This window comes from Arvicanthis niloticus, chromosome 25, assembly GCF_011762505.2.
Source record: "Arvicanthis niloticus isolate mArvNil1 chromosome 25, mArvNil1.pat.X, whole genome shotgun sequence".
Lineage (NCBI taxonomy): Eukaryota > Metazoa > Chordata > Mammalia > Rodentia > Muridae > Arvicanthis > Arvicanthis niloticus.
Window position 1 is genome coordinate 19,846,542 of NC_133433.1, and position 72,089 is coordinate 19,918,630.

Genomic DNA, 72,089 nt, shown 5'->3' on the forward strand with positions numbered 1-72,089 from the left:
TATGATTAAATGAGATCTTTTGCAGGAAAAATGATTTTATAAATATACAGTAAAGTTACATCAAACTATCCAAGTTTTTTTAAAGCTCTCAATTTCAGATACTTCATTGTGTTTAAGGTCACGTGTCCACGTTTTAGTTTGAAATGATGTGAACACGGAATACCGTTGTGTCCTAGTAAGACGTTCCCACCAGTTGGAAAAAATTGTCTTGACTGAGCAGGGACTGAAAATCTACATTGAGCCAATACGATCTCGAAGGCCCTAAAAAGGATATGGAGACCTACTCATCACATAGGAATTATGCTTGAACAAGGATCAAGAAGCATGTGTGGTCCCATCAGTCTGATGTCCTCACCGAAGTTTACAAAGGAGGGGGTGGGACTAGTGAGCTTTACATGGACTGTCAACAGGCAGAGTGTAAGGCTGCCTCTTTTGAAACTCTCTCTGAAGAGTCTTCCTACCCCAAGTTCCTCTCCTTGCATTCATATGTGGCTTTTCCTCCCCTGAACTGGGGATCTGCTTGGAGAACAGGAGGATGGGAAAAGGGTAAAACTGTCAGGAAACTTCTGAGGGTGCTCCCCTTTCTAAAGTAACTCCGGGAGAACAAGGGGGAGTGGGTACCCTAGACCTTGAGGTAGACCAGAGGACACAGAGAACAACAAATGACTAATACAAACAGTGGGAACCATGAGAGTCTTAGACAATATACATCAAACTTCACAGAGCATCCCACTGAGCCCCTGGATGTAGCCTTGCAGGGGAAGGGGAAGAGAACCTGCTGGTGGACCAGTGTGTGTGCCGTGCAGGGGTGAAGCCCGTATCACACACCCTCTCACCTGACACAGACACTTCTCGACACCGAACTAAGTCACTTTTGTTGCCAACCAAAATTATAGGAATGTCTTCTGTCTGCCGGGCCCTGCGGAGCTGGATCCTCAGTTCAGACGCCTTCTCAAAGCTGGCTCGGTCTGTGATAGAGTAGACGATCAAGTAGGCGTCCCCAACCTGCATGCAGTGGTCATGGAGCCATTCATTCTCCCCCTAATGAAATAAAAAGACCTTCCATGAGCTCAGGCTAGCCTAAAAAGGGAGGTGTCATTTTGCAAAGAAATTGTATATCTATCCCAACTAAGAGAAAACACGAAAACTGCTTATAATACATCAAAAGGCATTGGTCTTTCAGGATGTCCAGAGATGCAAAGAAAGGCATTCGGTATTGTTTTTATATCAAAAAGCTTACTTTCCAGTTACTACTGTAGCTTGGGCTGATACAATACGTAAATACTCTGACAAACAGTCTTTTCTGACTCCCTAAAAACCTCCTAATTAAGAATTAAGAATCTTTTTAAAGAAATAGGAAGGTTCTCAATAAACAATGATCTTGCATATTTGCTGGGAGGCCCAAAACCTGTCCAAAGCCATGTTGGAATCCAGGATTGAGAAGGCCAACTTCACACAAGGTGGTTCTGTGTCATTGAAAATAAGTGGCCAGAGCTTGTTTGAACTTTCCCTAAAACAAATACGCTTCTTGTGGTTTTTAATAGAACTCGGGGCAAACCACTGCAATTTGTTTGTTCTTCAGGGCTCATCTGTGAACGACCTGTTCCCCAGCACAGTCTCGCTCTTTAGAAGTAAATGCTTTTAATCAGGGAATGAGCTCTCCTTGTCTGGAACATCTACTATGTAGGACAAGGTCACTCTGCACCAAGCAGCCTGTTGAAAGGCAAGCCCTGAAGGAATACACTGGCAGCTACTAGCCCTGCATACCTTATTTTCCCACATGTCCAGAAGGATAATGGTTGCACTCTCTCCATCAACGACCAGGGTGCGCTCATATGTATCTTCTAGAAAAGAGAGAACATTAATACCAGTCAGGTGAATAAGAAATAATTCAGCATAAGAGGTTCCTGTTGACTTCACTCTAGAATTTTTACTCCGGGGGGACTGAGGATGTAGCTCGGTCAGTAAGTGGTTACTGTACAAGCACAAGAACCTGAGTTCAGTCCTCAAGAATCCACGTGAAAAGCCAAGCATGGTGGAAAGCAACTTGAAATCCTTGTTTTGGGGAAGCAGAAGCAGGCAAATTCCCTAAGGTTCAATGGTCGGCCAGCCTAGCCGAGAGTCTCTGTCTCCCAAAACAAGACTCACGCCAATGGAAGAACAACACCCAAGGCTGACATCTGGATTCTAGAGGCACATGCACACTTATCCACACATATGTGCCCCCACATGAACATGCATTTTTCATATATATGAACATTTATATATTCATGAAGGTGTGTGATATATGTGAATGTATGAATATATGGAGAGACAGAGGCAAACATACAGAGACAGACAGAGAATGAACTTCAAAGACACCGTTTTAGAAGCTGGGGACATGGCTCAGTGACCTCTGATCTCTGTGTATATGTACAGGCGTATGTGCACACACACTACTGTTCTCCTTCCACATACAACACACAGTCCTCCAGTCACTAAGCACATTTCCCACAGCTCTTGTGAAAGGCTAAATAGCTTGAGTTAAAAGGAAATCATTTTCACCATTCTTGGGCCTTTTATGGAAGAAAGCCATTTATAAGGATAAATAAACTCCCTAAGACCTTTTGACTCCAATTCATTGGCTGAAGCTACGAGAAATCATTAACTATAAGCTCCATTATGGGATGTTTTAACTACAAGTCCTGTTTCCATAATCTTTATGAAAACCCCACTGTGTTCCAGTGGGAGGCCCCTGAACATTCACTGGAAACTTCAGAAACTCGGAGGCCAGCGACGATTCTCCTCTTTGCAGAAGCACAAGAAAAAAATATTTTGAGATGGCCCCTAATTAGACCATCTTTTTCTTTAACTCTCCACCCCCCCCCCCATTTGCTTTGTTGTGTTGAGATGGATTCTTTCTAGAAGCCCTGGCCAGCCTAGAACTCACTACACAATCAGACTGGTCTAGAAGTTGCTGGGATTACAGGTATGTGTCATTGTTATATAGAAAGTAATGGAAACTTCTCTGAACTTGAGCCTAGATTGCCTGTGGGTGAAGGGTGACAACAGTCAAGGGTCAGAGGAGCTCCATCCGGAAAAAACGAGCTGTCCTGGGATATTTGAGAAAGAATTTCCCATCAACCCTGTGCACCAATCTCATGCGTACTCTGAGGTTTTCTGTTTTTAGTTCCATCTTTTAGAAATTATAACTTTCAGAACAATTTATCTCTTTTTGGCTCTTGAGCCTGAATCTCTTATTTTTTTTTTAAGATTTATTTATTTATTTTATGTGAAGAGGGCATTGGATCCAATTACAGATGGTTGTGAGCCACCATGTGGTTGCTGGGAATTGAACTCAGGTCCTCTGGAAGAACAGCCAGTTCTCTTAACCCCTGAGCCATCTCTCCAGCCAATCTCTGTAGGGCTCGTCCATGCTAAGGAGATGCTCTCTGGGTTTGAGTTCAAAATTGCATCAGAATTCTGATTCTTTTCCTGACCTATGAATCTTTGTGTTACTTGCTCTCTAGCATGTGACACTTGCCAGGAACTTACTACCCTGTGCTATGTCCTCCTCCTGCTTTGTTTTCTGTGCCTCGGTCCCTGGAAGCTCCAGGGCTCTGCATGTGCCTCCCACTCCCACTCCCACTCCCACTGTGCCTCACCGAGCACTGTGCTACCTGTTCGGTAACAATTTAGAAATGAATGAGTCAATGAATGGATGAATGAGAGGACGTATAGATGAAATTAAATATGCACAGAGAATCATATGACTGTTGCAACAGGCTGGAAGAACATCCATCTTTATTAGAAGAAATGATGGGGAGACTATCATATACATCCCCCTGGTAAATGCTGGGGGAAAAAGATGAAACCAATGCATGGGCGTGCTTTGGAAAACCTTCCTCTGGGGAAATATAAAGCTAACACGTCAATGTGAGTGACTTCTACTGCACTTCTAAACCAAATGAATGTAGCCAACTCACATAGAATGTATAATATGGGATGAGTCCATCACTGAGAAGTGTCTCATTATCAGATGCTCAATCTAGTAGCAATTACAGAAAAATCCCTTCCCCTGTCTCTCCAAAGAAGTTTCCTATTTTTCCCTCTTCCAGTTGCAAATCAGTCCCATTGCTCTATGGCTATTGGATATTGCCCTTCGCACAGATACCACCCCCTTCTAGTGGACAAACACTTCTAATGGGCCTATTGTCCACTAAATAACCCTGCCCTTATGTCAGACCCTTAGAGCAAGCATTATGTCTCCCAGCACTTGCTAATGCCACCATGCTCTCAGTTACGCTCAGTGGCTCTGAGCTCCTCACCACTCAACCATCACTGGGTACCCACAGTCTACATAGTGCTGTCCCATGTACTCAACCATCACTGGGTACCCACAGTCTACATAGTGCTGTCCCATGTACTGTGTACTTAACAGCATTTGGAAGTTAACTCCAGAGGACAGTGAAACCATCTTTCCCAAACTTATCCCTCTCCAATCCCCAAGTCTTCGTGAAGGTGTACATTTTAACTGAAAGTGGGAACAGAGCATGTGAGAAGTCCAAACACTGAACAATCCTTCCTCCATTTCTGCGGTAAGTAGGGGGTACAGCTGTTCTGGGTGTGTATACTGATGTTGAAGCTCTAGCTGAAGGACATTGTATGACAACAACTGGCTATCCAGTTGTAATTTCCATCCCAGAATATAAGAGCTATCACCTATTGTTGTGTAATGTATGTTTGTATAAAGTGGGTCTCCATACAAATACGTAAGGATTAAATAAATAAATCCTTGCAATAGGTCACAGGGAGAAAACCATCTGGCTCTACTCAGGGCATTTACCATCGTCTTTACATTTCACCTTTTTAAAAGTTATTGCGCTACTTCAAGTATAGAATTTGACCTACTTACACTTGCACATGCTTCAAGTGTTAGTGGAAACAAACTAATTGATCCACTGTAACAGGTTTCCCGCCCTCCAAATCAGTTCGGCTTTATGTGTAGTCACAGAAAGGTGTTCGCAGTGATGAACTCTCCAAAACTGGTCCAGGGCACAGACAGCCTTCCTGGACTCCTCAGACCTGACCTTCAGAAAGCCACTTGATAACTTGGGTCAACAAATTTGGTCCTGTGTTCACGCATTCCTGTCTTGTCTTTTTTTGTGCTTGAGACTCTGTGCCAGCAGCTAGGCTTCTTGTCACCCAGCTCGGTACTGAGAAGGCACGCGTTTCCCCCTAATTCTGAAGATACATTCTGTTTGAATTTGTTGGGTTTTTTTTTTTTTTTTTTTTTTTTTTTTTTTTTTTTTGAGACAATCACATAGCCCAGGCTAGCCTCAAACTCTCTGTGTGACCTTGAGTTCCTACTCCTGTTTCTTCACGGTGCTGGGATGACAAGTGTGTACCCTTATGCCTGGCTCCCAATTCTGAAAAAAAAAAAAAAAATCATTCCCTCTCGTTCTTCCTGCCTACAAGACAGAGCCCACCAGGGCCGAGCCACTAGGGCTGGGCCACCAGGGCTGGACCACCTACCTCCCAAGACCTCACAGTCGCTGTCCAGGCTGTCGTGAACACCTGCAAAGATGTTGGCCAGGGTGGATTTGCCCACTCCTTGCTCCCCTATAAGCACTACTCGGTAGTACATGTTTCCAGACTCGGAAGAGATGACCGAGTCTGTGGAGTCAGAGGACCAGCTCCGTCGGCAGTGGTCTTCGGGAGCAGTAGAGTGCCGGTTGCGGAGGTTGCAGGGGTGGGGATCCTTCTGGACCATCAGATGCCTGCCATCAGCAGGGATGCTCCAGCGCTGCTGTGGCTGCATGCCCACAGTGCCTTGGCGCATGGTGACATTATTCAGAGTCATTGTGGGATCCTAGGAATCACAGCAGTAGAGATGGCAATGTTATTAAAAATGAACCGGGCCCAGGGGAGCTCAACACAGTCATCATTGGAGCTTTCATTTGATGGGAATGAATTCTTAATATAAGGAACAACTATGAAACTGTCCCTAAGCCTAGCAAGCAAAATTTTCAACTACACACACACACTTAGCTTCTCAATCATGCTGTCATTTATAGTACCAGTAACATCATCCATTGCCCATAAGCTTCCTCCATCGTTAAAGGAGCTTTGGAAATCCCACTGGAAGTTGGCACAGAGGCAGCTGCAAGGAACCCATTGCCTCCAGAAATGGCTTTACCATCAGCAACAAGTCAGTGCTGCTGGGGACCAGCTGGCCAGGTTAGTTGTTCTTGTCTAAACATGGCTCTTAATTGCACCAGCGTCCTGCAGTCTTTTGTGCCTCCGTGGGAAACACGTGGCAATGACATCACTCCCCTGGCTGGACTAAACAGGCACTTTGGGGGACTTCCATGTTTAGTAAAGTTGCCCTGATATTCTCCAGCTGCCTGAACAGAGCGTTATTTGGGGAGTGGGACAGTTTCTGTTTGAGGTTTATGTCTCAGCTCTACCCTCTTACCCACAGATACTGTGTAGCATACCAGCCCTGAGCCTGGTTCTTCTGACAGGGGAAGGACCTGCTCACACTCAGACACATCACACTTGTACAAAAAAGTGCTTCATTCTTAAGGAATCTCATCCACTCCAGGATTTAAACAGCTCAGAATTCCACCTTTCTAAAGTAAATCAGAAGATCAGAGAAAAGCCATCAACAACTTCCTACAACTTTCTCCTTGCAAGACCGCCTCGCCTGACACGCAGTCTGTGCTGCCAAGAGTACCCGAGATAACACAGCAGCGTCCAGTCCACGGTTAACTCAACAAGCTCCCCGCGGGAGCGCAAGGATCGCACTGAGCTCACACACCCTACTCCATACATCACACCCTATGCCACTAGCCAGAACCAGCGGGTTTCTTTTTAAGTCTTAAAAACAGTCCCTGGGTTGGCAGACTTGCGTTCAGACCTTGAAGTCTGCCTCCTGGCCACCTAATCTGTAAGGTGACACTCCTCCGGAATTGAATTTAGGAACCCCCATCAGAAGCGCATCCTTTGCACCTGAACTTCTTTCTCCCATGACAGAACCCCCGGCACAGACCTCACAGTCTAGGGGCTCCTTTCCCAATTTAAAAAGTTCGGTGACCAGGAACGCCCCTTCCCACAGAGGCTCCCACTGGGACTGCCCCTCAGCCATGCCCCCTTACTTGGCTGCACTGGGCCGCTGGGTGGGCGTCTGCCGTCGGTCCGCACAGTGCCTGCTGTCTGCCTGCTGCAATGCCTGACGCCTGCGATGCGGGCTCCGCAGTCCGAGGCCGTGTGATGTCCGCTGGCAGTGCCGCCTCCTGAAGCCTCCGCGGCCCGCCGCCGTTTATAGCGCGCCCGGCAGCCCCGCGACGGGGCTTTTCCGTGACGTCAGCGCTCCCGCCGGGAGGGGGCGGCTCTGCAGCAAACTCTGAGTTGCAGCCACTTGGCTAAATCAGTTACTCGTAGTCATGTGACTCCCCGAGCCCCTTGAGGGGAGTGAGAGGGAAAAAAAAATGACAGTTCAATCGTTGGCTTCCTTGATTTTGTTTTATTTTCTTTTTATCAGGTGGACACTGGAAAAATACACTTAGTGCTACTTAATCGCCCTTCCCAGCAGAGCACTTGTGAGCTGTCTGAATAAAGGATGGGGTAAGAAACAGGCCGGAGTCGCGAGTCCAGCTTTGCCAAGAAAACAGATCCGTCTGAGTGAGCCGGACTCCGGCCTCCAGGATGGGGCTACAGCCACCCTGAGTGGACAGGCCACCTTTACAGCATGCTCTGAGAAGCAACCAGGCCCTTCCTGCTTCCTGTCACCTTCTCTCTGGATTGGGGACATACTGCTTTGTTTCCCTCTTCTGGCAGAGATCCAAAGAGAAGGGGCCTGAGGAAAGACTTGGGGAGACCTTGAAAAAGGGCAGTTCTGCTCCAAGCAGCTTGTGCTAAACACTGCTGTCCTCCTGTGCTGGTCACAATGCTGAATCTCCTCAATCAGAAATTTAATCACACCCCAACCGGTGCATCTCAGAACCGAGCTGCTTAGCCTGCTTAGTTGGCTGGAACTGTGGCCAGGAGCCAGGGCTTCCCAGCCATGGGGAGATTTGCAGGCTCAATCCCCTGAGAGAGTCCTGCTGCTCCTACCATTTGCTAAGATTTGCAAAAGACCAGTGATTCTGGTGGGCCTGGAGAACCTTGCTCCTTTGGACAGTTGTGGATTGAGAACAAGATGCGCTGTAAGGGAGGAAACCTGCCCAAGGGCAGGGTGGTGGCAGAGGCGACATTCAGAGCCTAGTTTGAGTACCTTTTAAACTGCACCGTTAAGTGACCTCTTCCCCAGGACATGGGTATTTCCCGGGGACATGGGTATTTCCCACATGCTGGTGTTTAGAGTCCGTGCTAGCCTTTCCAACACATCCATCTGCTTCTCCAGCCAGCTTCTGCTGTGGGTTGGCTGGTAGCTCCTCGGGAAGCAGCCAGCACCAGTGTCTATTGGAGTGGCTGGGCTGCTCTGTGGTTACAATGGTGTCCCAGTTTTCCCGAAGGCATCTATGCGATTTGGGAATTAATCCGAGTGACCAGCTGCTGAGGCCTGTCAGGGACCAAGTTGGCAAAGGTAAAATCCACCGAGTAAGAAAGATTTAGAGTGTCTTAGTTTCAAACTTACTTATGCACAAGGAAGGTAAGAGCCAGAGGGATGAAGTCCACAAAGGAAGGAGATGGCCAAACTGAAAGTATATTCTGGGTACCATGATGCTCTAGACACTGCTCTTCACTGGCCATGGTTTCCTCATTGTTAACCAGTGGAAAGGGACACGGAGGTATAAAGGAAATGAGGAAAAAGAACTGGGGGAGGGGAAGAAAGATGGAGACAAGGGGGGGTGGTGAAGAAGGAAGGGTGGGGCAGGGAGACAATCACACAACTGTGAATACATCTTTGAGGAAAGGCATTTCCATGCAGATATCCAAAGAACCATCCATGTTTCCTCCCAGGTCTCTTACGCTGTCGTCTGTTCTCAACAGAAACTCTATGGGGTGTGGCGTCTATAAACATATCACAGTCTCCTAAGCCTACTTCTTCTTCACATAGACGAGAACCTCATATTGGAGGATGGGGTGATGGCACATAATTAGAAATAAATTTTTAAAAGGAGCTGCAGAGGTTGCTCAGTGGGGAAGGTGCTACTGAGCATGTGCAGGACCTGAGTTCAGCTCCTCCCTCGGCACGTACATAGAAGCCAGGCATCGAGCACAGGCTGTAGCGTCAATGGTGGAGGGTGAGGCAGAGATGAGCAGAGACCAAGGCTGGCCAGCCTAAGGAATTACAGGCCAGGGAAAAACCCTGATTTATAAAACAAGGTGGAAAGCAACAAAGGAAGACACCCAAAGATTCCCCTCTGGCCTCTACCCATCATGAACAGGCAAGTGCATGCGTGTGCATGTATACACACACACAAGAGCCTCTCATTAGTAATATAACTGTGTGTCTGGTGTGTCTGGGCAATATCTTGAACTGTTTCCACTGGCATAAGTAAAACACTCCAAAGAAAATGTAATGGTTGAGGAGAAAGTGGGTACAGCAATGACGTGTTTGAAGAAAAGAATTGTCGGAACTTTTAAATTTAAAGAATTTTAAATTGTCTGCCCCATAAGAAGGCAGATGCTGACAAGTGAGAAAACAATAATATAAAACAGGTTCCAAACAAATGATAAGTGAAAATTTAGAGAGAGAGAGAAAAAAAAAATCATACCTGCAAAGCACAATTAAGAGTCAATCCCTATCTATCGGAGCCCCAGCTAGCCTACCCAGGATTCCAGCTCCTACCACCCGAGGGTCTGAAACCACACAGGAAAGATGGAATGGGGGCATCCAAGCAAGTCGCAAGTTGTGAAGAGGGGAGACTGGCAGCCACTTGCTGGTTCTCATTCTGTAAATATCTTCTCCACATTCTTTGTGCCAACATTTGAAGTTTCCTTAGGTCCTGACAGAATGAGCAACTGGCGTCTAGCAAGGCAGCAGGACCTAACACAAGAACAACAACAACAATCGCCTTTCTAAGCAATACAGCCTTTAGCCCCGATGGACCTCACAGCCCCTCCTGCAGTTATACAGGCAACACTGGGAGACGGCCTGATAACAGCTCTGTGCAGCAGAGCCATGCTCACTCCACCCGCCCGTCACTGCTGTTTCGTTTCTAGCAGGGCACATGCCCCTCCGCTCCACAGAAGCCTAACCAGTCCTAGGGGAAACTAGATAAGTCTCTTCCTAATGCCCATGACCTTCCCTGGGTCACATTTCCCTAGTGAACGAGGCTCCTTTCTCCCCGTCTCTTCTCCACATCTGAACAAAGCCCTGAGTAAGATTAACTTGGGGCCTACCCATGTCACTGTGCCTCTACCAGCATGGAGACCTGGGCATCAGCTTCCAGTATTTCAGATGGGATTAAAGAGGGGGGCTAGAAGTGGAGAAAGAGCAAAGCCTTTGGCTCGGGATGTGAATCTGGGTATTGGGGGCATGCCTCTCTTAATCACCCACAGACTATGACCTTGAGGATCGGGCCTTGGAACCCAGGAAGGAGAGATTATGGGTTTAAACATGCCTGGGACTATAATACATATATTCTAGTCCAAAGGCAGAGGAAGCATCCAGTTACCTTTAGCATAAGCTTGCTCTAACCAAGATAGTGCCAAGGCCTCCATGCAGGGAAAGCTACGCAGTGGCAAAGTGAATGCCCTGCAAACGGCCTCCGTTCCCTGCCAGCAACCAAGAAGATAACACAAATGAGCTTTCCCTCTCATTGCACTTTAAATGTCGTGTTGGTCAGCTGTCTGTTACTATAACAAAATAGCTAAAGGAATTAACTTACAAAGTCAGTTTGAGGCTTATGGTTCTGGAGGGTTCATAGTCCAAGATGGGGCGGTTCCCTTCTCCTTGGGCATCTAGCAGGGCTTCATATCGTGAGAGGAACAGGAAACAGAGGTAAATTGACTAACATGGGGAGCTAAAACTGAAAAATCAGCGCCTCTCCATGGCCTTAAGTGGCCTGCCCCAGTGATCTCAGAGCATCCCATCACCAGGCCTCACCTCCTGAAGACCTTGGCCCACCCACCTATCAATGGCACAAACATGGAGTCTCTTGGGAGCCTGCCATTCTCACAGTCAATCATTGGGCCTTCAACACATGGTCTTTTGCGGGTGGGGGGGGGGGAGTTTCAGTATCCAGACTATAGCAATGTTTGCAATTCAGTAATGTAGCGGAGGTATGCATTCAGCTCTCACTGTCCTTACTAATCGTGAACATACTTAGCTCTGACCAGCTTTTCCCTTTCCTATTAGCTACTGCCTCCGAAAGACAGGTGTGGTTCCTGCACAGGCTGAAAGAAAAGGTAGGGGATTTCACATCAGAAAAGCAAGATCAACCCTAGACCCTGCCTCTTCCTCGCCTATGACACCGAGTCTCAGAGGCCCTGGCTTCTGCAAACTGCCTGTGGAAATGCTTATGAACCACAGACCAGGCCATCAGCATGGCAATGACTGTGACGATGACGCAGGAGCCAAGGACTGGAGTTGAGCCACCTGCCCTCAGCTCTGCTACCTCTTCAGGCTCCAGTTAAATTAATCCAGCAGAATTCAGGACACATGCGGTGGCAGAAGGAAGGGCGGCAAATGTCCTCCCATTAGATGTTCCTAGGAAAAAATTAGCAAGGAGAGCAGTATGGCAAAGCTCCTTGTAAACAAACAGGGAGATGGGGGTGGGTCAAATACTCGGCACTCATAATAGGTCTCCACCAGCCACAGAAATACTCAGGGGAGGAGCTGGGGTGGGAGGCAGTGTGCAAAAGCTGAGCACAAAAGGAGTTACCCACCCACTCTGGGAAGTCTAAAGAAGGAAAGAATTACTATATGGAAAATCATTGCTTTACAGAAGTAAGAGGGGCTGCCAATTGCACAATCAAGAGAGCCCTGATTAAGAGAAAATAAAGACTGAAGACAAGATGACTAAGAATAACCTCCCAGCACCCAGAGGCCTGCAGGATCCAGATGGACAACCCCTCCAGCTGCATCCCCCTGGAGACCCCGCCTTCTCATCAGACTCCCACTGAGCACACTTAATCCCATTGAAAAAAAAACCTCTTAGCTAGTACCCAGCCTGCTGCAGCCTCCATGGCTACAAGGGCAGAGGTGACTGACCATAGTCCTGTCTGTATTGACCCTGCAGAAAGAAAGCATAATGCGACTGGTGGGGTGCAGGGAGGGTTGGGGGGGGTCCCTGAAAGGGCAGACATTTTTCCCCCATTCATTGTTTCAAAAATCAAAAAACTACTTGCAAAGGGGAGTGGGAATCCTGGGCAAGGAGGATGAAGCAGGAGTGAAGACACACTGCTATAGGACTATCAGCCACAAGGGTTATATGCATGGTCCACCATCAACATGTGAATATCCTTCACGACCCAGCTATTCCACTTGTAAATGTGCACCTTATTACACAAGGAAATAAAAAGAAGTATGTCATGGAAAACACTGTTGGAAATAGCAACCATCAGAAACCAGCTCACCACCACCACCACCATCATCATCACCAACATCACCACCCTCACCACCATCATCATCACCACCCTCACCACCACCATCATCACCACCATCATCATCACCATCATCACCATCATCACCACCACCATCACCATCATCACCATCATCACCACCATCATCACCACCATCATTATCACCATCATCACCATCATCACCACCATCATCACCACCATCATTATCACCAACATCACCATCATCATCGTCGTCAATCTGTGCACCATGTGGTGCGCAGACGCAGCAGAGAAAATGAGCACTTTGCGTGTGCTCACAGTCAGAAAAACGAACATCAAGACCACACTGGTACCGTGCAAAGGCCACTTGCCGGGTACCGATAGGGTGATCATTCACATAAAAATGTTAATGCCGCACTGATAGCATAGTTAGCGGACGGACGTAGAACAACATGGACGAGAAAACTAAATGGCAGCTTCAGAGTAAAATGGTCCTTGGGGAGAAGAACACAATCGGATGTCGGCAGATGTTCTCAGACAAGAGGCCAGGAAAGAGTCCCACATAAGATCAAAACGATTACCAAACAAATCAGGGGCTCGTTCCTGGGAGTGGCTAGTTCTTCCTCTCCCAGCATTAGTCCCTGCAGTTTCTTTGTCTAGGTGAGACCCTGTGAGATTTTCCCCCTTCAGCACTAACACGGCCATTGATATTGCCACTGTTGGGGTCTTGTTCAGGCAGCCATGTCTGAGAGACACGATCTCACGGCACATTTTCTGGTCCTCGTGCTCTGACAGTCGGTCTGCCTCCTCCTCCAGGATGTTCCCTGAGCCTTAAGTTCAGGAGTTGTAATGGACCAGCAGATTTTGTGTGTGTGTGTATGTGTGTGTGTGTAAAACAGTAAAAACTCAAAGAAAAAGAGACCCTCAATTTGATAAGGAGTGTGGCACAGTGAGCCTGGGAGGAGCTAAAGGTGGGAAGGAAAGGAACATGGGGAAGTGATTTCATTATATTTTAATTTTGAAGTGTGTTTTTTAGGGCTGGAAAAATGGCTCAGCAGTTAAGAGCACCGACTGCTCTTCCAGAGGTCCTGATTTCAATTCCCAGCAACCACATGGTGGTTCACAACCATCTGTAATGGGATCTGATCCTCTCTTCTGGTGTGTCTGAAGAAAGCAATGGTGTATTCATATATATAAAATAAATAAATCTTTTTAAAAAAAGAAGAAGAAAGTATATTTTTTAAATGCTTAGCAAAAACACCGTGGAACAAGAGTAATTCTTACTTTCCTCTTACAGTCTCTCAGGCAGCACACAGCTATGGTGGGAAAGGCCTGTAGTAACTCTGTATGGCACTCTTGGTGAGTAGTAACTTTGTGGTGCTCTCTGTGGGTAGTGACTCTGTGGCACTCTCTGTGGGCACTAACTCTGTATGGCACTCTCCGTGGGTAGTAACTCTGTGTGGCACTCTCTGTGGGTAGTAACTCTGTGGCACTCTCAGTGGGTAGTAACTCTGTGGCACTCTCAGTGGGTAGTAACTCTGTGGCACTCTCTGTGGGTAGTAACTCTGTGGCACTCTTTGTGGGTAATGACTCTGTGGCACTCTGTGGGCAGTAACTCTGTGTGGTGCTCTCTGTGGGTAGTAACTCTGTGTGGCACTCTCTGTGGGTAGTAACTCTGTGGCACTCTTTGTGGGTAATGACTCTGTGGCACTCTGTGGGTAGTAACTCTGTGTGGTGCTCTCTGTGGGTAGTGACTCTGTGGCACTCTCTGTGGGCACTAACTCTGTATGGCACTCTCTGTGGGTAGTGACTCTGTGTGGCACTCTCTGTGGGTAGTAACTCTGTGGCACTCTCTGTGGGTAGTAACTCTGTGGCACTCTTTGTGGGTAATGACTCTGTGGCACTCTGTGGGCAGTAACTCTGTGTGGTGCTCTCTGTGGGTAGTAACTCTGTGTGGCACTCTCTGTGGGTAGTAACTCTGTGGCACTCTTTGTGGGTAATGACTCTGTGGCACTCTGTGGGTAGTAACTCTGTGTGGTGCTCTCTGTGGGTAGTAACTCTGTGTGGTGCTCTCTGTGGGTAGTAACTCTGTGTGGCACTCTCTGTGGGTAGTGACTCTGTGGCACTCTCTGTGGGCACTAACTGTGTGGTGCTCTCTGTGGGTAGTGACTCTGTGGCACTCTCTGTGGGTAGTAACTGTGTGGCACTCTCTGTGGGTAGTGACTCTGTGGCACTCTCTGTGGGCAGTAACTGTGTGGCACTCTCTGTGGGTAGTAACTCTGTGTGGCACTCTCTGTGGGTAGTAACTCTGTGTGGCACTCTCTGTGGGTAGTAACTCTGTGTGGCACTCTCTGTGGGTAGTAACTGTGTGGCACTCTCTGTGGGTAGTGACTCTGTGGCACTCTCTGTGGGCAGTAACTCTGTGTGGCACTCTCTGTGGGTAGTAACTCTGTGTGGCACTCTCTGTGGGTAGTAACTCTGTGGCACTCTCTGTGGGTAGTGACTCTGTGGCACTCTCTGTGGGTAGTAACTCTGTGGCACTCTCTGTGGGTAGTAACTCTGTGGCACTCTCTGTGGGCAGTAACTCTGTGTGGTGCTCTCTGTGGGTAGTAACTCTGTGTGGCACTCTCTGTGGGTAGTAACTCTGTGTGGTACTCTCTGAGGGTAGTGACTCTGTGGCACTCTCTGTGGGCAGTAACTCTGTGTGACACTCTCTGTGGGCAGTAACTCTGTGGCACTCTCTGTGGGTAGTAACTCTGTGGCACTCTCTGTGGGCAGTAACTCTGTGTGGTGCTCTCTGTGGGTAGTAACTCTGTGTGGCACTCTCTGTGGGTAGTAACTCTGTGTGGCACTCTCTGTGGGCAGTAACTCTGTGTGGCACTCTCTGTAGGTAGTGACTGTGGCACTCTCTGTGGGCAGTAACTCTGTGGCACTCTCTGTGGGCAGTAACTCTGTGTGGCACTCTCTGTGGGCAGCCTTCTAGCAGCTCCTCTCATGGCCCACCTTCCCCAAGAGATTTGCTCAACAGTAGAGGGAGAGCAGCTGGCATCAGGACATGGATCGGTCCCAAAATCTAAGCCAGACAAAGAAGGCTCATCTTTGCTGAAAGACTGTCACCGTGTCCTGGCCAGCAGCGTATGCAGGGGCATCTCTCTGAAAGCTCCTGAGAAAAACTTTCTCACCGAGTTGAAAAAGCTCCTTCTTTGTGTTCAGAAAGTTCAGGCTCATTTCTTCTTCAGACTCCAACTTACATGAAGGTGGGCTCATGCCGGATTTGCTTAGCACTGCACAGCAGCGTCTAGCATGCTGCCTGGGTCATACTTTAATAATCATTTGAAATGCCCAAATAAGGAAGGAGATGGCTTTCAGCTAGAATGACTGAGGGGGGGCTTCATGCAGGGATATTTAGGATGAATCTTAAATAGAAAATATAATAACGTTCAGAATGAGATGTGGATGCTGACATGCACTGAGATGCCCCTTGCACACTGTAGGCCCCTAATATTGGACTATCTCTTCCAGTCCTCACAACAACACTAGGAACTAGGTGTGTTCATAGTTATCATTTTACTCAAGAATACACGAAAACACAGAAAATGTGATGAACTTATCCAAGGCCACACAGCTAGAAAATCATTTCTTGAACTTCAGCTCTGACTCGGGAAAACTATATCCACACAGACTTAATCAATAGGCCACGGGAGTCACAATTCAACTCAGCAAACAGATGTGAAATGCCTACTGCATGACAGCAATGCATCTCCCTGACAATTTCTCTTCAGTCTCTAAGACTATCAGGGTACAGCAAAGTCCGTCTCTGCATAGATGGCTGAGAGGACGGACTGAGCAATTAATGCTCACAGCTGTCTTCTATTGAGCAAGGTAGTTCACTGGGTGATTTGCATATGTCATCTCATCATGTGGGCATCATTAATAAAACCCATTTTACAAATTAGAAAACTAAGTCACTGAGATATTAGGTCCTTTACCCATGATCACACAGCAGTGACAGACCTGACCCATGCCGTTTGTCTGCAGAGTGGGAACGACTCTCCCTGACATCGCTGCTGCTAAGTAAAATGGCAGAAGCTTTCACAGAGGTGTGTGTGCTCAGAAGAGTGGAGGCAGCAAAGGAAGGCTGAGGACCTGTGCTTGAGCAGGTGAGAGGACGCAGCCATGTGCTTGCATGCTATGAGCAAACCTTGAGAAGGGAGTGCATCTACGTGCCCACATATCAGGAATGAAATATGTATTTGTGTGTGTGTGTTCTAAGCATGTACACACTATTGCAAAAGCTACCTGAGTGTGTGTTGGGGGGGGGACAGGGACAGAAAGAGAGATATCAAAGGCCTTAACAAACACTGAGCTGCACCTGAAAAGCCAATGCTCCATTCGGTCTCACAGAAATGACTCAGAGTTCAGGCAAGGGCCCGGGTGCCGGGAGGTGACAGCAAGTCTCTGAGGTCCAGCAGCAAACAGGAAGCCAGCTCTGCCAGCATGGAGTTTCAAATGGGGGCAGGAACCAGACATTCTGTTGCATATCGACCATCCCTTCCCAAACAAGGGCCACAGAGTACCAGCAACTTTTTAGTGGAAGCAGCTCCAATAAGGGGGCCTAAGAGCTCTGTGAGGCCCGCTGACTACATCCCAGGATGCAGGAGAACCTGCTGACTACATCCCAGGATGCAGGAGAACCTGCTGACTACATCCCAGGATGCAGGAGAACCTGCTGACTACATCCCAGGATGCAGGTTGCAGGAGAACTTGAGATCTACAAAGAACGGCCACGAAGGGCACGCCCACACACATGTCATTCTCTGGAGCAGGGAGAGGTTGGTGCCCAAATGGCCACCATCTATAAACCACTCCTACTTCTTCCTCTTCATCCTGCCTCACCTCTCCACACTTCTCTCTGTTTCTTTGATCTAGGTTATTTTTCTGAGCATCCAAGGCATAGCAAATATAGTTTGTGTTCAGCCCAATTTGAAACACCACAGTTGGATAGGAAACAGATGTTTCTAGCCATTAAATTTTATATGAAAACTACAAATGTTCTTTCTGACAAATGAGATAAGGAGAGCCTCTGAGAAATCATGAAGTCATCCCCACGGGAGGATTCGGCAGGGGGTGATGCATGGTCTGGTGGCAAGGGCTTGCTTTTTTTCTTGCACAATTGAAACACAACCTGGGGTAGAGGAAAAAGAAGCTGTTTGCAAATGACACAGAGACCCAATATCCTTATCTACACTGCCCATGCTCAGGAACCCCTGCCTTGAATTAGGGTATTTCACAGTTTAGTATCAGAGCAGTGATGGATTTTTATTAGGCACCCCTCCATTTGCATGCTCAAGTTATATAATTCAATATGTGTCTTGCTGTCAAGTTTTATGTTAAGGGTGTGTGTGTGTGTGTGTGTGTGTGTGTGTGTGTGTGTGTGTGTGTTTGTCTTTTAAATTGCCAACAAGGAAAAACTATTCAGTAATTCACTCAATAAATTTTGATGGAAAGCCTATTATGTCCTGGTCTGTGCTAGACTATGGGACACACAAATGATAAGCAACACCGTCTTTGCCCATAATAAAATCACAGTCACTAAACTCTTACTTGGTACTAATGTGTTCATTCTCCTCAAAGGCCAAGTGTCCTGTTGGCACAGATGGGCAGGATCATACAGAAACCTCTCCTGTAGAAAGGGACAACTGAGCCTGAGAAGCCAAGCACAGATTTGCTTATGCCTGCTGTGACTCTCCAAGGAAACAAAAGTCATATGTAAAGAAAAAGTTACCAAGAAAAGAGAGAACTGTTTGGAAAATCCAACTCTATTGTTCTGTACCCTGATACTCCATTATAATGCAACAACTTCATTAGGATGTCAGACTCTCCAGTTACTTGATTTTTTTTTTCATCTTTTCTAGGTGACAAGAAACAGAGGCACACTCAGCTACAAGATTATTGTGGGAGGGACAAAAAAAACATCCCACAACTGCCTGACTGAGCCCATTTCATACAAGTCACCACGCAAGCTCCTCCTCCTCATTGAGGGTCTTCATTGCAAAAACTGGAAACTAACTTAAGTCACCCTAATTTAAAAGCAAAAAAAAAAAAAAAAAAAAAAAAAAAAAAAAGGTTTTTAAAATGACAGTAGATACTATAAGAGCTCAAGTGTCTTGAGGTCCTAAGGAACTTCTTTAAAGAATTAGAGCCAAGAAATAAGAAAGAGGGGGAGAAGGAAAGAAAGGAGAGAGAGAGAGAGAGAGAGAGAGAGAGAGAGAGAGAGAGAGAGAATGAATGAACAAACAAAAAAGTAAAAATGCAGGCTCTGTCTCCCTTCATCTCCCCATCAGCTTCTGCCACGTACGTTTTACCTTCTCTTCTCTCTCTTCACCAGCTTTCTCTTCAGTCCCCATAGTTCCAGCCAAAGTCCCAGCAAAGAGCATCTGATTGGCTCAGTTTGTAGGTCCCACCACTCTCAATCCTCCAATCAAGTGGTGGCTAGATGGCTGAGCACAAGCACAGCTGACACAGGAGCCAGGAATGACAGAAGACGTGGCCAGGTTAACCGGAGCTATGGTTTGAGCAAGTGCCACAGATGTGTATGCTAATCTTCGGTTATTCTGTCTTCTCTGGGGGACTTCCTGTGTCACCTGTCCTGGGGCTGCTTTAGACTAAACCAGACACACTAACCATATCCTCCATTCTCTGTCTTTTATTATTTTTCCAACAAGGCTTGGAGGGAGAACACAGGACTAGGCAAGCTCTCTGCCTCTGAGTTATGCCTCCAGCCCCCTCTCTAGGCTTTTGAAAAACGACTACTTTAAGATTTGCTCGTTACTTTAGTAAGCCTTGTTCTCCTCAAACATCCATTTGGGGACATCTAATAGTAAGGTAGAACAAGAAAATAACAGATTAAAGGGGGAAAAAATCATATCAGAAAATCATTAAGACTAAGTGCCCATAAGGTCCTGGTGACTAAATCTCAAGTGTTAAGATTGCTATTCTTCTTGTAAAATTCTCTATATGACTTATTTAAACAACTTGTGACAAGCAGAACACCAACAACTTCCTCCCATGCTCCACCTCCAAGAAATATGAGCAAATTAGCACTAAGTGATGCAAGGCCTGTGCTCTAGACACACTAAGGAGAAGAGGAACATAAACGCCAAGAAGATATAACCCAAGAACAAAAGACTCTATCACTGAGAACCAGGAGCAGTTTTTGGAAACGGTACATCATGTTACACGAAAGAGTCTAAATATTTTGATCTCCTAGTTACAGCTCAGCTTCTAATTAATTTATAGCCTAAAATGCCCAGTCACCAGTGCGTGCAGCCCTATACTGAAGACGAAGGTTCTCTGGGCATCAGAACATTGTTTGACCCAGAAGTACAGATAAACCCATCTTCCATGGAGCTGAGATGCGTTTTCCCAGGCAGGGAAAAGGCCAGCAGGACCATAAGGACTTTTACCTGAATGAGAACCACAGAATGCACTGTCTCTTATTCGTTCCACCATGTAAAGATTTCCTCTGTGGCCTCATTTGCAAACCTGGCACATAGAATTTTTTTTAACTTTTCACACACTCTTTCCATAGGAAGAACACTGGCCAGACCCAGATGATTGTCGGGCCTCAGAAGTCAGGCATAAAAGCAAGCTGCTTAAGACCCACAGCTCTGATTCTTGCAATAAATCCAAATCCAGCCAGAACCCACCACCATTTTGTGGAAGTAGCTGGAGTCCTAAGTGAATGTGATTGCCATGTGCATGACATTTCAAAGACCTCAGAGTCTCAGCCCCATGAGAATGGCAAGGCCTTCCCCAGGTGAGGCTCAGAGAGATGGCAAAGCCTTCTTGGTCCAAGTACAAATGTCACAGAGCCTGGCAGATCTCTGTGAGTTCAAGGCCAGCCAATTTTACAAAGCAAACCCCAGGCCAACCAAGGCTACATAGTGAGACCATGTCTCAAAAAATAAGTATAGATATTATGAATGACTTACTTTTGACTAAAATTAGTATATGTAGAAATTGTGAATCACAGATTCTTCCTGGAACATGGAACCACTGTAATATGAAACAGCTCCCCTTCAGAGACCCCTTCCCAAAACTGGCTAATCTTCCTTCCACTCAATACTTGTCTCCTTGATCGAAAGGTATAATAAACACACCAAGTCTCCAGACTGCTGGTATGTCTCTGTCACAGTGCACAGCCACCCAATGCCAGCTTTTATGTATGTGTGTCCGTCCCTTCTTCATTCCCCTGCATCCCAGTCAGGTCATCCCCAAAAACCATGCAGGTTGCTGTGCAGGCTGAGGCTCTGGTTTCTTTTTCCCTCCTAGATAAAGTGGCTCTTACCAAGGAGAAGCCCGCCATAAGCCCTGTGACAATTCAGACACTGGATCTAAAAACTCAACAGTCTTAGGAGCAAGGTTCCGAAGCAGCACGTTGCATCCAGAAGATAATATGGACTATGAGAAGAAAAAAAGTCAAAATAGGAAATGCCAGCATGGGAACTCCAACAAGCACCTGTGAGATGATGCCACAGGTTAAGGGACTTACCACACAGCCTGACCACCTGAGTTCAGTCCCCAGGTCCCACATGGAAGGAAGAGAGGACTGACTCCTCTGACTTATGCACATGTCGTGACAGTGACAGTGTATACCCATACAATAGATAGATAGATAGATAGATAGATAGATAGATAGATAGATAGATAGATACTTAGAAAAAGAACTCCAATAAACGGAATTACTGCACATCTAAACATAGAATTCCCTGGTAAATCTTCCAGAACACAAAGGTCATGAAAATACAGCCTTAGACAGAACACTCAATAGCAGCAGCTGTCACTGTGGTGAAACAAACTGCCCCCAAACAACAATAATTCATTAGCTCGCTACAGTGCTGGCCATTTGGATGGGCTAGCTGCGGATGGGCTAGCTGCAGATGGGCACTTCTTTCCTAACCTCATCAGGCTGACTCACGGGCCAGCTGTCAGCTAGCCGTTCAGCAGGGATCTTACAAATACGGCCTTGCTCTTCTGACTGCCTGTTTGGTCTTTGCGTCTCCACATGTTCTCTCGTGTCCAGTGCCTTGGTTCTCCCGAGGCAACAGTAAGGATTGTCCATGCCTGGAGAGGTCAAGCCGCAAGACCAAGGACTTCCTACACCAACAGCAGAGCACATCCCAGTGAAGACTGTTCTCCTTGGAGTGTAATGTAGGCAACTGGCTGTTAGATGAAAAGGGAATTCCAAAATGTAAACTGGCTGTGTTTCTAGCAACTCAGGTTCAGATACTGGTCAACGCTGCTCTTCACACAACACAACTCTTCTCTCTCTCTGTCTCTCTCTCTCTGTCTCTCTGTCTCTCTCTCTCTCTGTCTCTCTCTCTGTCTCTCTCTCTGTCTCTCTCTCTGTCTCTCTCTCTCTCTCTCTCTTTCTCCCCTTTAGAATTTTGTTACTATAAGCATGGTGGCTTTTGTGCCATGACATGGTGCATGTATGTGTGCAGGCCAGAAGACAACTTTGTGGGTTTCTCTCCTTCTACCTGTACATGGCTTCCAGGGTCAAACTCAGGTCATCAGGTTTCGGAAGCAAGCGCCTTTATTTACTGAGGCCTTTTCTCCACGCTTAGCGACGATGGGGCTAATTTTGTTATATTCTTGGAAAACTAATTGCAGTCTTCTACACTAACTGCTATTGCTAGCAAAACAACATTGATCACACTAGATATCATTTTATAAACTGTTTACAAGTGTGACCCTGGTGCTTTGCCCCACATCTGGAATCATGAGCATCTATACGGCATTACCATAGGAATGCAAGCTCGCTAGTCAGTGGTTCATAACCTCAAGACAGTAGGGCCATTCATGGGGCCTGTGTGGGGAGCGCCGAAGAATGCCCACCTCTGACATCATCCCTTTTTCCTCCCACGACACAACCTTCTCCTTTCATGAAAGGTCACACGGATGTGGCTAAGTAGTTTTGTCTGCCTGTTACCCCTCTAGAAGTCAGGATGAGAGCGGAGATCGTGGTCACCCTCTTTTATTTTGTACTCTGTCCCTTTCAGTCCAAACTGGCCATTTGTCTACTGATGCAAAATTCTTCAGGATGCCATGACTCTCTTAGGCATTTCACAGGGACACATGACACTTGGCAAGGCACGGTTGACAGAACCTTTGTAGATAGCTAGTCCTAACTCTTTCCTTTTGTTATTATTGTTGTTTTGTTTTGTTTTTCTTAGTTTGTTGGAAGAGTCTTTGTCTTGCACTTTAGCATTTCTGGAAGCCACTGCTGCCCCTTGCCCTGTGCCTAACCCTCCAACCTCAAAGCTAGCAATAACAGGCTAGTTAGATCTTTCTCCTGTGTCTCTAACTCACTTCCACTATAACAGCAGAAAAGTTAAGGGAATGTTACTTTTGTTACTAACATGGGAAACAGAGCTGTGACCTCTTAGACCACAGACCTGAAAGAGTTAACTCTTTTAAAAGTCCACCTGGGTAATTCATGAGGCAATCCTTATATCAAGGCCCATAACCTTAATCATATCTGTAAAGTCCTTTCTGTTGTATAAGATTCTGTGGATTAGGCTGTCTCTTTGGGAGCCCATTACACAGAAAGAAATTGCTATCTCATCTACGTTACTACTGTTCTGGTATTAGCAGTAGCAACCAAACTGGTGTTCTTTTTAAAAACTTTATTTATGTGTATGTGACTGCCCACACGTACATACACACATGCATGTGAGTATCCATGGAGGCCAGAACAAGATCAGATCCACTAGAGCTGGTGTAACCGGTGGCTGTGAGCCTTCTGATCGGGTGCTAGGGCCGGACTCAGGTCCTCTGCATGGGCCGTGGGCCGTGCACGCCCTTAACTGCTGAGGCCTCTCTCCAGAACCCCTCCCCAGCTCCCCAGTAGTAGTCTAAACATATTTTCTTCTCCAGTGTTGTTTGTAGCAGTGTGAACACCTTTATCTTTAAAGTGTTATCTATGAGGTAAGACATGGTAACAAGAGCAACAGAGACCTAGTTTTGTGAAAGATGGCTCGCCCGAGATCATCTGCATAATTATAATTGCTCGAAACTGAATCGAGTTCGAAAGCTGGCAAAGTGTCATGTGGAGAATCCCTTTGAAAAGTAAAACAGCACTTTACACACGGAATAAACATCCCCTAATATGCCACTTTTATCCTACATTTAAAATTTTTTTATTTGACTGAAGTAAGATAAGTCTGAAAATGAAGTATTAACATTCAAAAGAACTGCTCCTGTTTGGATTCTTTAACATCCCTGCCTGACCTGCTTTGAAATAATGCAAAATATTTTTCCTAGTAGGGCATGCAGTGGATTTGTTTTATTTTTTAGAATATTTAACCACATTGTATGAAGGTAAGAGAAACGGATAGATGAAAAGGAATCTATGAAGGAAACTGCATGAGCTGACAGCTACATTCAGGGGAAATGCTAACTATAGGCCAGGAGTCAAGACTTGACTTATGAGAATTAGGCAGAATTTTTAAGGTGGTTTACATTGTGTTTACATTGTATGTACAATGTAACACTTTACATTGAGTGTTACTGTAAAGAATAAGTAACCCAATAAAAATAAATGCATTCAATGGTGAGCCAGGGTTTTAGGTACACATTTCAAAAGAGCAGAGAGGCCAAGTACTAAGATATAAGTAGTCATTTCACCTGAGAACTGGCCACCTAAGTCACCACTCATCTCTAGCGCCCATAAGGCTCCCATCCTGTCCTCTTATTTTCTCCACACACAGAATACAGACGGAATCCATGCTGGATCGATTGGCTCAGTGGAAATCTTCAGTTGTAGTTCCACACGGGCGGGATCCATTCACATCCCCAGTTCCTCTCACTAGACCGAGAGTACTTGTTGCACAAGTAAGTACACCCGTAACCAACACCCGCTACAGCACCATGACTGACCTCTGAAAGCTGGCTCTGCCTCACATTCACACGTCGTCAAATGCCCAGTGGGTCTACGGCAGTTGTAAGTGTTGCCTCAACACTGCTGACCCTTCTGAACGGTGACTTTCATTACCTCACGTATACAAGTGGGCTTCTTTTGTCAGTACTGAGGACTGAAGCCAGGATCTCACTCATATTAGGCAAGTTCTGCACCACTGAGCTACATCCAAGACACAAGGTAGTCTTTGTTTTATGTTGTTTTTGACACCCAGGAGAAATCAGCAGAGGCATTATTCCTGGCCACATTGTCCAGATGTTTGCCTTGAGGCTCAGAGATGATTCCAAGGTCATCAGAGACTGTCGAGAAATCAGGGAAGGCTGAACCTGAGGTCTTGGACTCTCTACCTTTAGAAAAACTTTTCAAAGCTTCTCCCCTCCTTAAAGATAAAATTTCATTCACCTTCAAGTTATCAGACCAAAGCCTACCTAAGCCTTTGAAAATGGAATGAATATTTTCATTTCTTTTTGAAAAATGAAGAAAAGGAATTTCCCTCAAATGTGCATATCTGGGCAAGCACGACATCAAGGGAGGAGTCAAACAACACTATCAGCCATGAGCCTCCATGGCGGAAGGCATGGGAGATGATCCAGCGCCTCCACCCTGGATCTGGGGCGTGCTTGCTGATAAAACCCAAACACAGCTTCACAGAAGCTGGAGTCTGGAATGGTAGACATGCCCTGGACTCCTGACTAACCTTCGACAAACACAAATTATTTGACAAGACCTCAGAAGTCCTTCCTTGAAGTAGTCAAAGAAATCAAGAATCCATCTCCTAAGGCTCCTGGTCCAAGGTGGAAACTGGAATGTGTACTCATCTTCCCTCCTTCCTAACGTCACACTGGTGTGACTGGCAGTAAAGAACAGGAAGTGGAATATTATACTTCACATAAAGGAAGCCTGTGCCAGGTCAGAAACCTTGACAGGTGTCTGAGTGTAAAGAATATGGCCATGTGTGGTGGCACACGCCTGTAATTCCAGCACTTAGGAGGCACCGGATATCTCTGAGTTTGAGGACAGCCTACTCTATGTAGCAAGTTCCAGGCCAGCCATGGCTACAAAGTGAGACCTGTCTTAAATACAAATGAGATTATACTGGAGGGTAAAAAGAAGGGAAGCAGCCATAGCTGAAAACGGAGACCACAACAGCTATGCTAGAGCTAGGCCCATGGGGTGGGGCCATAGGGTGGGGCCATAGGGTGGGGCCATGGGGTGGGGCCATGGGGTGGGGTCATGGGTTCAAAAACATGAGAACAGAGATGGGACTGGAAATCGGACTGGAGTGGATGGTGAATGAAAGCCTGTGGCTGAAATTACTGGGCAAGTCCGGCTGTGTCCCCAGCTCGACACTAAAATACAACCCTAAACTACACTTGCCATAGAGGGTGACCTCTCTTCTGTCAGGACAGAGCCATGTGGCTTATGTTCCAGACCCCACATACACATCTATCACATGACTTCACTCATCCCTCTTTGTTTCAGAATTTCGAATTTCAAATTTGCCCTAAGGAATTACCCATTGGCTACCCTTTGATCATGCAAAAACAAAACACAGAAACCCTGCACATGTACATCTTAGCCACGGGTTGAACCCTAACCCCTACAGGAGAGGTTGTAAAGCAAGGCCACCCCACACGCTTAGCCTCTTCAGTACATGTCTCTCCGCCACAACTATAACTATGGGGGTCATTACTAGAGGCCAAGCACTTTAGAACCTGCATTTTAGACTGATACCCTCCAAACATGAGCTAAGTAACCTCATTCCAAAGTTCCAGCCTCAAGTATTGTGTTATAGCAGCAGAAGGGAGACTAATACATGCTCTATTGTAAAAGCTCCAAGCCCCTACCCACTGGTTTAAGGTGAAAATAAAGCTTCCCCTTAAAGAGATGGCAAATGTATCCAATAATGAGAGAGAGTGACAGAAAGCATAAACGCCTAAACATGAATTAGGAGGAGATGAGAGACCAAAAGGCCATGTAAAAATGGTAGCTGGTATACCCATAGAAACGTGAGATCTCTAGATACCCCAAAGCAGGCACCCATAAGAAGAAAAAAAAAAAACAGTCCAACATGATCAAGAACTCTTTCTCAATTATAACTATAAGAAACATCAAGATCTTCTGGGAAATAGGACAAAAACCAAAAAAATGGAATCCATAAGCAGAAATTTTAAGAAGCACCCTGAGGACTTACCTAGGAAGTATTCTTCCATATGGATTGTTGGATACAAGAGCGGGAGAGAGCGAGCTAGACTTCTAGAGTCAGCACGATGGAAGGAAAGAACTCCCACAAATTGCCCTCGGGCCTCACAGGCACTCCACGGCACAGGTGCACTCACACCAACACACATACACACTAAATAAATAGTTCTTTAAGAGGTGTTAAAAACTGTTGATAAATAATAAAGTCAAATTTCCCAAAGAGAAGGAAAGACACATGGCTTCATAGTTTCCAAGAGCTCAACAAATTTGGCACAGAAAAATTTCATCTTCTTTATCACACAAGGACCTATCATTGTGAAATTTATGAATGCCAAAGAGAAAAAGGGAGGTCTGATTGTTCTGAGACAGTGAAGGTCGGGTATGAAGCATGGGAATTCGCTTGATGTCACTGTGTCCACAGCAATGGGAATGGGGACTAATTCCCCATAAGGGAAACAGCATTTTGAACACACTATTCTGTACCCAGCCCAACTCTCAATGAAGTGCGATATGAGAAGAATGACATGGTCACACATGAAAACAGCAGGAACCTCCCCTGCAGCCACTTCAGAAAGCAGTTCCTGTAAACGCCACTGGTTAAGCAGAAGAAAATGATCCAGGAATAGAGGGGATTCATGAGCTCCAGTAAACAGGGAGGTGGCCCAGTGAGCGCTTCTTTTTAAACCTGGGATAATAGTCTCATTGCTGCTCAGGAGGTAACAAGTCAGAATTAAAACAATAAATCAGAGAGTTCTGAGAATAGGTCTTTCAGAAGTAAATCCACATTAGTAGTCAGAACAAGCCACTGGGTGTTCTGTATAATATGAATTTATATGCTTCTTTTGTCCACAAGGGGAAAAAAAAGACAAACAAACCCTTTAGGGGAAAGAATTTAGAAGAAGAACAAAGCTAAAATATAATATGTTTTCAAGCTATTATTGGGCATACAAGAAATTCTCTTTTTAGAATAAGAGAAAAGAGAAGCTAGCTATCATGACAAGGACGTTTTCTTGCTCTTGTTCCATTTCTGACATAGGACTACAATTCTTTCCAACTGCAAGTTGGTGTGATGCATAAATAAAACTTACCTGACTCAGAACATTGTAAGCACTTTTATTGGTGGCCCATTCTTATTATAAAGCAAGATAAAGATACAGGAAATGACAGGAGGAGAAAGACGGCGGTTGAGTAAGAGTCCCCAATGATCACCGATCCCAGAGAAGAGCCGCTTTGAACAGTGTGACTAACACCCCAAACTACCTTCATAAATGCTAAGGAAGTGAGAAACTACTGTGTCTGGTTATAGTATAATTGAAAAAAGAGGCAAGGCATAAGGAGACAAGAAGGGAAGAGTTGCCTCTCCAATCCCTAACTAAGCAACCAAGCATACAGATACTTCCTCAGTAATTAAGGCAGGAGTTATGTCCAGCCCTTCAACGTGCCAAAAAGAGTCTTGCAAACCCTATGACCAACTGGGACTGTGATAGCTGGGCACCTAACTTCCTCAAATACCCTTCTACCAAACTCTGGCAGCAGAAGGGGGAGCCGTTCGTGAAAGCCAGCACTGCATCAGTCTTCATAGAGTGTGAGGTCACGATGCGGCGTCGTTTTGCAGCATTACTGACCACACCCATGGCACAGGACCCATGGCCAATCCCTTCAAGTGTGAGTCTCCCAGAGCCAGCTGACTCTACATTCTAAGCTCCCGTCATGGACTTCCCCTGAGCTCTCTGGACATACCCTGATTCCAAGGAGAGCCTAGTGAGAGTAAACTGTCATTTCTAGGCTCTCTTTCTGTTTTGAAGACTTGGGGTACGCCTGAGCATAGATTATCCTCCAATGATGAAACACTGACACCACACTGAGGTCAGACTTGCAGCAGAACTGGCCTGAGGCTGCCATCTAATGCTGAAACAGAAACAACTACAGGATCAAATTCAACAAAGAGCCTGCTTGAAACCCTAGAAAGCCAGGCATAAAAAGGTTAAGTTGCAAAAGATGGGAAAAAAAACACAAAAACTACAACAACAAAAAATCTCACTAATTCTCTGATACTGAAAAAACGTTGCATACAAACAAGTGTCAAGCCCTTTCAGGAAAACTTGATTCTACCTGTCAAAATAAGGAAACAAAACTTCAGCTCTTTCTATGGGAGACTTTCAAACTTAAGATAGCTGTTTTCATGAAATTCGTGAACTTCAGGAAAATTCAGAGATATGACTTAATACCACAACAGAGAAGTTAGCAGAGAGACTGAAACTTTTCTTAAAAAATCAAATAGAAATCCTTAAAGTAAAAACTACCCAGAACAAAATTAAAACCTGGTCGTGGAATATTACACAGAAGAAAGGTGCAGTGAGCTAACAACAGGTTATTTGAAAATAGCCTGCTTGGACTATTGAGATGGCACAGTAGGAAAGGTGCTTGCTACCAAGCTTGATGACCTGAGGTCAAACCCTGGGACTGATGCAGTGGAAGAAGAGACCCGACTCTTGAGAGCTGCCTTCTGCCTGACAAGCAAACAGTGGCATGTGCACCAATACACATACACAATTAAATAAATAAATAAATAAATAAATAAATAAATAAATAAATAAAAATTTTAAAGAAAAACTACACAGGTGGGGTGGCTGGAATCCTAAACTGCCATCTACATATTTATGACATGTCCTTTCTTTAACTTCACCTAGCAGTTCCCAGCAGGCACCCCCTCCCCCAAGCTCCATCTCCTTCCTGGTCAACAACCTGCAAAACACTCCTACTCCACCTGAGGCAATGCTAATACTAAAAACCCCAGGAACTCCATGAACCTGGAACCTCAGAGGCCACACAGGTATCCAGAACCCCAGAGGCCACTCAAGTTCCCAGGATCCCAGAGGCAACACAAGCACTCAAAACCCCAGAGGTCACACTGCCCACCTAAACCCCACTGGAGACACACTATTGGGCCAGAAGTTAACAGAGAATTAAGCAGAACTACAGGCCACTTAGGCCAGAAGACCAGAGAGAAAACAGAAAGCAAGGCAGGGAAAAAAAAAAAAAAAAAAAAAAAAAAAAAAAAAAAAAAAAAAAAACAACCAAAAAAAAATCCACCCAACAAAGATAAAGTCAGAAACCAGCACATAAACCCAAGGCAACTCCAAACACAAACGACTAAAAGCCAGTGTAAGAACGCAATGAACAATGCCTAGGGCAATATGTCACCACCACAGCCCAGCTACCCTACTACAGGAAACACTGGATATTCCAACACATCTGAAGCACAAGAAAATGGCCTTAAATCCAATCTTATGAAGATGATAGAGGCTTTTAGGGAAGAAATAATAAATAATCCTGGAAAACACAAACAAAACAGTTGAAGAAAATGAATAAAACTGTTCATTTCCTGAAAATGGAAATAGAAACAAAAAAAGAAAACACCATCTGAAGGAATCCTGGAGATGGAAAATCTAGGTAAGTGAACAGAAACTTCATACTTCAGCATCACCAACAAAATACAGGAGATGGAAGACAGAATCACAGGCATAGAAGATACAATAGAAGAAATAGATACAGCAATCAAAGAAAATGTTAAATCTAATAAGTTTCTGACACAAAACATCTAGGAAATCTGTAAGATTATGAAAAGACCAAATCTAAGAATAATAGGAATAGAGGAAGGAGAAGGTCCTTGCTCAGAAACCAAATATATATATATATATTAAATATATATATATATAAAGAATATTATATATTATAAAAATATAATATATAAAGAATATTAAAAGTTGTAAAGGAAAAAGACCAAGTAATTTATAAAAGCAGATCCATTAGAATTATACCTGATTTCTCAACAAAGACTCTAAAAGCCAGAAGGGTTTATACAGATGTCTTGCACACTCTAAGATACCACAGATGCCAGCCCAGACTACTATATCCAGCAAAACTTTCAATTAGCATAGATGGAGAAAACAAGCTATTCCATAACAATGTCAAATTCAAACAGTATTTATCTAAAAATCCAGGCCTACAGAAAGTACTAGAAGGAAAATTGAAATTGTGTTTATTTGTTATAAGCATAATGCTATAAAACTAGAAATAAATTACAAAAAAAAAGCTTTATAAACTACATAAATACATGGAAATTGAGCAACTTACTCATAAACACCAATAAATCAAAGAAGAAAGCCTAAAGGTGATTGAAAATATTTTGGGGTCATTAATATGGTTCAGCAAGTTAAGACAATTATCATTAAGCCTAAAACCTGAACTCAATACTCAGAACCCACACTGTAGAAGAACTGACTCTCCCAGGCTGTCCTCTGACTTGTGATCTGTGAACTGTGACCTCTGAGCAATCCATAGCATGTACATGCTACCAGCACGATAGATAGATAGATAGATAGATAGATAGATAGATAGATAGATAGATGATAGATAGATAGGATAGATAGATAGGATAGATAGAATAGATAGATAGATAGATAGATAGATAGATAGATAGATAGATAGATAGATAGAGGTAGAGGTATAGATATAGATATATTTACATAAAATTTTGAGCAATACCAAATGAACTCAGTAAGCTGTGTATGTACATAATAATATATGAAATTTTCAAAGATTTAAATTTAAAAAGTAAAACTTTTAAGACAATGAAAATAGACACACAAATATAAAAACCTTCAACACAGAGAAAAAGAATTAACAAAAGGGAAATTTATAGCAATCAATACCTACAGAAAAAAAATGCTTCTAAATAAATCACCTACTGCCACATAGCAAGAAACTGGAAACCAAAAACTAAAACCAAGTCAAACTCAAAGTTAGTATGAAGCTAAGAATAATTATTATTAGAGCAGAAATACATGAAACTGATTGAAAAATTGATACAAAACACCAGCAAAGACAAACAACAATGGCAAACCCATTGTCCAACTAAAAGAGCAAAGACTCAAATAAAATTAGAGATGAGAAGAGTGGCTAACAGTTGTAATGACAAAAATACAAAAGATTATTACAGGTTATTATCAACTACATGCTAACAAATATGGCAACCTACAAGAAAGGGAAAGAATTCTTCAACTCATACATCTTACCAAGATTGAGTCATGAGGAAATAAAAAAAAAAAAAAAAAACTCAATCACACCAAACCACAAATGAGAGCCAATTAGTAATGACTCTCCACTGAAGAAAAGCCCAAGACCAGAAGGCTTCACTGTTAAATCCTACCAAACACCTTAACAACTGAGATCATTTTTTCTTTTTTAATATATTATTTTTACTTATTCTTTGAGAATTTCATGTATGCATAAAATGTATTTTGATCATATTTATCTCTTATTCCAACTCCTCTTAAATTATTCCTAAAAATAAGAATAAAGAGAAGGAATTCTCTCAAATGCATTTCCCAGACCAGTGTTACCAAAACCCTGAGAGTTGAAGAGACAGCCTACAGAACAGGAAATATATATGAGACGTACACCCAACAGAATCAACCTCTGGAATACATAGAAACTCTAAAACTTAGTAGCAACTCGACTTATTGAATTGAGATATTTAAAGAGCTGGAAGAAAGGGTTTGAAAATTTTAACATAATGATTAATATCTGTGAAGACTTATGCTGTGGTGGTTTGTATAAGAATGGCCCCAATAGGTTCATACATTTAGATGCTTAGTCACCAGGGAGTGGCACTATTTGAAAAAAAAATTAGAAAGATTGGGAGGTGTGGCCTTGTTGGAGGAAGTACGTCACTTGGCATGGGCTTTGAGGTTTCAAAAGCCCGTGCCAAGCCCACACTCTCTCTCTCTCTCTCTCTCTCTCTCTCTCTCTCTCTCTCTCTCTCTCTCTCTCTCTCTCTGCCTACGGGTCAGCTCTAGGTCTCAGCTATAGCTGCAGATCCATGTATGCTACCAATGCTCCCTGCCATGATGATAATGGACAAACCTTCTGAAATTGTAATCAAGCCTCCAATTAAATGCGTTCATTTATAATGGTTGCCTTGGTGACAGTGTCTCTTCACAATAATAGAACAGTGTCTAGGAAAGAAGTTGGTACCAGGAAGCTGAATATTACTGTATAGTCCTGAGCGTGCTTTTGTTCAGAGGAATATGGAAGGCTTTGGGACTAGAAAAGCAATTGAATACTTTAAGCATGGTTTAACAAGCCGTTCTAGTCAGAGCATGGAAGAAAGTAGTGGAGGGAGTGATGTAAATTATAATGGTCCAGCTCAAGAAGTTTTTCATAGAGAAATAATATTAACAAGTACTTTAGAAACCCTTCTTGTGATATTTTAGCAAATAATCTGGCTGCTTGTTGCCCTTGTCCTCAAAATCTGCCAGAAGCTAAATTGGAGAGTTTTAGATTTGTGGCATTGGCAGAGGAGATTTCAAGACAACTTGAATTGATGCTATCGTGTGGTTATTAGTAATCAGTCTTATGCAGCTTTACAATGAAGAAGCTGGACAAACAGCAACACAAAATGTACAGTTTGATGAGAAAAGCAGCACCAGGAAAGGTGATGTTGGGGCCAAGTCTTATGCTTAAGGAGATAGAAAGTTTACAGAGAAGCAGGTGCTTAGCAGAATGAAGGCAGCAGTGACCTTGGGGCAAGACTCCACCCAGCCAAGCTTCCAACTTGTAAAAAATGACTTTTTAAAAAAAGGTTAATCAGTGAAGGAAATCATCAACAACAGAAAGCATATACAAATACACACACACACACACATACACACACACACAGACACACACAGACACACACACACAGACACACACACACAGACACACACACAGACACACACACATACACACACACAGACACACACACACACACATACACACACACAGACACACACACACATACACACACACACACAGACACACACACACACAGACACACACACACACACATACACACACACACAGACACACACACACACACATACACACACACACAGACACACACACACACACATACACACACACACAGACACACACAGACACACACACATACACACATACACACACACAGACACAGACACACACACACACAGACACACATACACACAGACACACACACACATACACACACACACAGACACACACACACAGACACACACACACATACACACACACACAGACACACACAGACACACACACACATACACACATACACACACACATACACACACACACATATATATATGAATATATATATATTCATATGTACCATGCTTTTATATATCTGTAGAAAAATAATTTAATTAAAGACATTGTCTAAAGAAGCATAAAATCACCAGGCAGTAATGGCGCACGCCTTTAATCCCAGCACTTGGGAGGCAGAGGCAGGCGGATTTCTGAGTTCAAGGCCAGCCTGGTCTACAGAGTGAGTTCCAAGACAGCCAAGGATACACAGAGAAACCCTGTCTTGAAGAAGAAAAAAAAAGATGAAGCATAAAATCCACAAGTCAAAATACAGTGCAAAGTGCAATGACTTCCTAATTGGGTGCATCTGTCCAGCTGCCATTCTGCTCAGGGACTAGAGCTGTGCCACCCTGCCCAGAGTCTCTCCATGTTCATGATTCCAGCCTCACCCTCTTGTCTGTTGTTCCAGTTATTTCCTTCTCAATGTTATCATTTTATCCCTTTAGATGTGCCACTGCAGAGTCCAGTTATATCGTGACAACTTTAAATGCTGATCTTACAGGGCTGGCTTCTTTGCTATCAGATTCCATCCTGTGCTAAGGATTGATCCTAGGGCTGCATGAGAGCCCTCCCCTGGGATGTATCTTCAGTCCTCAAGCCTTCTGCTTTTTCAAAATTTGAATTAACTGACCTTCTGACCAAAATTTTATTGGCATTTCTAGACAGAGCACATTTGGGTACAGAAAGGAACATCCTGGGTGTTTCCAGGGAGTTGCACTCCTGTCTGTCTCATGGTTTTTATTGTGTAACACATTCAGTGGGTTATTAACTTACATTTTATAAATTCTGCCTATTCTTGCAAGCTATTGAAACTCACTGTGAATACTTAACTTTTCTTTCTTAGCATGGTCTTTGCTTTATATTCTTTGATAGCAAATTTGATTATGTCCAACTGACAGGTCAAAAACACAAATATAAATATGTGGCGGGAGGTTTAGAAAAGGAACCTGCAGACTTCCCACAGACTACTCTCGGCCTGCCAACTCTCTGGCGGGCCAGAGCTCCTGTGTTCCCTTCGCTGCCACGCCAGCCCCACTCAACTCCACGTCTCTAGGCCCAGCCCCTAGGCCCACTCCGCTGCCCTCCATAGCACTAGGCCTAGCCCCTTACAATGAACTCCAACCTCCTGGTTAGATATCACAGTGCTCAGTAACCAGGTAAAAATCAAAATCCTCAAGTTTATAATTAACCAAACAGATTTATATATCAGCAAATACTCAAATCACAAGATGCCCACACAGATTAGACAAGTTACCCCAATTATTCTAACTTTTAAATATCATATCTACCTATGGCTAGTTGAAGCCACGCTGGTTAGTGTCTGCCTTCTTCGCCTCCTCCTCCACTCTGTCTGCGTCCCTCTCTCTGTGCATCTCTTAGCTCCGCCTCTCTTTCCCCTGTCCAATCACAGGCCTCCTGCAGCACTAATATTTAAAACAGATTGGACAGGGAAATTCCTGCCACATAAATAGAAGGAAAATTTTTTTTTCTTTTTTTGCCAGAGACATGACTCCAAAATTAAAAGCACTTGTTACTCATGCAAAGTATAGGTACAGTGCCCAGAACCTACATGGCAGCCTCTACCCATCCATAACTCTACTTCCAGGGGATCAAACTCCCTCTTCTGGCCTCTGAAGGCACCAGGCACACAGATGATATACAAACAATACATACAGGCAAAACACTCATATTCATAAAATAAAATTTTAATAATAAATGAGCAAAACTTTTAATTTTTTCCACTTTTTGTCCTTCAGGACTACTTGAGGTTAAAGGTTGCAGGACACCTCAGTTACTCATAAAATATTAAACAACAAAAATATAAGGAAAACCATCTATTCTTATAGAAGATTATGAAAGTTAGCTTTGCACTTAAGTGTTAACACTCTACAACGTAGTTTCTTTCTGTTCTAAAGGCTTTGTAGCTAAGATTTTAATCCCATTGTGTAAACCATATGGGCATCATGGGAAGGAAACACCGTATCTGACACTTCACTCCTCAAAATCCCATGTTGTAAGCATGAATCCTGGTCACAAGACTGCAGCAACTCACTGGAACGCTGCGCTGTCAGATGGAAACGATATGAATAGAGAATGAAATTAAGTAATATCTAGCACATCACATAGAACGTCGTAAATGATCTGTTGTGACCCTCATTACATCAAAGATGAAGCCACAGTTTCTATTCATGACTCCAACATTGCCTACTATTCAGAATGCTCAGTAAAAATCTTAATTGAAAAAGCTGGAACTACTATAAAGGATGATGGAGTTACTGAGGAGGGAGAGACTTAAGTAAAAAAACAGTCAAGATATTTAAAGGGAACCACCTAAGGACTTCCCTACAATTAGACCGTTAAGAAAAGGGTCTTTGTTCCTCAGTTAGATTTGATTTGATTTGAATCCCAGGTCTCAGGCACCTCCTGGCAGTCTCCACTCTGTGAGACTTTAGAACAGGCAAGTTGAAGCAGAACCCTCTGGGGGTTTGTCCCTCCCCAGAAGGACCAGAAGGAGCCTCTCTGTCATTAGTCATGGGGGGAAGGGTTAAGGGATTATTCCTGGCTTTGTAAACATCTCCCAGAGTGGCCACAGTCCAGCTGGTGATAGGAGGCTGTTGAGGAAGGAATTAGTCACAAGATTGTGTCACTACCTGAGACCGGCCAGTGTGTCATTGCCTTCCTTAAGGATAAAACTGAAGCTCTTGGGAAGATACTTGTCTCGCTAGGGCCAGCTGTGGAGCAGTTCAGAAAGCTAACCCAGAACTTGAATTAAGAGAGTTTAAGTTCTGATCCTAATTCAGACACATGGTGTCTGACCGTCTTTCTCCCTTCTACGCTTTTAGGATTTATTTTTATTACTATCGTGTGCCTCACCTTACCTTGCAGGTTGGGATTCAGGTTGTCAGGCTTTTAGCAAGTACCTTTTCCACCTTAGCCATCCCATCCTGCCAGCGCCACAGTGGTAGGTTTTAATCTCAGTAGAGTAAAGCTGAAAGCTCCCCACAACATGGATGGGCTTCTTCCAGTCATTTGCAGTCCTGTGTAAGACAAAAAGATCAGCCATCCTCCAAGGAAACGAGGACTCTCCATCATCCTGCCTCTGGATCAAACCTACATCAGCTCAACGTCTAAGGCAGTGGTTCTCAACCTCCGGTCTTTGTCCCTTTGAGGATGCACATCAGAGAGATGCATTACAATTCACAATGGTAGGAATATTAAGATTAAGAAAAAGCAACAAGACAATTTCATAACTGGGGGGGGGGGTCACTGCAACATGATTTACCAACTAACAACATATGTTCAGTGTCCTAACAGAACACTATTTAATCAGATGCACTGATTAAAATTCACCCTTGTGTACCACTCGAGGCCCTCCTGGGTTCTAATCTCATCTCTAGACGTTACTTCCTCAGGATGCTCTGCTTTCCAATACACCCAGCCTTGAGCTGCCCGTAAGTCATCCCTCAGCTGCATCCCTGCTCCCACTCTAGCTTCCATTCGTGTGTAATTATGTTAGTACTCATCCCCACCACAGGCTTTGCTGTCTTACCTTCCTTCTTGATCTACAGATCCCACCTCTCTCCCAGTCTTCCTAATTTATCATCTAACCTCCATGTGCAAGAATGGGTGTAACAGAATACTCACACGCACTCACACATACTAAACACACCACATACATACATACTACACATACATACCACACCACACACACCATACATATGCCACACACATACACACACACTACACATATATATCACACCACACATACATACACACTACACACTATACATATACCATACATACACGCACAGCACACACATCATGCCACACACACTACACATACATACCACACCACACACACGCCATACATATGCCCCATACCACACACACTACACACTATACACATACCATACATACACACACACCACACACTCACCACAATATACACATTACGCACACATGACACACATACCATAAACCACACACTCTCTACTCCTATGCCACTCACACTCCACTTCCTACACACTACACATACATACCATACCTACACACACCACACAAACACACAGGATATGCACATCATACATCACATACACCCTACACACACATATGCACACCACACACTCACAGACACCACACACACACATAGACCACACACACACCACACATACACATACCACACACCAGACCCACCACTATCGAGGTGTATGAAGGATTTGAGATTTTTCTCTGCTTAAAAACTACTGGTGTGCTGGGCAGTGGTGGCTCACGCCTTTAATCCCAGCACTTGGGAGGCAGAGGCCAGCAGATTTCTGAGTTCGAGGCCAGCCTGGTCTATAGAGTGAGTTCCAGGACAGCCAGGGCTACACAGAGAAGCCCAGTCTCGAAAAACAAAAACAAAACAAAACAAAAAAAAAAAAAAAAACCTACTGGTGTGGTGGTTTGAATGAGTATGTCCCTACAGTCTCAGATATCTGAATACTCGGTGGCCCTGTTTGGGTAGGATCAGGAAGGAGGTATAGCCTTACTGGAGGAGGAATGTCACAGGAAGTGGGCTTTGAGAATTTAAGACTCGTGCCTCAGTACACTGACCCTGCTTCCTGATTGAGGATCAAGATGTGAGCTCCCAGCTTGCCATCTCTGCCACCATGCCTGCTGCCTCTGCTCTGTCACCATGGACTCTACCCCTCTGGAGCCAGAAGCCAAACAAACCCTTCATTCCATAAGTTGCCTTGGTCAAGGCGTTTTATCACAGCAATAGAAAAGTAACTTAGGCAGATAGCTTGTCTTAACACAATTCAAAGAGGCATGAGCAGGAGACAGGGAACTCCGAGGTCAGAAACAAAAAACGTTTACTGCTGCCGGCATAGAAAGTGGCATGAACATCATCTCTCTTGGGGAGGGGCTGCTGAGTTGTAATTCCTGCAGAACACTGTGAAGGGCCAGCTGATGCCTGCTCCTGCAGAGGAATTGTCTGACAGAAGAGAAAGCCAGTGTTTGCAGAACTTGAGTCTTCTACAGTGAGTAGTGAGCGTGCCTGTCCTCTGTTCCAGAAAGCGGCGTCACCATAGAAACATCTCAAAAACAGCACAAAATTGGCCCAGAGTGATGCTCACCTTTAACCCTAGTTTTCAAGAGACTGAGGCAGGTTGATCACAAGCTGAAAGCCAGGCCAAGCTTCATAGAGAGTTGGAGACCAGCCTGGGCTTTAGAGTAAGACTCAAAACAAACAAGCATACAAACAAAATAGAACCAAGAAAAGTGCATCCAGGGTCTTCTGCCAAGACAAGCAGAAACTGAAGCACTAGGGCATCGTTCCCAACCATTAGAAGATAAAAGTTGATACTTTAGAAATGGACTCTTGTGTTTCAATCCTACACCCCTACTCATACCAGCTGTGGGACTTTGGATATTTTCTTAACCTCTCTGATCTGCTCTTCTCTCATCTAAAAAATAAATAAATAAATAAATAAATAAATAAATAAATAAATACCATAGTAGCATCCACCAGAAAGTGTTTGTAAGTAGAACTAATATATGCATACAGCTTGGCAGATTGCTAGTATCCTTAAGTACCCTCTATACAGTCACTGTCACTATCGTGGGCAGGGTTTCATTGTCTAATGACACAGTTTTGAAAGCCCAGCATGGGCCACCCCTTGTGGAAGCCCTGACCCCTTCCTCATTCTCCTTCCTGTTTCTCACCTAGCACAGGAGACTGAGCTGTGAGCACAACCTCCACTGTGTTCCCTCTGGGGATGTTCTTTTCCTAAGTCTGGCCATTTCACTGTGTGTAAATGTATGCTTCTGTCTCCCCAGCTGGATTGTTCTGTCCTGGAGGGGTCTTTCTCTTAGCATGTGATATTACACCTGATAAACTGCAAAGGACATTAGCAGAAAGATTATGCAGCCTGGGACAATGGAGACGTAACCCTTCTCGAGAATTTAGGCCCCTGCATGCGGGCAGACAGCTGTCCGAGAAGAGCAAGCCAGGGGGACTACTGAGCGATGGAGGGTGAAGCATGGCTTGCCTGCCACAGCCCAGCTGCTGCTAGCCTGCCTCCTTCACTATCCACAAGTCTCTCCAGAGCTCACAGGAGACACCTTCTGCATCTCAGAGAGAACCTGCTCCCTTGGCAAGAAAACAAAATCCTGGCTTCCAGAAGAAACTTGCTTGAAAAGAATTCATTGGCTCAAAATTGTTTTGTTGTTGCTTGCTTGCTTGCTTGCTTGCTTGCTTGCTTGCTTGCTTGCTTGCTTGTTTTTTAAAAAGCAACCCCTAGCAAGCCTACTTTAGGAACTTCTGGAAAGGAAACTAAAGCCCTGTAAGTTTATATCACGCTCTGGGGCAGCAAAGCACATATACCTCCAACCTGCTGTAAACAGGGCACCAACTGACACTTTCCCTGGGCATTTTAGTATTTAGTAACCGGCCAACAGTTGATTAAACCCAGATGTACACTGTGCCATCTCTAGTCAGCCAAGAACAAATAGGCCGTCTAGGCTGTGTTCAGCCGAGGGGCCAGGCCTCACATCAGCTCTGTGCAGGCTGTGACCCAAATGGGATTTTCGTCACAGGACTGGTTCTTTCACAAAGCAAGCCTCACACTTAGCCAGTGCTGAGGAGAGCTGGCTCCCTGCCAGATCCTGCACGAGTCTCTTCACCCAGCTGTTGCCTGAAAAAACTTTTCTTTTAAAGTCGAAGTACTATAAACTAGGGGCAATGGGTACAGCAAACAAATTGACAAGAGCGCCTTCCTGCAAAGTGGAGACCCTCCCTCGCCTCCCTATGTCCCAGGAAACTTGAGAAAGGAAGCAGGGTGCCTCTTGTCTGCTGCTTTGCATGATCCATTTCATAGCCCATGACAAAGAGATACACTCAGGAATAAGCCTGGGTTCCCTGGACCCCTGAGAGAAGGATGGCAGACATCAGATCATAGCCAACACCACAAAGCTCTGAAACATCAGCTTCCAGACCTCTCACTCTGTGAGATACTTGATGTTACCATGTAAGTGGATCTTCCTGGATCATCCTGGACTCCCCAGTGATAGACTCAACATGAAGCATCCATTCCACAAGCTTCAAGATCAAGGTTAGGAAGTCTGTCCTGGGCCTGAGAGATAAGAAAGCAGGGCACAGGCTGCTGCAATCACTGATGGTCCCGCCCACTTACACAGGTCTTACTGTGTGCCAGATTCTCCACTTTGTTTTTCCTAACAACGGCATGAGACAGACCCATTTGAAGTGCTGTTATTCTCAGCAGTTCACAGATGGGGAAACTGAAGAGCGATTTTTAACACCTGCCCAAGATCACTAAACCAGTCTATGACAAAAGCAGACATGGCACCCATCCTCACAATGCAACATCAGAGCCTTTCTTTCAGTTTCTCCGAGCCTAGCAAGAGCTCTGGAAGGCAAACAGCTCACCAAATGTGAATGTGGGTAGGAAGAGTTCAGTTGAACATTTCCCAGGAGCTGACTTCCAAGAGGCTCCTTTGCCCTTGTGCCTGTGTCCCACAGTCAAGGTCACTGGATGGTCCACCTTGTGTCAAAGACACTAAGAATTCACCAGGTATTTCCCAGCACAGCCAGGATCCCTGAAGTTACAGGCAAAATGTTTGGCTAAAGGATAAAGTCATTTTTTTAAAAAGTGATCTGTTATCCAAGAAAGTTACAAATCAGCCTGCTAGAGAAATTCATGAGATGCAGCCAGGCAGGCTCCAGCAGACTCTCAGTATCAACACAGAGACAGATGCCCTGTGCCGAGAAGAAAACAGAGACAGGATGTAAACAAGCTACAGAAGTGGCTCTGGTGGACCTGCACCTCAGGACTGGGCCACTGGGCTCTCCAGGTAGCATGTGGCCTGACCTGGATCCAGCCACGTGAACCGTGCCCCCGGGTGACTAAGCACAGCCTCTGGATGTGGGAGGCACACTGCTCCTTTTATGCTTAGCTGTTCTTGACTGTTACATTGCCCTGCCTTCTAAGCAGCCCTTGTGGCCGCTCCATCAAGGAACAGCCTGCCACTGTACCTCAGAATATAGCACGGAAAGGACTCATGAAAACCAGTCAGCCCTGTCTACTACACATCCGTTGATTCAACAAAATTCCAATGAAAAACATTTGGGAAAAACAACAGCAACTTGTCTGTACTGAGCATGTACAGTCTGTCTTAGAATTACTCCTAAACTTCGTACCATCATTGGGCATTAGCACAACAGTACAGCAGGGTAATTATCTTCATAGTACTTACAACGTAGTTACATATAACCTAGAAATGATTTAAAGTACTCAAGGGAGATATCACCTGACCGCAGTTTTAAGTTTCAGAACTGCTCGGCACTTTTTCCTGGCTAAAACTCCCTGCTCTTCTTAAGTCCCTATTTTGAGGCATTTTTAAGAGTTGCCTCTGCTCTCCTAGGGCGTTTCTATTCCCGTTAGAGGTAACCAGCCTCTATCACAAGACTGATTTCATTTCACCTTGATTTTTACCTTGAAAAAACACCTATATGAAAAGGTATTTAATGTCCTAAAACGATCACAAGTTTACCACTTCTAGCCTTGTTTCATTGTCTACGAGTAGAAAATGTTAATTTTTTGTGAGTAACTCTTGTTAATATAGAATACCCTGCCTCTCATTTACTCTATTTTGCCCTTCATCGAAATGAATAAAGTATCTGAAGTGAGTGTGGAGGAAGCATGTGCCAATGTGACGTCACTTTCCATAAGGCACTTGAACATCTGGGACCTTGGTCACCTTGGGAGCCCTGCAACCCAATCCTTATGGATACTTACTGAAGGACTTTTGTTTACTGGTTGAAGACAAGGAATGAATAAATGAGTGACTGGCGCGCCTTGAAGAACAACCTTCAGATGCTCCATGAGGCTAGGTATAACCACCCGGCTGCCTTCTCCAGTGCTAGCCTGCAGCAGGTTTTCAAGAGGCAGTAAGTATGGCAGCTACTGGTGCACCTGCTTCCAACAGGAGCTGCCAGGGAAAGGAGGTAAGGGACCCCTCCGAGACACACACCTTCAAATGCCCGGGCGAGCCCACTGTTCTGCCAAGGCAAGGCTGACTTCCCCCACAGGCTGGCAAGTGTTTTCCCAGCAGGAACTCGTAGCCTTTGCCTACGCCCTCCTCCTTCAGCAAGCACAATCTCTGGGCCATTAATCTTCTTTCAGCCAGCCGGGCGCGTGCCAAGGACTTCTTGGAGCTTATGAGTCATGGGCTCCTGCTCCTTGAGCATGGGGATACCTCCGGAGGGGAGCAAGGGTTTGGGGGGCCCGTGCCCTGAGGGAAATTCTACCAGAGGAGACACTGACCAAAGCAACCTTCAGGAAGGACCTTGCCAGACACATAGTCAGGAGTCCATGGAAATCTGAAGGGCTTCCAGGGCCTGAAGGAAGTCAGAGTAGGAAGAAACAGAGGCACTGACCTACCTGGACTTGTTCTCACAAACACAGACTTGGCAGAGTCATCGGGAAGCATGAAAACATAAAACCCTAAGAGATGATTCCACAAACTAGAAAGTCTTGTTCTCACCTGTTCCTGCAGCTAAGGGCAGGAAGGGCAGCAAACTGGGACCCAGAGAGACAGCTAATGCAGAAGTCTCCACCAGTTAACCCTGGACATGCTTTGAAACATGCATAGAGCTGTAATCTAGCCTAAATCATCCCACAGGTACTTCCTGAGCCCCATATGTGGCAGAACCGGGTTGCATGCGGCTTTCTCAGGCTGACCACACTTTTCTCAGGCTTGCCTTTTCTCATAAAAAAACCTTACAAGCCCACACTCCGCTCCAGAACCTCAAATATTCCCGTCATTCCCTCGACCTAGGTGTGACACAGACAGGTCTGGATGGGAATTCGTTTCCATTTCAAATGTTTTTGTTTATCTAACTTCAGAGAGAGGGGGGAGGGAAAGGGAGAGAACAAGACAGAGAGACAGAAACAGAGATTACAATAACTCTAAGACATCTCCTGAGGGTCTTGGTTTCAATAAATAGAAAATGAAACTTCTTTAATCTCTGAGGACATACCTTGCTTTCTTTCTGGGTTTTAAGTAGACAGATACTTATTTGTAAACAAGGAAAGGAAACAAGACTGGGAGAAGCCCCCAGGTCAGTCAGGTGCAGACAGGTGTGGGGAAGAAATCTTGCGGGCGGGGGAGGGGGGGAAGAGGGAGTCCGGTTTTCCAAAGCTTTTATTGTTCATGGCATGGTAAATGGATGTAGGTGGTATGCGCTTCCCACCCAAAGGCCAGGGGAGCCTAATTTTATAGGGAGGGGGAAAAGGGGAGGGGATAGCTTAATTAGCTACACCCTTGGCCTTTAGATAACTCATTAATATTTAAATCTCTGGAGGCGGAGACCTCTACCTGTGCTATGTGATTGAAGGTTGCAGGTTGTCCAAGGCCCTACAGACAGGAGACACTGAAACTGTCAAATTGCTTCACCCTCTCTGCTCCATGCCAAACACGTGAAAACTGCCTAAGATAGAAGACCTCCTTTGAATAGTTCACATTTGCCCCAAAGAGGTTTAAACTATTAAATGTTTAAAAGATCAGATTTCCTTGAGTAAGTACTCAGAGATAGTGTGGTCAAAATGACAGAGTCAGCCAGCAGATGACCGTGAAGGAACGCTGGAACTGTGTTGGTTGGTGTGAGGAGACGCATTTAATTTTGCGCAGGACCACTCCCTGAGTCAAGGATCCCAGAGTGTGTAAAATGGAAAGTGAGACAGGCACTAGGAAGCAGTCACCACTGTTTCTTGACTGTGTGTGTCACATGACCAGCTGACTCAAGCTCCTGAAGCCTTGCCTTTTGTACCATGAGTACATTCGAAGCTTGAACTATGAGGTGGAACAAACCCTTTCTTCCTTGAGTTGCTTTTGTCAGGGTATTTTATCACAGCAGCAGGAAAGGAAAAAGGAAAAAAAAAAAAAAAGATAGAAATTGGTGCCGAGGAGTGGGGCCATTGTTGCGACGAATGGGGTTCTCGGGCGTGGAACTGTTTTGTTGCTAACCTGTAGGATGGTTTAGAACTCTAAGTTGGGAAAGCCCTTAAATGCTGGTAACAAAACTTACATCGCCATTCTGGGGTGTCGGGGTGGGGCCCTTAGGAGACAGGAATGCAGAGATAAATGAGGACATGAGAAGCCAGCTCAAGTACTTCATAGGGAAAAAAGGAACCTGTCACGAACTGGGCTAACACTCGTTCTTGTGACATTTTGACCAAGGATATGGCTTCATGCTTGTCAGTATCTAGAATGAAGTTTAATTTAAAGATAAGGGACCAATTTGTTTGGCAGAGAAAATTTCAGGACAAGAGAGATACCGAGAAGGCTGATCCATTGAAGAGAAATTCCTGCTGTAATCTGACAAGAAAGGTGTCCTAAGAGGGAGACCTCACCCTTTAGAAGCTGTATCTTATGAAGATCCAAACAAATTTAGAGGAAGGAGGTCTGGGCTGAAAGAGTCCCTTTCCCCGGGGAAAGTGTTTGCAGGGCCAGCGCATCGATGTGGCTGGCGGCCGTGTGGCTGGTGGGGGCAGGCTTCAGTCACAGCTGGCCATTGAGCTGTGTGCACCACACAGAAGCATCCATGTGGTACCGGTTTCAAAAGCATGTGAGACATAAGATCAGAGCTTTGCTTCTTGGATTTAGACAGAAACTCAACTCAAGCAAGGGATAGGTGGGTGAGAGTCTCTACAGAGAGGCCTGGAGAGGCCACTGTGTGAGGCAGCGAAGATTAAGTCTAAGCTGCAGTGAGATCCCAGGATACTAGAGATGCCAGGACCATGGAACATCTACCAAAGATAGCCTTGGGCACTGAGTAGAGCAGCCAGTGAGGAGAGACTCTGTTTGTGTCACAGATGGCAGAGCTGGAGGGGTGGCCCCAGCCAGCTTCATCACAAGACCTGGATGCTGGATATGCAGCAACACAATTTGCTGTTTTCCCTTCTGGATTTTGGTTTTCCTTTGGTATGTCTGGCTTGCTGCATGTTGTTGTTGTTGTTGTTGTTGTTATTGTTGTTGCTGCTGCTGCTGCTGCTGCTGCTGTGCTTTGGATCTTTCATTTTGGAACAGGAATTTTTATTCTGTGCTATTATATGATAGAAATATGTAACTTGATTTTTAATTGATTTTAAAAGCTCAGGTAAGAAAGAGACTTTAAAGTGCTGGAATTGTTAAAGACTTTGGGAACTTTTAAAGTTGAACTGAATGCTTTTTATATTATAATGTAGTCATAAGCCTACACAAATGAGTGGAAGATTATGACTTCCAATGTGTTTGGGTATCAAACTGATAAAGGGTAGAATTGCCATGGGTAGTATTAATTGTCAATCTGACAGAAACTAGAACCATCTAGAAGATGGATCTCTAAGCATGCCTGTGAGAGGTAATCTTGAAAGTGTTAATTGATTTTACTGTGGGTGGACTTTACTGTCCTGGCAGGGGACCCTGGACAGTATAAACTAGAGAGGCAGCAAGCCTTTTCTCATTGTGGGTACAGTATGCCCAGATGCGTCAAGCTCCACTGCCTTGCTACCTTGCTTTCTCTACCAAGGTAAACTGTGAGATGAAATAAACTTTCTCCCTTAAATTGCTTTTTTCAGAGCATTTTTAATCATAACAATAGAAAACGAAGCTGAGTACTTACCAAAAAAGGAAAGCAGTCGCCTGGAATTTGGGATAGAATTGCTACAGTCCTGGTCATTTTCTGAGGCCCATGTATTCCACCTGGTCCTCAGGGTGGTGCCCTTAGGAGGTGCTGGAACTTTAGGAGGTGGAGCTTTGCAGAGGTCTTTAAGTCATTCAGAGTATACCCTGGAAGGAAATAAAAGAATCAACCCCTTCTTCCTCTCCCCAAACCTCCCTGAGGTGAGCACCTTCACTCTACTTCACCACAGGCTGAAAGCAACTGGGACAACTGACAGTTAAGTAGAGCCTCCAAAACTATGAACCAAAGCACACCTTTTTTTCTTATAAGCGAACTATCTCTGACTATTTTGTTATAGGGACAGAAAGCTCACTAATACGGGAACCCAAGCTACGATAACAAAACCAAGGAAAATGAAGCAAAAAGGATGAGCTGATGTCCCTTTAGACTGAACTCGGGGCAGTCCATATTGAAGTCTGACATCTTTGGAGGCCTCTTCAGAAGATGGGCTGCAGTAGCTGTAGGGGATAGAAGGCTGTGAGGGCCAGCCTTGTGTTTAGAGAGCACGGCACTGAGATGGATTTCTGAGATAAACCAATGCTGGACATCTTGGGGGCTAAGTTAGCAACAGATGACTGACACCAAATGTCCTGGGAACCCAAAGACAAATGGTGATGTCATCTGTTACATAACTATTTCTGGCAAAGAGCCATTTTTGTGTGATCTTCATACAGATATGGCCTTGGGGTCAGAAGCCAGTACCTTTACTTGTTGTCTTTCTTAGCCAGCTTATGTAGGCTTCTGAGTGTTTACCTGAGGCCTGTGTGGCAGTTTGTGTGTGTGTGTGAGCCTGTACCTGCATGTGTGTGACTCATGCACTAGGGTGCACCAGCATACCTGCCCACACTTATCTGTCCAGTGCTCTAGGTATGCTGTACCTCTCTGTGACTGTCTGTCTGTCTGTCTGTCTGTGACTTCTCACATTCCCTTCCACTTCCCAGCCTCCTGTGGCCTTCCCCCTTTCCTGGATTCAGAGCTCTGTCCTCATGGTAGCCCAGAATACACCTACTTTTAACACTTATGAAATAGGCAGAGAATTTTTAAAACAAGCTGTCTTTACATTCTTGGATTTGGGGAGTGTCCCTAGAAGAAATGAAGGCACAAATGGAGAATGAGGGAAAGATACCTCTGTCCTGGATGGAGTCTACAGGCCGGCTGAGGTGAAGGTCAGCAAAGAAATCTTCAACAAGGCCACCCTTGAAGTGATCCTGAGGCCGAAGATGGGGCTGCCCAGTGTGGCCGAGAAGAGCTGGCAGCGACTGATCAGGAGTACATGTGAAGCAGTGGTTCTAGGGGCCCTGCACCCCCGTATCTCAGTCACCATGGTGCTGCAGGTGGTGGGTGATGCTGGCTCTCCCTTGACCTTGTTGCCTGAATGCTGCCTGCATGGCATTGGTGGATGCAGGGGTGGCCATGTGAGCCCTCTTCTGTGGGGTCACCTGTGCCCTGGACTCTGATGGAAATCTCATGCTGGACCCCACGACCAAGCAAGAAAAGGAGGCCCGGGCCATCCTGACCTTTGCTCTGGATAGTGCGGAGCAGAAGCTGCTCATGTCCACCACCAAGGGGCTCTATTCTGATGCCGAGCTCCGAGCTCCGGCAGCGTCTGGCTGATGCCCAAGCCACCTCACAGCGCATCTTCTACCGGAAGTCACTGCAGAGGCGCTACTCCCAGAGCTGAGACAAGCCAGGTGGATACCCTCCCACCAAGCCCACCGCCTACAGCCACCACGAGCCAGCACTCCACTGTGCCTATCTGTCCCCAAGTGTCTTCCGGTCCTGCCGCAGCAGGGGCTCCTGTGCCAGGCTGGAGAGGGGGCTTAGGGACATTCTAGGCCTTCATCCTGGGTGCAACCCTCCCTTCATCAGGATATCATTAAAAAGGGCTCACCTGTGTTGAGTGAGTCAATAGCCACTGGAAAAACAGACAAACAAACAAAAAAGAGTTGCCATGGTCATGGTGTCTTTCTACAGCAATGGGACATTATTAAGACATCAACCAAGTTGTCCTTGAACTTGCAGTGATCCCCCTGCCTCTGCCTTCTGAGTGCTAGGATTATCAACATGTTCTGCCAAGCCCCAAATGCTTTTATAAAGGCTTTATAGTCTATTCTAGACCTAACTTCCATAAAGACATTCTCATTTTACATGCATCATGTAAACCTTCTTGAATTCATTTGTGTGTCTAAATACAAAGCTTCTCAAAATCATACTTTTTAATCACACAAAAGGTCACATGCCCATAAAAAAGGAACATAGTGACCAATAAAACTGGATCTCAAAAACATCCTGCTAAGTGGAAAAACTGAAATTCAGATGTTGTAAATTATGGGATTATATTTATCTGCAAAGTCTAGAAAATAGAACTCAATAGATAAGTTACAAACTAGATCTGCCTAGAGTTGCTTGTCATAATTTCTCATTTGAGTAGCAAGCATGAGATTTCCTCCTGGAGTGATAGGAATAAGATATGTAGGGGCTGGAGAGATGGTTCAGCTGTTAAGAGCACTGGCTGCCTGTTCAAAAGACCCAGGTTCAATTCCTAGCACCCACATGACAGCTCACAACTATCTGTAATTTCTGTTCCCGGGAATCTGATGCCCTCTTCTGGCACTCTCAGGTACTGCATGCATGTACAGCCATACATGGAGAAAAAATACCCACAGACATAAAATAAACGTTTTTTTTATCTTAAAAAGTAATAAAACATAAATGAGATTGTGGTGATAATATACAGCTGATATTCATAAGCACTGAATTAAATGATTTTTTAAAAATGGCTGAATTCTGGTATTTGGATTGTGTCCAAATGAAGCTATTAAAATCTATGTGCTTTTCGTGACCTCCAATATAACAGTCCTAGTGGAGGGATGGGGAATGTATTCTTAAAGGATTTTGAGCAGTTAGTTCTTGCTCTTACCCTCAGAGCTGCCTACACTTAAAAGCCACCAAGTCATCCCCTCCCTCCTCAGCCCTCTGTGAGTCACTAACATCAGCTACCCCTGAGCTCCTGGGAATTCAGACTCCGGGGCTCCACTGGGAACTGTGACTTGAATTTAAAGTTGAACACACCCAAGTTTGAGAAACACTATTCTAGGTCATTCTACCTGAGGTCTGTGCCCTCCCAAAGCCTTTGTCCTTGCCATGCCTTGATCTTCTGTGAATCAAACGTTTGATAGCAATTTTTTCGTCAGAGAACACTCTTGTTTTCCTGAAATTGGGTAATTGGAAAAAAACCAAATAGCCTCTCCTCAAATAAAAGACCTTTATTATCTGTTATAAACAATACTAATTACTATTGCCTGCCTGCTTCCGTGGGTTGACCAGATGTTTATGTACGGCTGCATTCAAGAAGCATGGGCCTCACCTCCCTTTCTGGATGGACACTGGAGAAGGCAGTGCCCATTGCCTGTGCTGTGGGGCCTCCCCACAGTCTGTCGTGTTGGGAGGAATTCTGATATTCCTTTCAATAATCACATTTAGTACAGCTCTCAGATGGTTGGCAGTGTGCACTGGAAAACAACCCAGAGGTGAGCAAGGCTCTGTATTTTGATGCAACAAATGAATAATTCATCAGGAACCTGCTTCCAAATGGCCTGGCTGCTGGTGTGAAGGACTGGCAGAAATGTGTTTTAGAAACTGATTTGGGGACCTGTCAATTAGAGAAAAGCTAAAAGCTGTCATATCGACCAAAAGACACTGGCTCTGAACACCACCCTCAGATATGTGTATAATAAGACTGTCCTTTGAAGTTTTCACTCTGAAGTGTAGGAGACAACATTCCTCTTAAGTCAGAGATTTGACAGTTCTCAAACAGTAATTTGTTTGGAAAACAGTATGTTCCTTTATCATGACCTTATCTTCTTAGACAAATATTTATTTGTTTTTGTTTATTAATTGAGTTTCATTCTATAGCCACGTCTATAGCCGTGCTATGTAGACCAAGCTGACCTGGAATCTGTTGTGATCTTCCTACCTCTGCCTCTCACCTGTTGGAAATACAGGAGTGTACCACCATGACAAATGCATGGAGAGGTGGGGACAGAACACAGAGCTGCATGCATGCAAGGCAAGCATGGCACCAACTAAGCTACATCCCCAGCCACTAGGCAAGGCGTTTTAAAGGTTCTCTCCTAGTCCAGTATTTACGGTAGCCATCCAGCACAAGGCTCGCTCCTGTCACTCCTTGGTCCTATGAATACCTCTTTTAGATCTAGCTGCTTCTTTGTTTCATTTTTCCACTCATCAACAGTGGCTTCAAAAGAAGATCAGGAGAATAAGGGCAGTAAAGTTAGGTTGGTTATCTCTGTCCCTTTCAAGTCCAGAGACAGTGGTAAACAATACTTTCATATTTGTGTAATGCTTCTCCCCGTCAGAGATGTTAAATTCACAAGGGATTTGATGGACAATGGCAGGAAATTTTTTGGACCAATCTTTAAAAACAGAAATTTAAGGGCTGGAGAGATGGCAAAGTTGGCTGCTCTTCCAGAAGACCCAAGTTCAGTACCCAGCACCCACACTGGGTGGCTCACAACTCCCTGTAACTCCAGCTCCAGGGGCTCCGACACCCTCTTCTGACCTCCACTGGCACACACACACACACACACACACACACACACAAATGACATAAATCTTTAAAAAGTATTAAAACAATTTATATTTTTCAAAAAAATAAAAGAAAGATGATAACAGTAGTTCGTGGTTGTTGAACATTGCAGATCTATCAGCTACAATCCACAAGTCTGAAGAAAACCAGCAGCTCCATAATTTCCTTCCACACTGTCACTCCTCCAGGGTTAAGGGGCCTTGGTGATACAGTGTGCAGCAGCAGACACTGTGGAAAGACCATGTTCGCTAGTCTCCACACCGACTGGACCTGCGCATGCGTGCCTGCCCTAGCACGCATTCACCCTGTCGTTTAGCTGCCTTCTTGGGAAGACAAAAGTTAGAGGCTTGTGAGTCCTTCCAGTTTGGCTCAGAGACAGAGGTCAGGCTGCAGCTGGTCAGGACCAGACACACGCGGACCGTCTTCCTAAGCAGCATGGACCCAAGGGGTGGGGCTAGCACAGACCAGAGCACGCTACTTGTCAATTGATGGAGCCACTTGGCAGGTCATGACTCTCCTCTGAGAAAACAAGAAGAGAACTGAAGCATCTGAGGGGATTTGTGTTTGCGCGATGGGCAATAAAGTAAATGTCAGGAGGACGAAGTAAGAAAAGCAACTTCCTTGGGGTGAATAGATGCTGGTGATAACTGGGGACTAGGGGAGACAGGTCAAATTGTGTTTGGCACCGTAAAAAGGAATTATCATATGTTTCAAGGTTAAAGAAAAACATTTTCTGTTTGAGGTAGAGAGTTGCTTTGGAAACTTAAGGGTAGTTACTGCTTTGTTAAGAGAAAAACAAAAACCGGGACCGCCTAACCCCAGTACCAAACACAAGAAGCCCTCTTTAGAGATGTGGCCAGGATTATCGGCTTACAGACTCCCAAAATATACATCTGATTGCCGTTGCCATTGGTTACACTCCAGAGGCAGAAGGTAAGTTTCCATGGTGAAGACAGTATGTACTTCAGAAACAGGCCCCAGGGGACCCTGAGCTGGAGCTGACCTGAATGCTCCCTCCCTAAGAGCTAGCCTTCATGGTACTAGAAGGCACCATGCAAGCTTCCAAAGGAGCCAACCAACCCATGAACACATCAACAACCAATCAGCATGGCACACTGATCCTACAGGGGCAGTAGTGGCACACGTACCTTGGCAGTAACCAACCTCTCTAATTGACCTTAAGAGTGCCCAACGAGAGGGATAGCATTGGAACCCTAGCTAACCACTTAGTGACAGTGAGGTCATGGTGACTGGAGGAGAATCGGCAACCACTAACTCATTAAACCAGCATAATCCCTAACAGCAATCAATGAACATCTGTGCACAGATAAGTGTAGTCCTCACTCTCGTCAAGCAAACTTCTCTTTGCAACAGACAGAGACCACAACAGAAAACCACAACCAATCAAAATGCAGAGTTGTGGAGCTCAGTCCCAGTGACTCCATCTACAAAACGCTCCCTACCTAAGGCTCAGGGAACATGTTAGAAGAGGAGACAGAAAGATTGTAGGAGCCAGAGAAGTAGAGAGTTTGCTGTGACACTGTGTCTTCCAGTAACTCCTGCTCCAGGTGACAGCCACCAAGCCTCAGGCTGAATATTTTTTTTATCTTGCTGTTTAATTTTACTCAGAAGAAGCAACTTCCTAGAATGCCATGCTGATGATGCTACCACTGTGCTTGATATTAAAAAAAAAAAAAATCAACAATGTTTGCCCTGGGAGCTGGATCAGGGTCCACATGTCTCTCATCTGCTAAGAGTCTAGCACAAAAGACACGTAGTCCCTCTAAAACTGTAAGTTCAAAACTCTTGCTGAAGAGAAGATGCAGTGATCATTAGATGTTGGATTTAATTGGTCTGTTGGTCCTATCAGTGGGTACCTATACATCCCTACCTGTGGCAGCAAAGCAAAGATGAGACAAACAGCTTTGGGCCCCTGAGCCCCAGAGCCCCTGAAGTTCACAGTCTAGTAAAGAAGACAGAGATAAGCCAACCACAAGAGCTATGAAGGAATACATTGAGGACACTCAAGTAGTCAAAAATGCCTCCCAGAAGACATCCCCATGCACTAGCTTAGAGCCTGTGAATGCAGCCTTCTATGGCAAAGAGGGGGGAGGACACGGGGGCAGACTTTATAGATCTGAGTAAGACTCTCAAGATGGAAGATTACCCTGGAGTGGAGGTGTGTCTCAAATGCAATTACATGTCCTTATACAAGGCAGAGGGAACACTGACACAGACGGAAGGCAGGGCAATGTGACCAGAGGCAGAGAACAGAATAATGTAACCACATTCAGAAGTCAATAAGGTAAGGAATCCTGGCAGCTGCTGGAATCTGGAAGAAGGATCTGAGTTCCTTGATCATTTCTGGAGGGACTGTGGCCCTTGATTCACATAGCCCAGAGCCGGTTTCCAATGCCTCCCCTCTAGAACTGTGATAAGGTAGACTTCTGCTGTTCTAATCCAGAGTTTGCATGGTTATACCAGCTAGGAGAAATGAGCAGACACTCTAGAACACTCCGGGAAAGTGTCTGCTCAGGAATCTTGGGTCAAGTTTAGGAACTGATCCTGGTTGATTTAAGCAGAAAGATTCTCTGGAATTGGTACCAGCTGGGGATGGGAGGGCTCCTGCGGTGGACCACAGCGGGTCTGAGACTGGATGTGGGGGAAGCTTAGCCACCAGGAGGGTTCCAGAAAGCCCCAGCTGTTAATGTCAAGGGAAAGCCTGCTAGGAGGCTACTGCTTGTGTCATGGGAAAGAAGTGTACCCTAGCCATTCCAAGAAGTGTCCCGCTTGTCTTTGTGTCACTTGTGACCTGTGTAATTCCTGAAAGTATAGTCTGGTCAGACAGAAAGCATCTCCTCTACGTCTTCCTCAGTTTAGGGAAAGGAAGGAAGTCCCAGAGGGACAGAGGGAAATCTTCCTAACTTTAGGAAGGCTCAACCACCAAAACCAATTACAATTGCAACAAAAGTAACAATCTTGAGCAGGACGTGTGAACCAAATCCAGGGTCCCTTAGGAAGGGAAAGGAGAATACAGGCGAGAAACAGAAGAAACACCACATATGGTTGTCCCACACCTGTGTCCTTGAAACTTAAGTCAGAATACCCAGAACATCCCAGAACTAAGAGCAAACACTGCCATTGCTGAAACTAATTGTGTATTGGGTTGCCTAGCAACTCTGGGTTGTTGATGTGACTAACTCCTGGCCTGGACACATGTGAGTACACCTTCAGCTCTCTGGAGAATGTAACTGAGTCATGAGTCTACTTTTATGAAATCAGGAAGAGTAAAAACATTATTTACCTTCGGGCTTGCCTATGGACCCTGAAACGACGCAGAGTTCTAGAAACTGCAGGTGAAATGACTCAGAAGACTGAAGGATGGAATGTTTCAGAACACGCTGGAGAAAAAGCCCACTGGCGTCATCCTTCCAGTGAGGTCTGCTGAATCTCTCAGCCTGGTAACTGTGAGGGTCTGAGAGGAGCCACAGCCAGTCACTTTCCACCCTTTGTCATTGTCCTTAAACTGGGCATTGTTCCTGGGAACAATGATGCCCATGTCCTGTGGGTAGGATTAAAGGCAAATTTACCAAACATTTAAAACACTGTCATCTTCCCCAGCAGGCTGTTCGTCAGTCTTGGGCTGTCTCTCCATTGCCTAGATGCCTTCCTGATCCATCAGAGGACAACCAGGGAAAGACAAGAAATGATAGATAGTCCTGCCCTTAAGCAGTTCTGTGACATAAGCAACCCTCCAAGTCTCAAATGCCTTACTTGCAAACTCAGAAAAGTAACAGTACTTTACAGGGCTGCTTGGTCAACCTTAATAAAATATACATCTGGCCCACAAGCACAGTCATCCAAGCTGTCCCAATGGCTCAGCAGGGAGAGGTCTTTACCTCAAGCTTTATGACCTGAGTATTGTCACAGGACCCACATGGCAGAAAGAGAAAGCTGATTCCCACAGGTTGCCCTTTGACTTCCACATGCACGCTGTGATACACACACACACATACCTCAGACAACATGAATGAATGTAAAAAAAAAAAAATTAGAGATTTCTCTCACCCCTGTAGACCTGTCTGAACTATTTCACCTGTTCATCTCTTTGTTCTTCAGCACAAGTGTGTCCCTAATGCATATGTGATGGGGCTGGTTGTCAGGACAGAGAGTCCCATAGGTGGGAGATCGTCTTGAGAGAATCAGCAGAGCAGGAAGACCTGCCCTCTATGAACGGGGCCATTCCCTAACTGGGATAGGCAGGAAGAGGGGTAGCATAGCAGCCTGCACAGGGTCATTGCTCTCTCCTCCTGACTGCAGATACAATGTGGCCAACTGCTCCAAGCCTCTGACAACTCCCCCCACCACAATGCCCCATCACTGGGAACTGAGTTAAAATAAAGCTTTTGTCTCTGAAGTTGTTTTGTGTGTAGCACAACAACATGAAAGAAAAACAAGCAATCGCTCTTAGCCACTGCGCCAGCTTGCAGAATTTTTAAGAATATTAAAGAAGACAATATATTTACAGCTGGTATGGGATACACATCAGTGAACACTGAGTAATTAGGTAATCGCTCTTCTGGTTCTACCCCTGCCTTGCTCTCATGTGGATTAATCTAATATTTAGATACTTGAGGTTATCTGGGTAATTTTTCAAAAAAAAAAAAAAAGGCAAATTTCTCTGAGTTACTAAGGCTATATTTTTATTTTCTCTCTGTGTGTGTGAATGTCTTCATACATGTTGGGGGCACTGCCTGGTGTTCAGAAAGGCCAGAAGAGGACATAAGTAACTATTTAAACCTTTATATTTAAATTAATATGTATTTAAACCACTATACAATGAACTTGTTCAGAGTTTGAAGGGTGGTGTTCTTGTATTCCAAAAACCATAAATTTAAATGTGGGGGCATTAGAAATTCAAATTCAGTTAGTAAAGTAGTAAAAGCATAATAGACCAAAAACAAGTTCTTTTGTTGTTGTTGTTGTTGATTTTGAGTTTTTTGGTTTTTTTTTGGTTTTTCGAGACAGGGTTTCTCTGTGTAGCCCTGGCTGTCCTGGAACTCACTCTGTAGACCAGGCTGGCCTCGAACTCAGAAATCAGCCTGCCTCTGCCTCCCAAGTGCTGGGATTAAAGGCTTGTGCCACCACTACCCGGCTAACAAATTCTATATATGTGGGGCATATGACTAAACATTTTAATGAGTCATACCTCATACATCTAAAAAACAATTGACTTAGATTATGTTAAAAATCTGTACTTATAGGACAGAGGTGGTGCTTTAATACCAGTACTTGGGAGGCAGGGGCAGGCAGGTCTTTGTGAGTTCCAGGTCAGCCTGGTCTACAGAGTGATTTCCAGGACAGCTAAGGCTACACAGAGAAACCCTGTCAGGAAAAACAAGCAAACAAAAATTGCCCTTATTATTGAATTTTAACTTTTTACTTTGAATATAGAGCTAGCCACATAAAGATTTATATGTGCTGGCTGATTTTTCTAGACCTGGTGCTTTTTCTTAAAGATTTATTTCTGTTTTATGTGTGTAATCTGCATGTGGGTGTATACACCACGTACATGCCTGGTGTGAAGGAGGTCAGGAGAGCGTGTTATCCTGGGGACTGACAGAGATGGTTGAGCTGCATTGGGCAGGCCATGGGAACCTAACTAGGACCCTCGGTGAGAATGGTGTCTCCATTACGGTCACGACTGCTGTGGTGAAACACCATGACCAGAGCGACTTGGGGAGGAAAAGTGTTTGTTCAGCTTAAGCTTTCACATCCTCACCAAAGGAAGTCAGGACCGGCACTCAAGCAGAGCAGAAACCTGATGCGGACGCCATGAAGACGTACTGTTTCACTGGCTTGCTCAGCCTACTTCATTATAGAACCCGGGACAACCAGCGCAGAAATGGCACCACCAATAGTGGTCTGGGCACTCCCCCATAAATTATCAATTAAGAAAATGCCCTGCAGGCTTATGTACATCCTGATCTTACGGAGGCATTTTCTGATTGAGGTTCCTTTCTCTCAGATGACTTTACCTTGTGTCGGGTTGGACATAAAACCTGCCAGTAGAACTGATCCCATGTCAGCTTTACACACAAACATGTCGTTTTTCTTTTTTTTCTTTTTTTCCTATATTTTTAGGGGGATGGAGTGGGATGGGAATGCTTTGAAGTAGGGTTTCTTAGACGTCCTGAAACTTGATCTGTAGACCAGACTGGCTTCAAATTCAGAGATCTGCTTGCCGCTGCCTCCCAAAGGCTGGGGATTAAAGTCTCGTGCCCTTACGGCCAGGCCTAACACACAAACACATCACTTCTCAACTAGAATCTTTCCTTCCTTATTTATCCTGAAGATGGCACATTGATATTCACGTTACAATATGAAACACAATAACTTTAAAAGTCCCACAGTCTTTACAAATTCAAACACATTAAAACCCCAGCCCCAGTCAGAGAGAGACCATTCCAGAGAGCTGTTGGACAGCCATTGGTATCTGTTTTGAGGAAACACAGCAGACAAGCTTAAAGCCTCAGTGAGGAAAGGCTTTCACGTCAGAGGCCAGGGGAGAATTTCTGCAGTTATTTATGCCCTCTCTTCTTCTCCAGACAGAAGGTACCAAAAACCCGCAATCAAAGACCTGTTCATCTGATTGATAATGTTACTAATAAGCCAAAATATCTGTCGATGTCAACCACAGCGTGACAGACCAGTCCTGTCGCTACAAGATGATTCATTTGATTGCCAAGATTGAGGGCAAAGGAAATGGAATCCAGACAGCTATAGACAGCATGGTCAACTGACATTACAAAGGCACTCAACTGGCTTCCAATGTATCCCGTTAGATATTTTGTTGTAAGCTGGGAGCACAGACAGTTTGATGTTAAGAATGACCATGACATTGTTGATGGATTTCATGAGGTGATCAAGTGGCAAGACATGTTGGATGGATTTAAAAAATCATTAAAAAGCTGTTCTTTCTCCTAAGTGTGAGAGTCCTGAAACAGATCTACATGTCAATCCAACAAAGCAAGCAAGAGGTAATTTTTGTAAAGCCTGTGGGAACTGAGGTGTGCTTACACACATCATAAACTTGGTACATTGGTTCTCAGAAACTCGCCTAAGAATAATGACAGTGGTACAGGAAAGAGAGGAAAGGAAAGGATGAGAGAACTGGCTCCACCACCAAGTGAAGTTAGCCCTCCACATGCTCTGGAAGAGGAGAAGGAGGAGGGCTGGGAGGACAATACAACTGAAGTGCAGAGTGGATGAATCCAGGGACCACGCAAAAGGTCCGACACTCAGCAAGGATTTGGCAAGAACTGTAGAAGGCCATGTCAACATCCTGTTTGGTAAGAAGAGAGCATTATTGATTCATCTGATAAAGAAATCACTGCTGAGGCAGAAAAATTGGATGTGAAGCCATGGGTCCTCTTGTTTTGACTGAAGTTCTCTGTAATGAGAAGATGAGAGATCAGATCAAGAAACACAGGCACCATTTCCCAAGATTTTGTCATAACAACAAAAGGGTACCTTCTTCATGGAAAGGAACGTATGATTGAGATGCATCAGGTTCAGCTGATCTCCAAGATTCCACTACCTCAGGAGATGTGTGATGATGCAGAGCCTCTAACAAGTGTGTCTCAACTGAACTTGCCCAAGATCCCTGTCAACGCAGAACCATTCATTACATGGTTGAAGGGAATGAGAAAGCCTCCTCAGGTGGTGAGGAAGATGAAAATATTGAGGTGGTATATTAGGAGACTGCCAGTGAACCAAAAGTCAAAACTGTGATGTCTGACAACACAGACAATGGCATTGATATTGATGTCTTTAAAAGGATGAATGCAACTTAGTTTAATGGCGTAATGCTGCAAATTTTTCTCCATTATCAGCCAGAAATGCTCAAGAGCAAAAATGGCTTAATATCATGCTCACTTGAAACTTAAAGTTGTTGCTGATAGTGATTTACAATTAAGCCCAGTTAGTCATCCAGGGAGTCCATACATATCAGTGAGAGGCTGTAGTTTGCTTATTTACAGCATATTTCTTTTTTTCTCCATATAACTCTTGTTTATTGAGGGAAACTACTCCTTAGCCCACATATTCATGTCTCATAGTTCAGAAACACAGCAGTGAACTTCTATGGAACGCAATCTGTTCTATGGAACGCCTCCCCTGTCCCCTTCGCCCGTGGAAGAGAGACACGAGAGGCAGTGTTCGGGTGGTTACCACAGCGAGGCTTTATTCGTATAAGCAGAAGTGGAAAGGACCCAAAGACTGGAAGAGGCACAGCTTAAATACACCCTAGAGTGACGTATTCACTTCTGATTGGCTGTTCACTCATTACCCATAATACACCCCGGGATGGGCAGTGACTTTTGGCGTGCTTTTGCCTCTTGCACCTGCACAGTTAGTTGTTTACTAGTGGAGACATGGGATGCCAGCACCATCTTAGAATGGCGGATGTATCACCGCTAACCTCGGCTTCCTACAGCAATCTGAAGAATTCTTTGCATTCTGAAATCACACTCTGAGAGACATCAGCCTTCCTCATCTCTTCAAAATTGTTCATGGAATCATAATTTCTGTAGAAATCTGCATACCCCTTCTTTCTTGGTTCACGCCAAACTTATAAGCAGCAGCAACTCCCAGGGCCACAGTGAATGCGCCAACAATATGACCTCACAGATGCTTGGCCAGAAGACCATGTATCTGTGATTTCAGCAACAGAGCACCAGAACTCATGGTTGCCAATGTCCTCTATACCAACGTCCTCCCCAGTTCTTGGAGAAAAACTAGTGGTGGACACATTTGGATCACATTTATACAGTTTTTAAAAAAAAAAAAAAAAAAAAAAAAAAAAAGATTTTATTTTGGTCACTTAAAAAAAATGAATAAACTTCAGTCTCTTTAAAATATCTAATCTTTTTTTTTTTAAATCCAAAATCTCTTTCAAAACTTCAAAGTCTCTCAACTGTGGACTCCTGTAGAAATCAAAATTAAATTAAATACCTTCTCACTTCAAGAGGGAAGAACCAGGGCACAGTTAAAATCTGAACAAAGTAAAAGCAAACTCCTCCGGCAGTATAAATAAATCAATGTCCAGTGTCTGGGATCCAGTCACCATCTTCTGGGCCCAAAGTTTCAAAGTCCTTCTACAGTCTTCCCCAAAACAACACGATCAGCAATACCTTACTATCCTGATACCAGCTTATCTTAGTCAGGGCTTCTATTGTGATGACACATCATGACCAAAGCAACCCGGGGAAGAAAGGGTTCATTCAGCTTATGCTTCCACATCACAGTTCATCATCAAAGGAAATCAGGACAGGAACTCAAGCAGAGAAGGAACCTGGAGGCAGGAGCTGATGCAGAAGTCATGGAGGTGTGCTGCTTGCTGGCTTGTTCCTCATGGATTGCTCAGCCTGCTTTGTTAGAGAACTCAGAACCACCAGCCCAGGGATGAAAACACCCACAATGGACTGGGCCCTCCCCAAATAATTATTAATTTTAAAAATGCCCTATAGGCTTGCTTTGTGGAGGCATTTTCTCAATTGAGCCTCCCCTCTTTCTAATGACTCTATCTTGTGTCAAGTTGACAAGCAGCAAGTGCTCTTAACCGATTCCCCATCCCTCTCTTACGTCCCAAACCTAATACTTTTATTGCCTTTATTAGAAGATAAAGGTATGAAAGATGGAAGAGACAAAGAGTGAAATGTGGAGAAAATACAAAGATTCAAACTTTTAAAATCTCAGGAGAATAACCCCCCAGGAGTCCTGCCAGCATTCCTGTGACTAGTGATGACACCTCTGTCATCGCTCACTGCTGCTGAACCCTGCAAAACAATAACACAAACACTTGCTCCACAAGGAATGAACAGAAACCAGTTTTTCCACCACCATGATGAAAAGTTCAGCTGAATCTAGCTGTGTATCTGAAGCATCTTTCTCTTCATGGTTGACCTTTATTGACCTTTTACTCCCGCTCATCCTGGGCCATCTTCCTGGAGGCTGTTTGTAATGATTGTCCTGTTGGATTCTACTTGTCCAAACTGTAGAGATATATTAAATCATGGCAGGTACCCTCAGGGCTGCCCCAGGCTTGTTAGTTAGTAAGGTATCAATTCAAACAGCCTAAACCTAAACTATCAGTCACACAAGACCCTCTTCTTAGTAGAATAAATCTTGGTAAATATCTTCAAGCTGGGAGTATGCCTCAATGGTAGCACTTGCCTGGAATATTCAAACAGTAGGTGCAACCTCCAGTACTCCAAAGGCTTTAAAGTTCCCTTGCTTCTCAGTTGGGGCTTTGCATTCAACATTTCTTGTCATGCCAGACAGGTAAAACAGTAGCTATGGTTCACAAAACCTCCTCTCCCATGGACAATTCTTTTCCCAACACTCAAACTCGAGGCTCATCACAGCTGGGTCTAGACACACACATCATCTCAGAAGCATTCCCTTCTGTTAGCTGAGTAACCATTCTTAGTAAAACAAGCTATTAATGGGTCAGCCTCAGTCTTAACTGTTTGGGCAAGTCATGACTGACTAGGCAGCTTCTAGACTTGTGACCAAAGAGGTCAGTGCCAAGATTTTAAAACAATAATAATAACTTTCTGGTGTTAGGGCTAGAGGCTTGGCCAGCTGAAATAGGAATTGACAAAATATTAGACACACACACACACACACACACACACACACACACATATATATATATATATATATATGTCTAATATATATCATATATGTCATATATATATCTAATACTAGACATATATATTCATTCATTCAATGTAAATCCAAATTTTTATTTAAATTATAAAGTATTACTAGTAAAGATTTTCATAATTCTTCAACATTCTTTCTTTTATAAAGACATGTAGGTATCTTTTTATAAAATTAAAAGCTATGCTCTGTAGCCAGGCTGTACTTGACTCAATCAGCATCCTTGTGATGACCAAGGCAAGCTGGCCTACAGACGCTCAAGAGACAAGCCTCTGGCCACATCCCTGAGGGAGTTTCTGGACTGGGATAATTGATTCAGAACCTCGTGTCTTTTTCCACCTGTTTCATTTTTCTTACCTTTGGATTTCCTCTCTTCCAGGACATTTTCTTCTAACAACCTGAATCCTGAGCCATCTGGTTCGACTGCCCAAATCTAATGAGTTAGAGTCAGACTCTGATCCATGTTGCACATTCCCTGAAGCTTCCACTGCTGTGTGCAGGCCACCCTGGGCTACCTCACACACATTTATTTATTCATTTGGTTTTTTGAGTCAAGATCAGGCCTCATTCTGTCGCCTCAACTGATCTAGAACCTGTGCTGGCCACCCTGTTACATCCACATATATTCTGCCCAATCAAAAATCGTGTTTAAATGAGCATTGTCATACATACTTGTCAAGCAATCCCATCACTTGGGAGGTAGAGGCAGGAGATTCAGGAATTCAAAGTCAACCTCAGCTACATAGTGAGTTTGAGGCTAGCCTGGGCTACATGTGACTGTGACTCAAAAACAGTACAGGCCTGATGGTGCATGCCTTTAATCCCAGCACTCTGGAGGCAGAAGCAGGTGATTTCTGCCCCTGTGATTTCAAAACCAGACTGGTTTACATAGTGAGTTCCTGGCCAGCCAGTACTATGCAGTGAGAGCCCATCTCAAAGCAGTTCTCCATCCTCTCAGGATTGATCTTGATGGCTCATCTTGGACAGGGAGGAGGGGCAAATAAGGAAAGAGAAGCCCGAGCCTGTGACCGAGTTTACAGCAGACGTCCTACTGATCCAGAAAGTAGCCAGAAATCTGACTCACTCTCCAAGTGGCCATTCTTACCATGAGGACTTCATCTCCCAAACGAGCCTATGGAGATTGTCTTAGTTAGGGTCTTACTGCTGTGAACAGATTTCGTGACCTGTGGGAAAAACTGGAGCAGTGGCCCGGCAGCTGGGTCACAGGGAAGTCCTCCACGCTGGCCACAGACAGTAGGCCACAATAGTCACGAGGGAGTCCGTGGGTTTCCAAGAGTTTATTGTCTATGGTGAATGTAGATGGTCTGGGTGCACACCCCCCATGAAACTCAGGGCAGACCTGAGTTAAATAGGGAGGGAGAAAGGGGGAGGGGCTGGGGAAAGAATGCTTAATTGGCTACGCCCTCTGGCCTTCAGGTATCTCATTAGTATGTAACTCTCTTGAGGCTGAGGCCTGTAGTCACGCCCTCTATCTGTGCCCTTTGGGAGGGGCTGCAATGCCCTGAATGTGACTGAATAGTGTAGGTCAATGGACTTCCATGCCATGTGTTAGGAGCCTGGATTCTGGGAGCACGGCAGAACAGATGCCCATCCCTCACAGGCAATGGACATTTCCAGCCAGTGCTTCGACCAAAACCAAGACCCCTTTCACGGCCCTACAATGACCAAGGCAACTCTTATAAGGATAACATTTAACTGGGGCTGGCTTACAGATTCAGAAGTTTAGTCCATTATCATCAAGGCAGGAACATGGCAACATCCAGGCAGGCATGGAGCTGGAGCAGCTGAGAGTTCTAATCTTGTTCTGAAGGCAACAAAAGACTGCCTTCCAGACAGCTAGGATGAGGGTCTTAAAGCCCACACCCATAGTGACATACTTCCTCCACAAGGCCATACCTACTCCGACAAGGCCATACCTACTCCGACAAGGCCACACCTCCAAATAGTGCCACTCCCTCCTGGCCCAACAATATTCAAACTACCACATTCCACTCCCTGGCCCCCCATAGTCTTGTTCAAGAACATGAGTCTATGGGGACCATACTTAAACATAGCATGATGTAAAATACATTTAGTATAACTTCAAAAGTCTCCATAATCAATAGCAGTCTAAACAATGTTAAAAGTCTAAAGTTCAAAGTCTCTTTTGCGATTCATCCAATCATTTAACTGTAATCCCCAAAGCAAGACAGGAAACCAGTTGGGCAAACTCCAAACTCTGCATCTCCATGTCTGATGTCAAAGCAGTTTTCTTATCTCCAACTCCTTTTTCGTCTTTGTTGACTGTAACAAACTTCTTTCTCATGGGCTGGTTCCACTTCCTGTTAGCAGCTTTCCTCAGTAGATATCCCACAGCCCTGGCATCTTGAACGGAATTGAGTCACATCTCCAGGTCTTCCACCTGTCGCACTCTAGGTTCTGGTTGACTCCACTCCACTGCTGCTGCTGTTCTTGGTGATCATCCCAGCTTCTTTGCCTGGCCCCTTCAGTCCAGGCCATCAACTACAACTGAGGCTGCACATCACCAATGGCATTCCCTGACCTCTCACAGTGCCAAGCCTCAGCTGCTCTCCATGACCCCTCCATACCTTCAAAACCAGTACTACCAAGTTCAGCTGCAGCATGGTTACAAACTTGGCTATCTCTGGAATACAGTTTCTTTGTGCTCTTAGAAAACATTTCCCAGATTCATCTCAGTGATGCTGGTCTCTTTTTAATCGCCATTAATTGCTTAGCTCCAGCTAACCAGCACCAATTGTCCCAGTAGTCCCTTCTATTCTTGACTCTAAAGCCAGAACCACATGGCCAAAGCTGCTGTGTTCTGCTTCTTGCTGGGGCTGGAACATGGCCCCCTTATTCTATTACTAACCTTCTGTTTTCCAACTCCCTTACTGCCTAAGCTTGGCTGTCCTGGAACTTGTTCTTTAGATTGACCCTGAACTGAGAGATCTGCGTGACTCTCTCTCCTGGGATGAAGGGTGTGTGCCACTACACCTGGACTTAAGCTTTTCTTCACCTAGAACTTGCTCTATCCCAGGCTGGCTTTGAACTCGGAGATCTGCTTGGCTTTGTCTCCTGGGATTAATAACATGTACCACCATGTCTGAACCGAAACTTAGCTGGGTGAGATTTTGCCCCAAAGCTCCACTTTCTTAATCTGTTATCTCCTAGAACATAGGATTCAGCGACATTCTACTTCCTGGTGGCCCTTTTATACTTGAGCCGTATATTTTGTATTTTTCCTTTCTCAGCTTGCTCTTTTTCATTAAAATGCTCTTTATAAGAGTAAACTTTAGTAGCCATCCAACAGAATTTATACCAGGCTGTTTTGTGACTTCCTTTGTCAAAGTAATTAATCTAAATCTCTTCACCTTAGCCTCGGGCACTCTTCAGACAATGGCAAAAAGTTGTTAACTTGACTATATCTGGAATGAACTACAATCCAGAATTGGAGGGCTCACCTGTGATCCAGATCTCAAGTTTCTGACCTGAATCTTGGCATGGAGATCTTGAGGCATAGTGGCTGAGGCAAGGAGATTTCTGAGTTCAAGGTCAGCCTGGAACAAAATAAATCCCAGATCCAGGCTTGGTGATATATACCTTTAATCTGGGCCACACCTTTTGCTGGAGACCTTGCCTGCTTGCAGTTAATTGTTAGCACATCTGTTGGGTTCTACTTCTACAGAAGACCAGCTGAAATGAGCCTTGAGGGACTGAGCAACTACTAGATTCTTGGACTTCCATTTACAGCTGACCATTGTTGGAGAGTTGGACTATAGACTGTAAGTCATCACAATAAATCCTCTCAGTATAGAGGATTCTTCACCAAAATATCACAAAAACAGTCTCTGGGACACATACTGAAATTCTTCTCCACTGAAACTTCTTGGGCCAAATCTACACAGTGCAAATCACCCTCAGCAACAAAGTCTTCCATATTCCTACTAGGTTGGCCCATTAAGCCCCACTTAGAGGATTCTATTGCTTTTCAAATCCAAAGTCCCAAAATCCACATTCTTCCAAACAAAAGCATGGTCAGGTCTATCACAGAAATACCCCAGTCCCCAGCTTCTATCTTAGTTAGGGTTTTACTGCTATGAACAGACACCATGACCAAGGCAAGTCTTATAAGGACATCATTTAATTGGGGCCGGCTTACAGGCTCAGAGGTTCAGTCCATTATCATCAAGGTGGCAGCATGGCACCATTCAGACAGGCATGGTGCAGGAGAAGCTGAGTGTTCTGAGAGGCCAAACCTATCCTATTTTATCTTGGAACCAGGCTCTATCTAAGAAAAAAAAAAACAGCCCTGAGAACTTGGCCCACAGCTGAACCCAAGCTGCACCCAAGTACCAGGAAGGACTCCACAGCTTATCCTTGGCCAGAGTTACTCCCTAGCTACTTCCTAGCAACAGTTTATTAGAGATCAGCCTGATTGTTTCAGATGTACTTTCAGACCATTAGTGATTATATACAGTCTTGCTTCAGAGCACCCACCTGTCGGTCGGATTACAATAGACATTCAGTTAGATATTTGCCAGGCTGGAGCCTCACTCACTTACTTCCATTTCCTATAAAACCTTTTCCCTATGAGAGTTCGGGGATGCTTCACCAAACTCTTCAGTGGGGCTAGTAGGAAGTAAGCCTGAATTCTAGTTTATAATAAAGAGACCCTAATATGTTTAGATCAAAACAACTCTTTGGTGGTCTTTTGAGATTCACAAATGCTTCCTGGCACAACAGTTCTACATCTTGTTCCGAAGGCAACAGAAGAAAATTGGCTTCTAGACAGCTAGGATGAGGGTCTTAAAGCTCATACCCAAAGTGACACACTTCCTCCAACAAGGCCACACCTACTCTGACAAGGCCACACCTCCAAATAGTGCCACTCCCTCCTGATCCAAGAATATTTAAACTACCACAGAGATGAAAACACTGGGGAACCCCTGGTCCATGGGTCAGATAATGAGAAGGCCTGGATGATCCTCCAGATGGCCTTCTACGCCCAGACCATCCAACTTGTGGAGGACTATGGGAAGTAGAGTAACCACTCTGCCATCAATGTGTACCAGTCCCCTGATGTGCTCATGAACAGTCCAGCAGTCTTCTCCAAACCTGCATCTTAGTAACAAGAAGGCCAGGCAGTCCTACACCATTACTCATCTCCCCTCTGAAGACTGGTCCCTGCCCTTTGGAGCTGGGCAGCGGAGAAAGGAGGTCAGAGGAAGGAAGGGCTAAGAAGGGGGCATGAGAGGCTTAGGGGGGCTATCTCAGAGAGAAGCAGAGTTTTTATCATAAACAGGACTTTTTCCTAAGTAGGAGACGTGAAGATTGATTTAAGAAACACTGATTGGAACCAGCCTAACTTGAGACCCATCCCACGGGCAAGCACCAAACCCTAACACTGTTGATATTCTGCTATGCTTGCAGACAGGAGCAAGTTGTCCTCCGAGAGGCTCCACCCAGAAGCTGACTCAGACAAATACAGACACCCACAGCCAAACAGTGGAGGGAGCTTGGGAACTCTTAGGGAAGAGTAGGGAGAAGAATTGCAGGCCCCAAAGGGATTAGGAACTCAGGAAGATCAACAGAGTCAACTAACCACTACCCTTGGGGCTCTCAGAGTCTAAACCACTCACCAAAGAACATATATGGGCTGGACCTAGGCCTCCCGACACATATGTAGCAGATGTGCAGTTTGGTCTTCATGAGGGTCCCAAACAACTGGAGTAGGACTAGCCCAAAAGCTGTTGACAGTTCATGGGATATGTTCTTCTTGCTGGGGGGAAGGGGTATCCAGGGGGGCCCCACCTGCTTAGAGGCGACAAAGAAAAGGGTTGGAGGAAGAACTGTGGGAGGGGTAACCAGGAAGTGGACAGTGAGCAGGACATAAAGTGAATACGTTTTTAGAAATTAATTAAATTAAAATTTAAAAACAAACACTGATTGGAGGAAGTCACTGCAAATAGGAAGACAAATATCATTTCTAAGCAGTTGGCTTTTCAACTGCTCTGGAGCCATGATGATTTTTCAAAGGTAGTGTGTTATGGCCTCAGCTTTTATCCTATGTCCTCACTGGATATGAGACTAAAACTTCAGGAGTCAAACATGGTCCTGCCTACCAGGTAGCTTGGGTTGAAGAGCATGTCGCTGGTGACAGTAGTTCCCAAGCCCATCAAATCAAAACAAGCATCTCATGTTGAAAAAAGAGAAGGCCTGTGGTGTCTTAGTAAATCATGGGGAGACAAGCCTCCCTCCTTCTGTTCCCAAGACTTACTGCTGATACACCAGGCTACCTCCTCTCATGGCAGAACTCTCTACAGTTGCACAACTGAGCTTCTCTCATCTGTGGTATGTGAAGGAACTCCTTTAACTAAATGCACAAGGCTGGGATATAGCTGTGTGATAGGTGCTTGCTTAGCATGTCAAAGACACAGAACTCAATCTTCAGCACCACAAAAACATAAGTAAAAATTAACAGATGTCCTAGGCTTTCTCATCCAAAGAGTGACTTTTTTATATTCAAATCCCATGACAAATCAACGACAGCCATGTGTTATTCTCAGTGAGGTGCTTCTGTTAGCTAACCCAGTGCAGCTTGGCTTGGCTCTAATTCAATAAAGGTTACTCAACTTTTGCTCTTAAAAAAGAGAGAAGCAACAAGATGGCTCAGTGTGTAAACATGCAAGCTACCGAGCCTGACAAATTCAATCTCCAGGATCTGTATGGTGAAAGAACCAACTCCTAAAAGATGTCCTCTGACCTACACACATACACATATACACACACATATACACACATACACACACACATACACACACACACACACAAATAAATAAATAAATAAATAAATAAGCAAACAAATGCAGAAAAAAAATAAGACTGCTTCTGCATTTGCTCTCGGGAACCCTGAAGCCATTATCCTTAGATAAACAAGGCTGTGTGCAGGCACTGAGTGCAAACCATGACCCAAAACCTATATGGAGAAAGGAAACCCGTCCCGAAGCCCTTGATGACCTCAGTTCCATCTGATCTATTGACCACCAACTGACCATCAAGACCAGGAGAACTGCCAAGTGAGTTCAGCAATTACTACAACCCTTGCCATTCAGACAACTACAGTCAGCATTAACCCATGATTGTAAACACAAACATGAAGAAGCACTTTAGCTGGTACAACACTTACCCAAATAACAGCTGCCTCTCCATTGGAGCCTATGTCTTCCCTGGTTACAGGCCTCTGTCTAAGTCCCCAGGACAGATGTAAATCTCTCCCTGTGGAATGAATGAGCCTTAAGTCCCGTGAAAAACTTGGTTTACCTCATGCCACTGTTACCGAAGCTGGCACATCTTGCCTAGCGCTCCCATCTTGAAACACGCAGGATCTAAGTTGAGTGGGACTTTGGGCAAGACACCCTTGTTCACTCAACATTACAGACCCCGACTATTGCAGCCCATTCCCAATCAGCTTGGTGGGAGGCATCTCTGCTTTATCCAACCATAAAGCTCTCAAGAGCTGCAGAGTTGCACATGGCTACTTGGACGCTATGTGAACTAACGCCTTGTGCTTGCGCCTTTGGATACACTCACACGTTTCCTTTCCAAATCTGCAAAATGGTCAGGAGCTAGGAGTGTAACATCTGTACGATGAGACCTTTCCCAAGAGGACGGGTGGAACAAGGCAACATCCTGAACCAGTATCCCCAAATAAATGGTGAGGTAAACATGTACATGCTGGTCTAACTCACTTAGATTAATCAAAGCCCTTCCTACTTTGTAAACATCCTTTGTCACCAAAGGTCTCAGCAAAGTTGCTAAAGCTAAAGCTCTATAACAGCCTTGCTAACCTTGATGACCCAGTTGCTCTATGAGTCTCTGGTGAATACCATCTTCCCAGGCCCTGTGCACTGAGCATGGTATGTTGTTTCCCTCATATCTAATCCCTTCAGTCCTTCCTGTCCCTCCTCTATAGTCTCCTGCCCCTATAGCCATAGTAGGTATCTGATAACCTGTTCTGGCTTTCTTGGGCACACAACGTGACATACATTCACACAGACACACATATATACATAAAATTTTAACATCTTTATAATGTAAAAAACTATAGTTTAAAAAGTTTACAGTACTTAATCAGAAACTTTGTACGTGGTTGATATTTTCCACAAGCCATTTATTACATTAAGCTTGTTTTCTCATCACTTGCTCAGTCTTTCAAACTCCAAGTTCAATCCACACTTCTTGAACAAGACTTATTTGCATTTAGTGTGCATGCATGTGTGTGTGTGTGTGTGTATGTGTGTGCATGTGTGTTATATGTGTAACCACAACTTGCAGGAGTTGGCTCTTCTTCACCATGTGGGTTCCAGGGATGAACTCAAGTCATCCGGCTGGGTGGCAGGCACATCTGGCTACTGAACCAACTCACTGACCCAAACAAAAGTTCTTGTCCTGACCTTAAAACAATTTTAATAAGGTTAATCTACAAATATATTCCAGAATCATTTTCTAACATGGTAAACAAAAAGAACACATACTCTTTGGGGATTTGTGAAGCTCTGAAAGGGTTATTGGTGGCTGCCCCTTTTTTCCGGTGGTTGCCTTTTCACACTTGTAAAACTTGGCCCTTCCCAGATGATTTATCTTAACTTTAGAAATCATCAGGTTCAGGAAACAGAAATGTCTGTTCCTACTCAGAGTCATACGAAAGGGGCACCCTCTCTGCTTCGTGGTTTTTGTTTTTTTTTTTTTTTTTCCACACTGGCTACTTGAAAGGCTATTTCATTTTTCATTCTGACTTCACATTTAATAAACATGATTAAAATTCAAAATAACAACCTTGTTTTCTTAAAATTACACAATTAGTATTGAAGGAAAATATACACTACATAAAGTTATTGTCCAAGATAAATGGTTAGGGTTAGAGTTTTTGTTTGGCATTTGTTTTCTGCTCTTCTATAAAGAATGACAAAAAAAAAATCTTCAAAATAACCTTAATTAATGTTTCCTTTGGTGATGGCTCACTCCCCTGTTGACTTTCCAGCAATCCCTCTCAGAAAGAGAAGCCTCTTTAGGGTCTATTGATTAATAAACAAGATTTTCAAACCCACACTGAATCACCTGATGAGTTCCATTATCACTGTCTTAGCCAGTGTCCTATTGCTGTGAAGAGACACCAAGACCAAGGCAATTCTTATTAAACACACACACACACACACACACACACACACACACACATTTACTTGGGACTTGCTAACAGTTTCAGAAGTTCAGTCCATTCTCATCATGGTGGGGAGCATGGTGCCATGCAGGCAGACAAAGTGCTTGAGAAGTAGCTAAGATTTATAGATCTGGATCTGCAGGCAGCAGGAAGAGAAAAGATACTGAGCCTGACTTAGAACTTGAATCTTTGGCCTTGAAACCTCAAAGCCCCCACCTACCCCAGTCTTCTAACCCTTGTGACATGCTTCCTCCAAAAAGGCCATACCTCTTAATCGATTCAAATAGTGTCACTTCCTAGTGACCAAACATTCAAATCTATGAGCCTATGAGGGACATTTTTATTCAAATCACCACATATCCTGTTGACTGATGTACAGGATTCACAATATTGATACAACTGTCTGACTTTGTTTACAATAATGTTAGATATCACACTCCTTACGTCAAGGCCAATTCTAGTAGAATCAGAAACATAAACAGGAAAAAGAAATTACAAAAAGCAGCAGATAGTGAGTATCTGAAATTGCAGCGTTTGGGGTAGAGATAGGTTGTCATAATTGGCTATGTAGTAAGTTCAAGTCAACTTTGTCTCAAAACAACAAAAAATAAGAAAAACAGGAGGAGGACATTGAGAGGAAGGGAGAAATTACAAGAAGATATGAGGACTCCTATTTATAATAGTAGATTAGGTAGTTCAACCATCTATCCTGCTAAGAACAAAGTAAGATGTTTAATCACATACTTACTGTAGGAACAAATTATCCTATGCCTTAGTACTTACTAATGAGAAATTATAATGTATATTCATATATTCACACAAGAGCTATCCCACAAATGTTCACAGCAACTCTATTTGCATGAGCCTCAAATGAGAAACAATTCAAGTGTCCACAAGCAGGTGAGTTGTTAGATAAACTGTGCATGCA

At 44.5% G+C, this 72,089-nt stretch overlaps 1 protein-coding gene and 3 pseudogenes across 1 annotated transcript in view; 2 read left to right on the top strand and 2 right to left on the bottom strand.

The window, feature by feature from the left end:
* Positions 1-7,428, bottom strand: part of Gem (GTP binding protein overexpressed in skeletal muscle) — a 9,381-nt gene extending 1,953 nt beyond the window's left edge. The window contains exons 1-4 of the mRNA XM_076924173.1: positions 7,140-7,428; positions 5,515-5,851; positions 1,768-1,844; positions 837-1,041 (exon numbers count right to left, since the gene is read on the bottom strand). Coding sequence (XP_076780288.1) covers positions 837-1,041; positions 1,768-1,844; positions 5,515-5,842 — 610 coding nt within the window. The 5' untranslated portion in view covers positions 5,843-5,851; positions 7,140-7,428. The remainder of the gene's footprint in view (positions 1-836; positions 1,042-1,767; positions 1,845-5,514; positions 5,852-7,139) is intronic.
* A 20,716-nt stretch (positions 7,429-28,144) lies between these two features.
* LOC143438336 (exosome complex component RRP46 pseudogene) lies at positions 28,145-48,270 on the top strand (annotated as a pseudogene).
* Positions 48,271-51,766: 3,496 nt separating this feature from the next.
* LOC143438337 (eukaryotic translation initiation factor 5 pseudogene) lies at positions 51,767-59,051 on the top strand (annotated as a pseudogene).
* A 635-nt stretch (positions 59,052-59,686) lies between these two features.
* LOC143438338 (cytochrome c oxidase subunit 6C-2 pseudogene) lies at positions 59,687-59,943 on the bottom strand (annotated as a pseudogene).
* Positions 59,944-72,089: the final 12,146 nt, after the last annotated feature.